The sequence below is a fragment of the Lycium barbarum genome, chromosome 12 (genome assembly GCF_019175385.1).
Source record: "Lycium barbarum isolate Lr01 chromosome 12, ASM1917538v2, whole genome shotgun sequence".
In the NCBI taxonomy this organism is placed as follows: Eukaryota; Viridiplantae; Streptophyta; class Magnoliopsida; order Solanales; family Solanaceae; genus Lycium; species Lycium barbarum.
Genome location: NC_083348.1, coordinates 44,620,599 through 44,692,687, shown reverse-complemented (window position 1 = coordinate 44,692,687; position 72,089 = coordinate 44,620,599). Strand labels below are relative to the sequence as shown.

The following is a 72,089-nucleotide window of genomic DNA, read 5'->3' as shown; positions in this document are numbered from 1 at the left end:
GGGACTCGGTGAAGAATGTAGTGAAACTGTGCACGATAACATACCCGGCCCGGGACACAGTGAAAGACATATTGAGGCACGCACGAGCAGAGTATTGAGAAACCATATGCAATTTAAAACATTATCAAGACTCAAACAGAATAAGAAGAAGGGATTAACACATGAGTATCAATAGCGACAATCATATAAAGTTACCCTCGAATGTCATTATAGATCATATCAAAAGGGCCTTAGGAACCATAGACATATGTCAATATAGTATGAAACAGCTTATCGAAGTCAAGGACATCCGTTATCGTAGAGTTTCTAGAGATAGGAGCTTATACACATATCGACTATTATCCAACGTATAGGAAAATGAAGAGGGAGGCTCAATCACTCGAGAGTTTTAACATCAAGAAGTGAATAAGAATTATAAATCACATTCGGAACTTATGAATAGAGTTACCCCAAAGTTCATATCATTCATCACTTAGATCTAAGACATGCCAAAAGAAAGAAGGGACAGCTTCACATACCTGTTAGCGGCTATTTGTAACCCGTTCGTCTCGTCACTCTTTTAGCCTATTTAATATAAGAGTAACGTTATCGTTAGTAACTATACTTTCTAGTTCATAAATCCGTAGCCCATCTCTTATATAACTTATTCTTTAACTTATACATTCTCGTTTAGTGTTTTTCATTATTAAGGATTTAACGAAAATCGGGCAGCATTTCCCCTATATATTCGCCTAACCCGAATTTCCAATTATTCTCCTGTTAACACAGAAATACCAACAACGGAAATATATATATAATTCTCACAATTCAGCCCATAACAATTCTAACAACCCAACAACCTTTCTAAATCCATTTCAATCGACAATTTTCATATAACAACAATTTCAACCTTGACTTTCTAATTCTTTTCATTTCTTCACCATATAATCCATGACAACAACAACAACTACAATGCAACTTAAAATTAATTTACCACGCCTAATTAGAACAGCCCCCTACACGGTTCAATTTACAATTCAACACCAACATCTACAACTTCTTATATTCATCACATATCTACAAATCTATACAAGTTTAAATTGTCTCCAAAATGTGTATAAAAAGGGATCAAATCTTACCTTAATCAGCTTGACTCCAAGAATAAATTCATGTTGCAATCCTTGAATGTGTATAACACTTTGAAATTTCAATTCATCTCCCTCACTCTCTCAATTCTCAGCCAAAACCTCCATGGCCGAGAGCTTTTTTTTTTTCTTCCAACTTTTCTTTTGCTTGTTCTTAATTCAACTATGCTGATTAATGACTCATTGATGATACATATATATGAGGCTTCCAAGCCCTACACGTGCCCCCTTATGTGTCCTACAATTGATGATTTGTTTTAAAAAAAAAAACAAATCGGGTGGGGCCCACTTTGTAATTAACTTTAATGAATTTTAATTAATTACTAATTCCCACCTAATAATCTAATCACAATTAATTAAATCCTAATCTCCAATAATAATGTTTTTACACTAAATACAATTTATAAATAATTTATGTTCTAATTAAAATTGAAAATTAATGATTTCTATTCCGTGTCCGAGAAGAATTCTGTCTTTAACTCGCGTCGATTCTTTTGCGAATAACTCGACGTATAAATATACGAGGTATAACATCCAACGAGGCTGCCACTACACATCAACATCATGTCATATGCAAGCCGACAAGGCTGCCACTACAGACGGACATCATATCATAGCACATCGGATAGACACAGCTGAACAGAACTTATACACCACCCACACATATGTCTACAGACCTCTAAGAGTACGAATAGCGAAATATGATGGGACAGGGCCCCGTCGTACCCCTGGATAAACATACGTATATATCATCAGATCTGTACCAAAAGTCTAAACTCTGGAACAACGGAGCTCTCCAAGATAGCTGAATAGAAGTCCTATACTGAAGAGTCACCAAACCGACTATCTGTACCTGCGGGCATGAAACGCAGCCCCCCGAAGAAAGGGGGTCAGTACGGAATACGTACTGAGTATATAAAGCATGAAATACAGTAAAAGGATCATAATTGAAATAAGGAGCACAGAAAACAAGTACAATGTCCAGAATACCAAAACACTTACCTTTGAAACGTAAATCATACATGTCAATATCATATATCATACCCGGCCCATTATGGGACTTGGTGACATAATCATATCATCATCATATACGTATATACCGTACCCGGCCCTCTGGTGAGGGACTCGGTGAATAAAGTCATCATATGCCCTCCTGGTCGCCATAACATATCATATATATATATATATATATATATATATATATATACCGTACCCGGTTCATATATGATGATATAATGATATGTTATGGCGGCCAGGAGGGCATATGATGACTTTATTCACCGAGTCCCTCACTAGAGGGTCGGGTATGGTATATATGTATATGATGATGATATGATTATGTCACCAAGTCCCATAATGGGCCGGGTATGATATACCGTACCCGGCCCTCTGGTGAGGGACTCGGTGAATAAAGTCATCATATGCCTTCCTGGTCGCCATAACATATCATCAAATCATATATATATATATATATATATATATATATATATATATATATATATATATATATATATATATATATATATATATATATATATATACCGTACCCGGTTCATATATGATGATATAATGATATGTTATGGCGGCCAGGAGGGCATATGATGACTTTATTCACCGAGTCCCTCACTAGAGGGCCGGGTACGGTATATGTGTATATGATGATGATATTATTATATCACCGAGTCGCATAATGGGCCGGGTATGATATATGATATTGACATGCATGATTTATGTTTCAAAGGCAAGTGTTTTGGTATTCCGGACATTGTACTTGTTTTATGTGCTCCTTATTTCAGTTATGATCCTTTTTACTGTATTTCATGCTTTATATATTCAGTACATATTCCGTACTGACCCCCTTTCTTCGAGGGGCTGAGTTTTATGCCCGCAGGTACAGATAGTCGGTTTGGTGACTCTTCAGCATAGGACTTCTATTCAGCTGTCTTAGAGAGCTCCGTTGTTCCGGAGTTTAGACTTTTGGTACAAATCTTATGATATATACGTATGTTTATCCAGGGGTACGACGGGGCCCTGTCCCGTCATATGTCGCTATTCATACTCTTAGAGGTCTGTAGACATATGTGTGGGTGGTGTATAAGTTCTGTTCAGCTGTGCGTATCCGATGTGCTATGATATGATGTCCGTCTGTAGTGGCAGCCTTGTCGGCTTGCATATGACATGATGTTGATGTGTAGTGGCAGCCTTGTTGGCTTGCGTATCCCTTTATGATTTGATCAGTTGTGACTCCTCGGGAGACAGTTTATCTGAATATACATATATGGCGACGTTATGAACCGTTGGAGTTCTTCTGCATGTTTCTATACTATTCATAGATTCAGTTTGATTATATGTAACAGGTTCGTATACGGGTGCCCAGTTCGGGCTCTAGTCATGGTCCACGGGGGTTGGGTCGTGACAATGATTGTGTGCATGACACTAGTGCACCAATGGCGGGTCGATGATTTAGCGGTAGAGTATCAGACGTCGATATGTGAGGATAAGTGTAAGTTCAGTAATGACCATCGAATTTGGGAAAACGTATTGTGATCGCGTGTAATAAAGAAGAGAAGTTGACAATAAAGACATGAAGGAAGTCTTTTGTGGAAAGCTTGTGGCGTAGTGATACTTCATAGAATATCTTAGACATGACTACTTTTCATGAGATTGGTAAGGGAAAAATTTGTATCTGACATGGTTGTCAGGATAAGATTGTGACTAGTGCTAAGGGTCATTCTTGTTATGGGATCATTAACGTTAAAGGACTGATCTGCTATGAAGAGAATGTTATGGACGCATTGTTTGATCGGTAAATTTGACTGAGTTGTAGGCTTTTGGGGAGCTAGTAATCGACGGATAGAAATGACTTCAATTATGAGCATATGCGATGGGTTAATGACTTGAGGAGTTACTAGTTGTTTCACTTAGTTTTGAGAAGAAATAATAATATCATTTTGTGGTTAGTTTGGCTTAGATGGATGATTAGTTTAGAGGATCAAGTGGATTTGAGTGTTTGTTGGTTGATAGTGAAAAACGTTATTTGAAATGAAATATGGGTACTTAAGTAGTGTTAGATTGTGGGGACACCATATCATGACGTACAGTAAGGGGTTTGACCGATGAGGCTGATTGGTGTCTTCGAGGTTAAGGACAGAAAGGAAATTGTTGAAGTAAGAGTTAATGATGTGAGAGCTTGGCTGTGATAGTACAGTGTAGAGTAGGCTTCAGAGTTTATGGATGAGTTGGTATGTTCAGTTGTGTCATGGGCTGATAGAGGTCAGTGGTTGTTGAATGGAACGATTATGAGTGTCGGGCCAGTTAAAAAGTTTAGTACTCCGGAGAGTTCATCAAGTGTTACACCTAATATTGGACTAAGGTTGAGGGCCTTGTATTCCTTATGTAAATTTGACTAGGTCCCGCTACTAGTGGTGTTATTACTCAGCTTATGTGATTGAATTAAAAAAAAAAAGATTGACGTGCGAGTGGTTAGAGGTGTTCAAATTCGATAATTGAGGTAAGAGGACATTAGTGAGACTATTTGTGTGATATGCTGGATTTAGAGTGTTTTCAGTTTAGAGTGAGTGAGTTAAGGAAAAACTATAATGTATAGAGTACATGGCCTACTATTATCTTCAAGTGTAATTCAGCTAGTGTGTGAGACTTATGGTTATGTGATAGACTACTAAGTGGGTTTGAGTAATGGTCAGACAATGGCGGTGTATGTGAACTGATAGAAATTGAGGAATTGAAGAGTCAAGAAAAGGTATAGTTGATTGAGAATCGATAAGAATAAGGTACATCTTGGGGATTTCTTGGGTCGATATGGATTGTGGTGTTGTTTTCTTGCATATTTTAGATGTGGTGTGATTGTTGAGTAGCTTAAAGAAGGAAGCCTACAGAAATGGACTAAGTGATACGACAGAGTTCCGTGAGGTTTCATGATCAGCGACTAGTGAGAAGCAAACTTCAGGTAACCAACATGTTAATGTTATATCCCGTGTTTTTGCGTATTTGGAAAATTTGAAATAATGTTGACTTGTAAGAAATAAGGTCATAATTAATTTTATTCAACATATGAGTTGTTCATGAAAGAAAAATATTAGTGAGGAAGTGTTGAGGAAGGCTAGGGGAAAAATTGGAATTTTGGAAAATTAGTTCGGGAATTACAAAATAAGATTTGTAATGAATTGGGCTCAACACAATAAAAGAAAAATTTAGGCCCAATTTGCTAAGGGTGGTCGGCCATGTGCTAGCCCAACCCATAAATTAATTACCCATGTGATAATTTATTAAAGGGGCTTGTCATATATATATCTCTAAATAGAAGTTTCAAGAAGATAAAATCAAAGAGAGACCAAGAACAAAAGAAAAAGGCCATTCGGCCGAGTACCAAGGAAAAGAAAAACAATTTCTAGCCATCAACTTTCAATCCAAAAATCTTACTCTTCTTGAATTCTTGTTAAGCTCAGGACGCTTTCCAACGCGGTATAATTAGTTGAGCGAGAAGACTACGTTGCGGCAAGTTGAAGTTTGAAGAAAAAGGTAAGAATTAATCCCTTTAAGTTATGTTATGAAGGCTTACCTATATTGTAGTGGGTAGATATGAGTAGAAATCATGAGAATATAGAAGTTTGCATATTGGGTGTACATATATGCATATAGTCGTATATGGGTATTAATGTATAGATGGAATGAGTTGAATTTTTGTCGTATTTTAGTTGTGGTTATTGTGGATTTTTGTATTGGAGATGAAAGTTGAATGAAATTGGTTGAAGTGAAAAAAAAGGGGGGTGTTGGTCGTGTGGTGCATAGTGGTGGAATGAAAAATGAATTAATTTTGTTTAATATGTTAGTTGTGACCCTTATGATGTAAATGAAGGTTAAATGGGTTAAGTTGGCATGGAAATTGATTGTAGAAGATTATGTCATTTTAATGTGATTTTATATAGTTATATGTAATTACGAAAGTAAGATGTTAGAATGTGAATTATTGTTATTGTTATTGATTTTGGAAGAAGACAATGTGATTTGGTAGTTTTGTTACAATTGTGGAGGTTTTGGATAGAATATGGAATTGGCGGGAATGCTTGAATCCATGAGCATTGCTTGAAATGTTATTGAATTATGTTTGAATGATCTTGAATTAGCAAATGAATATGGAAATGTTGATATTAGCTTGAAATTGTGAAGTTGGAATGGAAGTTGTTGAACTATGTAGAAATGAAGAATAGTTGTGTTATAATATATTCTGTGATGATTATTGATGCTCTTGGTATTGTGGTGTTGTTGTTGTTGATATTTTTGGCCGAGCAAATTCTCGGGGATGTTGAATTTATAGGGGAGGTGCTGCCGAAATTTCGGTAGAAAAATATGAATTTAAGTTGAATTCTTAGAAGCTATAACTCACAATTGGTAAATGTGACCAAATTGTAGATTTTGGCGAACTTGAGACTTGATTTTGGAGACGTATAGGAGGCGGAAAAGGTATGTAAAGTTATTCCTTTCCTTCTTTTGGCATGTCCTAGATGTACTAGGTTTGGATTTGAGCCTCGGGGATTATTCCGTTCGTAGAAACCTGAGTTTACTTTTGGTATTATTTCATTCAGCAGAATTGAATTAGAACCTTTGTTTTGTTGGAAAGAAATGTTCAAATATCCATAATTGTCATGAACATAACCGAATCCCCTTGAAACTTTCATAGGTGACTTCATAGGGCCTAATGTTCGTAAATCACATACGCCACCTCGACTTGACCCGAGGTAGGCCCACTAACTCTGAAACTCCTTCGTTTGCCCTAATAGACTTATCTTTGTACGATATCGGAAAGAGACTTTTACTTATGACTCTAGCTATTAAAGAATAATGTTTTGATTACTCTATGATATTCTGATTTACATTTTGAACTATTAATACGATTTCAGAAGTACTTTTGTGAGATAAACTCCGTATTGGTCAGTTGTCCGGACTAGTTTGCCTAACGGGTTGTCATATGATTATATCCAGTTCTCTAAATGTTTTGATATGTAAATTGCATTAGTTTCCGCACTACTCTGCTCGTGCCCATTGTTATGATATCGTTCGCCGGTTCCCGGGCCGGTTTTTGTGATCGTGCGCACTATGATATATTCGGCAGTATGCTGTGTTACGGTTCCCGAGACCTCGCCATAGGGCCGGGTTCCGTCTATGGAGTTATGCTGTGATATGGCTTATGATATGATGTGTGTGATGATATGTTATGTTCGGGGTTGTACGGAGATTTGAAACTTTCCGGAGTATGCTGTGTTGTGGCGCCAGTGTCGGAGTGGCGACCACGTTCCTGAGCCTTATGCATGATTTCTTGTATTTGCATTATGTACATATGATTTCCGTACCAGTTTTGATATGCTGATTCGGTATTCCCTTTCTGTACCTTTATTATGGTTATGGTTTGAATTTTTGTACTCTATGCTTTACATACTCAATACATCTTTCGTACTGACCCCCTTTCCTCGGGGGGCTGCGTTTCATGCCCGCAAGTACAGACGTTGGTGATCCGCCACTGTAGGCCACACTTTCTGCTACTACAGAGTGCTCCTTTTGATTCGGAGCTCATATTTTGGTACATATCTCTGTCATGTATATATTTATGTATATTTGGCTATTTGGGGTACGGCGGGGCCCTGTCCCGACATTCGTTTCCGTTTTGGTTTGTAGAGGCCTGTAGTCATATATGTGGGTCATGGGTCCTATGTGTGTTCGTTTTGTTTCTGATTTGCATCTTAATGCTGTCCTGTTTGTTATGGCGGCCAAAATGGCCCATGTGTTCGCATATGTACATATGATCGGCGATGTGTATTCCGCCGCCCCTTTTGTACCGATATGATCTTTTTGGTACGCGTGACCGCTTAAGATAATATTTGACTTCAAATATGTTTAAAATAATTGACACGAGATCTGAGTTAAATTAGAATATGACGAGTTAGCATGTGAGTTTGTTTGGGGTGCCCAAATAGGGCACCAGTCGTGGCCCCTGGAGCTGGGTCGTGAAAGTTAAGGTTCATGGAAGTGGCTTGTGTGGTACACCATTAGACAGTTTTGTAGCACTTTACAGTGGATGAGTTTTGTGAGAAAGGATTTGTGGAAATTCCTATTATGTGAGGACTAGCAGTGTATTCTTGATGTGGGACCGTATTCGTGGTAAGTATTTTATGTTATGAGTAACATTGATTGGATATTGAAGGAATACCCTGGGGATATTAAGGACTTGGAAATTGTTTTGCTAAGTTGGTGCAAGAGGTTGCGAGGTCTGATACTTTCAGAAATGTTATGGGTTATCGAGGTATTACAATGGAAAGTTTGATGGTTAATGGATTGTTGTATGAGACGGTAGGTTTTTAGCGTCGAATGGTTCGAGTTGTATAAGATGTACGTATTGGGTAAGGTTGAAAAGCTCGGAGGTGCATTCACAAGATTTAGTTCTTCGGTACTAAGTGGAAAAATTGGATATGATTCGGCTTTTGGGAGTCGAGAGCGAAAGACGTGATTCATTATGTGTGAGGAAAGGATTAGAATTAGTCGCCACAGATGTGCGATAGGACTGCGATTGGTTTCAAAAAATTTGGAGTCAGTTCGAGTGACTATTAGTGGTATTCAAGGGTGGTACCTTCATTCATGGTTGAAATTGTTTGAAGTAAGCTTGTTGGGCTATGTTTATCTTCCCAAGAGGATCTCTGGGTTTCCAGTAAAACATTGATAAGGGTTCAATGAGTTTCAATTCGAATGTGACGTATGAATGATTTATCGAGTTTAATCAGGGTTTATAAGTGAATTTTAGGATATTGTTACTGAGAATAGTTATTCGGGTAGTATATGGTTACAGTGGGCTTGGTAATGATTGAGTATGTGCCATGGTTGCGATATGTCTTTAGAGTGATCCAATTGTTTCCTACGGACTTGGTTGGTAAGGTATTCACTGGTATGTTCCTGTATTTTGATTTCAGGGTTAAAAAAACTTGGATCTATCCATGTTGGTTGTGAGTAAGATCATTTTGATAGGATTGCGTAGAATTCTCAGATGGGGCTAGGGTTCATTTTTGGCAAGAGAAAGTCATGGTTTTGGGCTTCTGGTGTGTGTTCATGTGTTTCTAAGAAATCGCAGTGTGAGTAACGGCTTTAAAAGATGTGTGAGAAAGAGTTAGCGCAATCAGAGTATTTGGTCTAGTCAGAATGGGCTATGGTTTATGGCCATGTTTCAAAGGATTGCGTAGGTTTGGGAAAGTGTTTGTGGGGCCTACTGATCGCGTTCAGGGTTGTGGTGTTATCAAATTAGAGAATTCGAGCGAAAACCATTCATTTATTTGAGGATCATTTGCGAATGAAATTTGAATACGGAGATACGAGGGTTGGATCTTAAGCTAAGTTTAAAGAGTTGTGACTGATTAAGTGAGTGCGCTGGTTTTTCTAAAGGCTACACCCATGTGGGGTGTCATGTGATTTGGGGAAGAAGGGAAAGTGAGCCCGAGGTGTGTTAGCCGATTTGAGACTATCAGCTGCATTGATCCTATATTTTATAAGTTAGTTTTCACCAGTCCGGTCAGATGTTCATCCGAACTTCCATGTTTCCATGTTGAGGAAGTACCATTCTGATCATTCCTATATTATTCATTGGGATTCAGTTCTGTTTAATGAGAATCTTCCCTATAAGGAAAAGTCCGACATGCGTATCCGATATCCTCAGTTATTTGCTGATTCGGGTACTTTCCCGTCCCTTCTTTCTTGTCGCTCGAGGACGAACGATTATTTAATTAGTATCTGACGTAACCTGTTTGGTCGTTAATGAGTTTCGACCCTTTTGATCCCTTTCCGAGCTTTATTAGCTCATATTTGACCCGCGGGAACCGTGGGCATGCTTCCCGAGGTCATCGAAGTTGACTTTTGGGTAAATGGACCATTTCTGGAATCCGTCGCTTTCGAGAAGTTCGGATGGTCTTTTATAACTTGTGTGAACATTCGGTTCAGTTCCCAATGCACTCAGGTGCATTTTGGTATTTGGGTTGGGAAGCTAGTTTTGAGGTATCGAGGGTTGACTCGATCAACGATACCCCTGATGGGAATTCCGAGGCCAAGAGTGTATTCGTAGCATGTTTTTATGTATGTCTACATATTTGGTTTGTGAGCAGATAGTCTCGGGTGATAGTCGAAATTTCGGGGTGAATTGTGAACTTGAGTTTAAGATTCTGGTGTCTAGTGTCCGCTACGGCGAAACCATTACCGGTATAGCGGCACCGCTATTGCGGTGCCATGGCCGCAAAAGAGGCGTAGTGAGAATCTAGGTGGACCGCCATAGCGGTCTGAAAAATCGCCATAGCGGGACTGCCGTAGTGGTCCCGATACCGCAGAAGCGGTGATGACTGAATCTGTGACTTAAAAGTGATTAAAATCACAACCTCTTGTCATTATTTTATATTCATATCTTAAAGCTTGGGAAGCGATTTTTAGAGGGTTTTGGCTATTTCTTCACAAAGGTAACTTCCTTGGTCTTAGAATACTCTATTTACTTATATTAATCCGTAATCTAAGGCTACAATCCCTAGAATTAAGGGGAATCAATTTGGGTTTTTCATGAAAGTTCATAAAAATGGTTTAGACTCTCTAAGTTGTTTATGTTAATGAAATTTGGTTGGGTTATTATAGAATTTTGATATATCTAAGGTCGTTAATCATGAATCTGTCAATTAGTGGTAAATTCTTGAATTGGAAAGGTAGGGTTTATACCCGAAATTGGGGGTTTCACCTCGAATCTGAATTTGAGTATTTCATGAGTTAATCTAGCTTCTAATTGATAGGAAATGATCACCTAGAACATTAATTTCATGCTGAGGCCTATAGATTTCTAATTTCATCTTTCTAGTTCATAAACCCCATTACATAGGTTAGGGATTTGGGTCTTGAATAAAAGTAAGGTTTGAATTATGTTCTTCTTGATTCTAATTTTGATGATTCGGATATGTTTAGACTTCCATTATCTCGAGGCTCCTTTGTTGTTCGTCCCTCCAGTTAGGTTATGATTTACCTTATAGTGAGACTTCGACTAGCGAAGCGTATGTTTAGATGATATTGTTGGAGAATCCATGTAATCCTTCGGGTGTGAAGTTAGGTTGGATATTGTATTAGATTGGGCCTTGTTGTATGATTTGGGGGCTAGCTACCCCGTTATGTTGATTTACTTATCTTGTTCTATTTACTTATTGGCTCGTTGCCACATTTAGATATTGAGTAATTGTGACTAGCGATATATCATGAGTATGATACTGTGGTACTTTACTTGACTGGTATTGAGATGAGATTGTCATTTCATTGTCGCTTATTGTGTAGCCTTATTATTGATATTACTTGTGTGCCCTGGGTAGTACTGTTTGAGATTGAATTGGTTGTTGATATTACATTGAATCGTATTCATACTCATTTCCATGATTCATTAATATTACATGGTTATGTTACTAATGATGGTATGTTAGAGAGTGCAGCCTCTGAGGTTTCTGCCGTAGAGCGTAAGAGAAAGATGAGAGTCCGTGATCCAAGGTCATTTACCGGAGCGTACTGAGCGTATGTTGCCTGAGGTTTCCTGCCGGGAATAAATGAGTGACGATGCCTGAGGTTTCTTGCCGGGATCGAGAGAGTTCTCATGATCCTAGGTCATTTTTCAAAGCGAGCGGTACATGGACTTCGCGGGTCCCACATGGGTCATGATCGCTGAGACGTGGAGTTATTCTATTCGGGTTATGTTGTACAAAGGTGCATATGCATTGCATTCATCATACATACATTATTGCATTGCATTTTACTTTCTGGTTTCTGGTGATATGTTGTGACACTATCGTGATATACTGGTCCAGATTGATTAACTGAGACTTGGCACAGTTGGTCTTAGCTGCTAAAACATAGGTGAAGACTTGTTGTGCCATGATTGTGATATACTAGTTCGGACTAATTTTATTGAGACTTGGCACAGTTAGGTTTAGATGCTATAACATTGGTAATGACTTGTTCTGTGGATATGGATTCGTGTTGACTTAGACTTGTTAGTTTATGTGTTTATCTGGCTTTGTTGTCTTTATATACGTTAGCTAGTCTTAGTCGGCCTATGATACCTACCAGTACTTGTTGTTTGTACTGACCTGCACTTGCTGCATTCTTTTATTAATCTTGAGTGCCAAGTGGGATCGACCTCTACTCCTCGTGGCTGATATGCCAGGATTGTTGTTTCGAGTCTTTCTGGGTAAGCATAAGCACGTTCGCTGCCCGAAGACTCTTCCTATATTATTATGTCTTCATTTCCATTCGGAGACATGATTTGAGACTATTGATGTATTATTATGATTCAAACTTGTAGTATTTTGTTTGATGCTCTTGTATGACCAGACCAGATACTGGGGTGTATTTCTTTTACTTCCGCATTTTCATATATTATTATCATGAGACTTACGTTATTCTATCTTCTTCCGCTTTATTTGTTATTTTATGATTGTTAGGATAAGGGCTCGCTTACCGATGTGGGAAAGGTAGTTGCTCGCACAACATAATGAAAATGGGTCGTGACAGGTTCTTTAGACGGAACCCCCACTTCTCATAGCCCTAGTCCGCAATCGATGTGGGAGTATAAATTATTAATATTTTGCTTCTCTCAAACCACATCTAACGGTTAGGAATCAAACAAATAAATAAATCAAGGGTCAGATTTGATCCAAACCCATAGGGTTCTTCGTGAACCATTAGAAATTTTGGATTCAAAATCGCAACAAACAAAAACCATTAAGAAAAAATCAGTCAAAGACCATTTGATTTGTAGAAATAGTGAAGAGAGGGGAGAAGTATACCATGTTTGGGATGGGTATTGGGGGAAAATGATTGAGAATTGGCAGAGCAATTAATGCTCTTTCCATTCTAGGCCATGCCACATCAAAAAGAAACCAAGCGGGTCCTTATCTTTGCCATTTCCAGTGTTGCATGACGCAGGAGAGAGAAAAATGATGTGAGGTGGCGCTAGGGTTTACCTCCTCTTTGGGAGAGAACCCCTAAGGGTTCGTTAGGTGCGTAAATGAAGAGAAAATGGGGTATTACCCCTTTAATCACCGAAGTGGAGTGGGTCTTGGTCTTGTCTGACTGGGCTCGGCCAGGCTTAAAAGAAATAAAGGGAGAGGCCACTATATACATATATATACACGCGATATACATGTATAAACATGTATATCCGTGTATATATGTGTTACATCTCGGAGATTTCAGATTTGTTGCATTGTGAGTAGACCAACGCGAGCTTAAGATGAACATGAAGACCTTATGAGGTTAAGGAGAGTATTTGATAACCTTAAGTGCGTACCATGAGATTTTGAAGTCATATGAATAGGTGAAACTAAGTTCGTCAAAGAAAGTGAAACGCAAGTTATGTTGAGAAGGTTTTGTAATAATTGAGTTAATAATTATTTAGTAACGTCTTGAGAAGGAGCTATAGTGTTATATCCCGTATTTTTGTGCATTCGGATAATTCAAGATAATTGCGGGATGTTAAGGACAAGGTTATATTTTAATTTTGTTTAGCACACAAGTTGCTTATGAAAATTTTGATGTGGAAATATTAAGAAAGGCTAGGGGCAAAAAGGGAAATTCGCAAGATGGCTCATAGAAAATATGGAGGAAGGCTAAGGGAAAACTTGGAAAATAAATTTTCATGAACTAAAAAAAAAAAAAAAAGAAAAAAAAAAGAGGGCTTGAAACAAAAGGGCCAAAGTGGCCGTCCAAATGGGTATGGGCCAAGGCCCATATGGAAGATAAATAAATATAACCCAAAAGATGACAAGTTGCCATAATTTTCATCTTCTTTCCTTAGAAAAAACAAGAAACTTGGAGAAGACCCAAGTAGAAGGCCATTCGGCCAAGCTTGGTTGGACAAGAACCTTGGAAAAAAAATTCTCAAAAATTATTTTCTATTAATTGGAAGGTCCCTAGCAAGGTGAAGTGGTCATTGGAGCAAGTAGAACATTTATTCTTGCAAGCTACAAATTCTAGTCAAGTGAGAAGTTAAAGGAAAAAGGTAAGAATTAATCATGTTTTATATGTTATGGATGGTTGTGTATGTTGTAGTATGTAGAAATGGGTGAAATTCATGAAAATATGGATTATGTGTTGTGGCCGTGTGGTTGTGGTATGGTATGGAAAAGAATGAATCAATTTTTCTTAAGTATTTTGGTTGTTGTTGTAATGGAATCTATGATGGAAATGAAAGTTTAATGATTCTAGTGAAGTTGTAAGTGTTGGAGAGTTGTTTTAGAAGCTAATGTGATTTTAATGTCACTTTTTGTATTTATGGAAGGTAATGTTGTTAATGTGTGAATTGTTAGTATAATTCATGAATTTGAAAGGAAGAAATGTGTTGTTATTGTTCTTGTTGAATTTGGAAGGTTTCGGATGGAATGGCATATTGGTTGGATTATTGTGAATATTATGCGGATTGTTTGAAGCGTTCTTGAACACTGTTTGAATGGTTTCGGATTAGTACTTGAATGTGTGAGCAAATATGAATTGAATATAAGTGAAATGTCGTTGAAGTTTGTAGAAAGAAGTTGCTAATGCTAGTATGCATTTTGAATCGATTGTGGATATTGTTAGAATAATTGTTAGTATTGTTGTTGTTATTTTGGCCGAGTTAAATTCTCGGATTTGTTGTTGTATTCTTGGCCGAGTTGAATTCTCGGGGATGGTGTATTTACAGGGGAAATGCTGCCGAAATTTCTGTAAATAAAGTGTTGGTTTAGAATTGGACTCTTAAGTGTTATGGCTAATGTTTGGTATATATGAATATTGTTGTAGATCTTGCGAAGCCAAAGACTTAAGTTCGGATTAGCATAGAAAGCGGGCAAGGTATGTAAGGCTTACCTTTCTTTCTTTTGGCATGATCTTTATGAAACGAACAAATGACGTATATGTATGATTTCAAAGAAACTCCTATTGTTAGAGCCAATAGGATGGCTACTATCCTTGATTTCCATAAGCTGTTTCATATGGTTTTGATGCGGATCTATGATGTCCGAAGTTCTGTTTGATATGTTTCCGAATGGCATTCGAAAGGTAATTGATATGACTAAAGTTTTGATATTCAAATGCTAGCACGTTCGATTATTCCATTGAGTCTTTGATACATTTTGATATGTACATATGGTTCCAAAAGCTATATTTGATTTGATCCATAACGATATCCGAAAGGTGCTTGACAGGATTGTTGCTTTGATTTCCAAAAATGGCTTCTGAAATGTTTGTAGAAGGTTTTGTACTAAAACGTCCATAACTTTTTCATACTAACTCGGATTGACTCGAAACGTGTTTATGATCCTCAACTGTCGATTTGCGCACCTATCTATCGAGTCTTGATTTATATGCATATAGTTTCTCACTACTCTGCTCGTGCACGCCTCAATATGTCTATTCACCGAGTCCCGGGCCGGGTATGTTATCGTGCGCACTCCACTGCATTGTTCACCGAGTCCCTCGATAGAGGGCCGGGTACGGTATATGCATATGATGATGTGATTAGATGATGATATGTTATGATGGCCAGGAGGGCATATGATGATTTGATTCACCGAGTTCCTCACTAGACGGCCGGGTACGGTATGTATATATGTATATGCATGATGATATGATGGCATACTGATATGATGATATGATTTCACTTACCGAGTCCCTCATTAGAGGGCCGGGTACGGTATATATATGGTATATAATGTTAACATGCATGACTTTGTTCACCGAGTCCCTCATTAGAGGGCCGGGTACGGTATGTATACATGTATTCATGATGACATAATGTCATGATTTCATTCACCGAGTCCCATAATGGGCCGGGTACGGTATGCGCTATGAAAATGTTTGATTCTGTTCCGTACTACACAGGTATAGTGGTTTCCTTATTATGATACTTGACTCCCGGAATCTCTATTTCAGTTATGATCTTTCCAGTTGTATTTCATGCCTTACATACTCAGTACATATTCTGTACTGACCCCCTCTTCTTCGGGGGATGCGTTTCATGCCCGCAAGTACAGACGTTCGTGTGAGTGACTCCCTTGTTCTGGACCCCATATTTTTGGTACAGACTCTTCCGTTATATATATGTATATGTATATTCAGGGGTACGGCGGGGCCCTGTCCCGTCATATGATTTTGTTGTGTTTGTTAGAGGCCTATAGACATATATGTGGGTCATGGGTCGTTATTGTTCGGTTATGTCTGTGATTTGTTTCTAAGCGGTCCTATTTGCTATGACAGCCTTAACGGCTTGTATATACATATACTTATGTATACGCTTTGGACGATATGTTGTACGCCAGCCTTGGTGGCTCATGTATGATGTGTTTGATATATGCGACCGCTTAAGATAACATCCGCCTTAATACCTGTAATAATTAATATATGTTGGATATGGATAAGTCGTTGATATGTCGATTTGGTAAGTAAGTGTGTATGGGTGTCCAACTCAGGCACTAGTCACGGCCCGCAGGGTTGGGTCGTGACATATAGTGCTTCTTAGATGGTTAATGAAGTGTTATGTAAGTGTCAATAAGGTTCCATAAGGATTGGAGGCTGAGCGAATCGATGAGAAAAAAGTTTCGGAAAAAATTGGGTTTCACGGCCACTTATACGTCCCGTATAACCATTTCTAGAGAAGGGTGCAACCATGGTGGGATTATACGGTCCATTTATACGGACTGTATAAATGTCTGTAAAATTGGTCGGGCCCGTTTTTTTATTTTTATATATGGACGACCCTTGATCATTTATTTCATTTCCAACATTTCCCCAAGTCTTAAAAGCTTTAGAACCTTCTCTCAAGCATATTCCACATAAAACCAAGAGAGATCATAGATCAAATAGCAAGAATCAAAGGATCCAAGTGTTGGAAGGCTCAGTAGGGTTTGTAGAACTCAAGATTTTCTTTGGTGTTGAAGTTAGGGTTTCACTAAAGTGAATGATTTGATTCAAAGCTTGCTCTTGTGTGCTTAAGGTGAGTTTCTATACTTGTTTCCATGTTATTAAAAGTGTTTGGTTATTGAATAACTTGTTTGAGGGAAAAGCAAAAGAGGAAGTCCAAATGTGGGTTTGATGATGTTATGAGTAATAAATTGACTTGAGTTGTAATCGTTGGAGTACTTGGGGTATAATCCTGCTATGAATGGTAGTAATGATGATGAGGAAGTGTGGTACAGGAGTGTATATAGAGTTCTATTGAAATTGTTGTTGTGTGTTGGTTTTGAAAAGGAGTTTTGGGCATATAATTAAGTCTCTTAACTACGAAATTGCTAGCAATGTCATTGTTGATTGGGAGTTGTTTTATGATATAATGGAAGTCAATAAAACAGGGGAAATGCTTCCCAATTTTCGCTAGCTCATGAATTATTCTAGTTTGAACTCAAAAGTGTCCTTAAGACTTAAACTTAGAATGATCCTTTTAAATGTAGATCTTGTGAACGTGGATGGAGAACATTAAATGATTAAGGAGACGTTAAGGTTTATTAAGGCTGTTCCTTCTGTCACGACCCAACCCCGTAGGCCGTGACTAGTGCCCGATCTGGGCACCCAACCCATCTATCAAACGTATTCAAATGTATAGCAGAAGCCGACAAAGCTATATTCCAAATACAAATAATTTCTAGAAATATTTCGGCAGAGTTTCCTTTGTTTTTCGGACTAACCAGAATAACCCTGTACACAGCAAACAGCAACAGAGGCCACACAGGGCTAATCAAAGCAATGCACAAACATATGCGGACCGGCCGCCTCGGCGTATGGGATCGCCCAACCAACATATACACATAAGCATACAGACTGACCATAACCCACAAACGTGTCCACAGACCTCTAAACTGACCGACAGAACCATATGACGGGACAGGGCCCCGCCGTACCCAAATAGTCAGATATGCAGAAATATATATACATGGCGAAAGATATATATATATACCAAAAGTGGACTCCGAATCAAGGGAGTACTCCGAAATAGCAGAAGTGGAGCCTACAGTGGTGGATCACCGGCGTCTGTACCTGCGGGCATGAAACGCAGCCCCCCGAAAAAAGGGGGTCAGTACGAAAGATGTACTGAGTATGTAAAGCATGGAGTACAAAAATATAGGCCACAACTGAAAGCAAACAGACTACAAAAGAGAGAAATGCCGAACAGTATATCAAATGTTTATCAAAAACATATATACATAATGCAAACAAAATCATATGAGCGTATCACATCACAGCCATATCACAGCATAACTCCAAACGGAACCCGGCCCTATGGCGAGGCCTCGGGGAACCGTAACACAGCATACGGCCGAATCATCATAGAGCGCACGAGTCATAATCGGCTCGGGAACCGGTGAACGAAATCATAATAAGGCACGAGCGGAATCGTGAGCAAACAATGCAATTTGTATATCAAAATAGCCTTTCAAAACTTGATTACTTCATAAGTCAGTTCATTAACCAAAATAGTCAAATAATTAGTTGGTACGAAAGTTCATTTCACAAAATGTTTCCAAAGTGGTACGTATGGCTCAAAACATAGTTTGTTACATCATAGTGTTCCGAACATTATTTCATAGAGGACAATTTCAAAATCGAAGATTCTTTGTCGAAGCTTATCCAAAACAAGAGAGCCTAGTAGGACAAATAAGGCATCTCGGGGTTAGCGGGCCCACCTCGGGTCAAGTCGAAGTGGCGAACAAAATTTATGAACATTTCGGGTCTATAAGATCATACATAAAGATTTCAAAGTAATTCGAGTGCATTTTCATAAGTTCCGGACGTTTGATTGCTTCCTAGCCAAAATAGGAACATTAGGCTTCAATTGAATTGAATGAATAGTAGCCATTCTATAGATCGGATTTCAAGGAGCGGAAATGCTCCCGGGGTTCCGATATCAACCTAACATACTAAGACATGCCAAAAGAAGAAGTGGGAAGCTTTACATACCTTAAAGACGTCTTATGCTCACCCCAAAATCAAATCCCGTTCCGTCCAGAATCTGCAAATGGTCAAAGTTACCTATTTGAGATTCTTAAGCTTAAAGATTCCATTAACCTCATTTTTATCTACCGAAATTTCGGCAGCATTTCCCCTATATATCTAACACCGCCGAGACTTAGCTCGGCTCGATAAACATCAACAACAACAACCCAAACGTCACAAACAACATAAACCATAATCAAACCATTCTAACTTCAATGTTCTACCTTACTACACAAGTTGACAACTTTCATTCAAACTTCACAATTCCAAACTTATATCCACATTATTGTATTCATTCACTCATTCAAGATTATTCAATCACATCCAAATTATGTTCCAAATCATATACAAAATTTCCCGAAGTTCATTACTTTCCACATTTCATCCAAAACATCTAAAATTACGACGAACATTCTAACTCGCATTGTTTTCATCCAATTTCATTAACAACGAACATAATTCACATTTAGAATCTCGCTTCTATAATTATATAAAAATTATATAAAATTCGTATAATTTCCCATATCGCCATACAACTAACTTCAATGCCAATTCAACTCGGTAAACATTCATTTGAGTCATAATTGTCACAACGACGTAATTAACAAGCTAAACAAAATAAAATTCACCTCCCTTCCACTACCCTATGGCTCTCGGCCAAACACACCATTCACATGCACACACGCCACACACAAATACACCGCACTCCCAAAATCTTCATGCAACTCTAATCACCATAACATGTATATCCATTCCATAACATAAAACATAAAAATCTTACCGTTTTCTTAAAATTCCGATTTGCCGTAAACGTGATTCTTCCGCCAAACAAATTGTATCACGTCGGAGAGCGTCTTGTACTTGCTACAAATATGAGAAGAACAAGATTTTAAAGATAAAATCAAAGCTAGAATTTTTTTTTCTCTTCTATATGGTTCGGCCGAAAGGCCCTTTTTGATTTGCTCTCAAATTTTTGTTGTCTTTCTTGAAGTTTCTAAGGTACAAAGGAGTATATATCTTAATCCATGTCACATGTAAGTCATATGGCCATTTAAAATGGGGCTTGGGCCAAGGCCTATGGCCGGCCACCCCATGGTCTTGGGCTTGAATTTTTCTTGGCCCAATTCGTTGAAATTATCGTTTTGTAATTTCCGAAACTAATTTCCGAAATTCCAAATTTGCCCTTGGCCTTCCCCGATGTCTTCGCACCAATACTTACACAAACAACATAGGCTTATTAACAAAAATCAAAATATTGCCTTATAACATACAAGTTCTAATTATTTCCAAGACTTTCCAATTATGCGAAATTACGGGATATAACATTCTCCCCCCCTTTAGAACATTCGTCCCCGAATGTTAAATTAGTCTTATAACCATAACGGGGAAGTCTGTCTTTATGATTAGCACACATACTTCATTTGTCAATCAATACAACAAATTTGAAGGTTTAAATTACCTGTGGGTGCAGGAAACAAGTGGGGGTATTTCTTCTTCATCTCGTCCTCCGCCTCCCAAGTCATCTCTTCCCGATTGTTGTTGCGCCACAGGACTTTAACAGAAGGCACTTCCTTAGAGCGTAGTCTCCTGACCTGCCGATCCAGAATAGTTATAGGCTGCTCTTCATAAGATAAATGCTCCGTTACCTGAATATCATCCACTGGGAATATCCTGGGAGGATCACCAATACATTTTCGCAGCATAGACATATGAAATACCGGGTGTACGACCTCCAAATCGGATGGTAAGTCTAGCTCATAGGCGACCTCGCCTATCTTCCGAATGATCTGATACGGCCCGATATACCGCGGGCTTAACTTACCATTTTTACCGAATCTCATAACACCCTTCATAGGCGACACCTTCAGAAATACCCAATCGCCAATCTGGAACTCTAGTGGTCGACGTCGTCTGTCTGCATATGCTTTCTGCCGACTCTGTGCAGCCAATAATCGCTCCCGACTAAGCTTTACCTTATCTACTGCTTCCTGGATCACATCTGGCCCGATTAACTTAGTCTCGCCCACGTCGAACCAACCAATAGGAGATCTGCATTTTCTGCCATAAAGGGCTTCATACGGTGCCATCTGAATGCTGGAGTGATAACTATTATTATAGGCAAACTCAATAAGCGGCAAATGATCATCCCAGCTGCCCCTGAAATCAATAACGCAGGCCCGTAACATATCTTCCAGCGTCTGAATAGTACGCTCGGCCTGCCCATCGGACTGAGGATGAAAAGCTGTACTGAGGCTCACCTGAGTCCCCAATCCCTCCTGAAATGACCTCCAGAAATTTGCCGTGAACTGGGCACCTCGGTCAGTAATAATAGATACAGGGACTCCGTGAAGTCTGACTATCTCTCTGATATACCATCTGGCATAGTCCTCAGCCGAATAAGTAGTCCGGACTGGGAGAAAGTGGGCTGATTTCGTCAATCGGTCAACAATAACCCAAATAGAATCATACCTGCGTGGAGTGCGCGGTAACCCAACAACGAAATCCATATTAACCATCTCCCATTTCCAGGCTGGAATTTCCATCTCCTGTAATTACCCACCGGGCTTCTGGTGTTCAATTCTAACTTGCTGACAATTCGGGCACTGACTAACGAACTCGGCAATATCTTTCTTCATACCGTCCCACCAATACAAACACGTGAGATCATGATACATTTTAGTGGAACCAGGATGAACAGAATACTGTGCATTATGCGCCTCGCCCATGATTTGTCGTCGTAAGCCCGCAACATCCGGAACACAGAATCTACCTTCATATAATAATACCCCTTCAGGTGAAATTTCAAACGGAGCCTTGTCTTTATTAAGGGCCACATCTCTGTACCGAACCAGAATAGGATCTTCGAACTGACGCTGCTTTACCTCTACTATAACAGATGATTCAGCAACTGCACGAACAGAGATCCCCGAATCTCCAGAATCCGCCAAACGAACTCCAAGGCTGGCCAGCTGATGAATATGAAGAACCAAATCTTTCTTACCAGATGGTACATCAGCCAAGCTGCCCATAGACTTGCGGCTAAGTGCATCCGCTACCACATTGGCCTTCCCAGGATGGTACAGAATATCAACGTCATAATCCTTCAGTAGCTCAAGCCATCTCCGCTACCGCAAATTCAATTCTTTCTGCTTAAAGATGTACTGGAGACTCTTATGGTCCGTATAAATATCGACATGGACCCCATATAAATAATGTCGCCAAATCTTCAAAGCATGAATCACTGCGGCCAACTCAAGGTCATGAGTGGGATAATTTTTCTCGTGCGGTCTGAGCTGCCGGGAAGCATAGGCTATGACTCGACCGTGCTGTATCAACACACAACCTATCCCAATACTAGAGGCGTCACAATAGACCACATACCCATCTGATCCCTCTGGAAGAGTCAAAACTGGTGCTGAAACTAACCTTTCTTTCAACATCTGGAAGTTGCGCTCGCAGGCATCGATCCACAGAAATTTCGCTGCTTTCTGAGTAAGCTTCGTCAGTGGTGCTGCAATAGAAGAAAAGTCCTCCACGAACCTGCGATAATATCCGGCTAATCCCAGAAAACTGCGCACCTCTGTCGGTGTAGTAGGCCTGGGCCAATTCTGTACAGCCTCAATCTTCTGCGTATCGACCCGAATACCATCTGCGCCGACAATATGGCCCAAGAATGCCACAGAAGTCAACCAGAATTCACATTTGGAGAATTTAGCGTATAACTTCTGTTGACGGAGAATACCAAGCACCGTCCTCAAATGATTCGAATGCTCCTCGACTGATCGCGAGTAAATCAGAATGTCATCAATAAACACAATAACGAACATGTCCAGAAAAGGCCGAAATACCCGATTCATCAAATCCATAAATACTGCTGGAGCATTAGTCAATCCGAAAGACATAACTCTGAATTCGTAATGCCCGTACCGGGTCCTGAAAGCAGTCTTCGGGATATCAGATTCTCGGACTCTCACCTGATGATAACCTGAACGCAAATCTATCTTCAAAAAATGCTTAGCACCCTGCAACTGGTCAAACAAATCATCAATCCGGGGAAGGGGATATTTGTTCTTTATAGTCACCTTATTCAATTGCCGATAATCGATACACATGCGCAGTGACCCGACTTTCTTTCTTACAAATAATACCGGCGCTTCCCAGGGTGATGTACTGGGTCTGATAAAGCCTTTATCTAACAAATCTTTCAGCTGCTCCTTCAACTCCTTCAATTCAGCCGGTGCCATTCTGTACGGAGGAATAGATATAGGCTGCGTATCCGGCATCAACTCTATAGTAAAATCAATCTCCCGCTCAGGCGGAAGGCCAGGAAACTCGTCAGGAAATACATCTGGGAACTCATTAACGACCGGAACAGACTGAATAGTAGGTGTCTCAGCTGTAGTGTCGTGCACACGAACCAAGTGATAGATATAGCCTTTCTGAATCATCTTCTTAGCCTTGAGGTACGAAATAAACTTACCCCTCGGCGATGCTGTAGACCCGAACCACTCTATAACTGGTTCCCCTGGAAACTGAAAACGAACTACCTTCTTCTGGCAGTCAACATTAGCATAACAGGAAGATAACCAGTCCATACCCATAATAACGTCGAATTCCAGCATGTCTAATTCTACCAAATCAGCTTTGGTGCAACGATCATATATAGTCACAGAACAATCCCTATAAACCTGTCTCGCTATAACAAAGTCTCCAACCGGTGTGGCTACCTCAAATGGCTCTATAGGCTCAGACACTATCCCAATTTTACTAGCAACGAGCGGGGAAATATATGATAAAGTAGAGCCGGGGTCAATCAATGCATATACAGATCTGGAGAAAACCAGTAATGTACCTGTGACGACGTTTGGCGAAGCCTCCTGATCCTGGCGGCTGGCCAAAGCATATATGCAGTTCGAGGGACCGCTAGAACCTGAAACGCCACCGCGGCCTCGACCGCGTCTCGTCGGTGTCGGCGCACCTCGCCCTGTAGGGCGTGCAACAGATGGAGCAGATGATGAACCGGCGGCTGACCCTGTCGGCTGAGCCACACTACCAGAACCGCTAGCCAGCGGACAATCTCGCATAAAATGGCCCTGACCACCGCACGAAAAACAAGCTCCAGTAGCTCGATAGCACTCCCCACGATGAGACTTCCCGCAATGAGAACAACGGGGTCTGGGTGGTCTGGCCTGGCTGGGGCCTCTAGACACCTGTGAACCTGCCGCCCTGGAGCCCTGACCGGCCCCAGGCGGTCCTGCGCTATCAAACCTCCTGCTGCCAGACTGATTACTCCAGCCCGACGGAGGAAGCTGTCTGCCTGTCTGCTGCTGCTGAGGCTGCCCGCCTGGAGAATCTCCAGAATATCCCGCGGACCTAGCCCTCTTGGGCGGCCTCCTGTCCCGATCTCTGCTAGAATAATCAGACCTGTGACAGTCCTCCATACCCATCGCATAAGCCTGAAGTCGGGCAATATCCATATCTGTCTGTAATGACACTACCATACAGCCGTCGATCAAATAGCGATCCAACCCCATAACATATTTGTGCATCCGATCGGACATATCTGCTACTACGGCAGGTGCATACCGGGCCAGGGAATCAAACTCCAGATTATACTCACGAACGCTCCGACCCCTCTGCTGCAGATGTAAAAATCGATCAGCCCGCGCCCGTCACAACTCTGGGGGCAGAAAGTGGCGGGTGAAAGCAGTCACAAACTCGTCCCAAGTAGCTGGAGGAGCACCCTCACCCCTAGATAGCTCCCAGGACTCATACCAGTGAGCAGCAACATCCCGAAGTCTATGCGAGGCCAACTCGACCGACTCGATCTCTTAAGCCCTGACCAAGTCTAGTGAGCGCCGCATCCCCCGAATAAAGTCATGGGGGTCCTCATCGGGCTTAGACCCGAAAAACTCTGGAGGGCCACACAATAAGAACTCCCGAACTCTCAGGCTGTCTCGCCTGTCATTATCATCATCGTCCCTCCGCCCGCGTCTGCGAGCCTGCCCCGCTACCAATGTGGTCAGCAACTGTACAGCCTCCCTCAGGGTCCTGTCCTCCGCCCCCGGCTGAGGAGCTGGAGTCTCGGGAGCGGGTACTCGGGCCTCTGGAGCTACTGATGGACCTACTCCAGGCTGTACCACTGGTGGTGTAGCGGACCCCTCTGAGTGGGGCACGACCTCAGGCAAATCATAAACACGAGCCCGGGTAGCTCGCTGTGCCTGACTGGTCTCTCCCATCCTCGCCTTTCCCTTCTGGGCCGCCGTTGCCTTCTTCGGAGGCATCACTGCAAACACAATAATGAATCAGACCAAAATCATCCTAATAGCACAGCTCTAACGCACGATCTAAGATTCCAAAGAATAGTGACACCCTAAATGCCCTGTAGCCTCCTGTTTATAGATGTGGTGCACAACACACCGATAAACAAGACTCTACGAGACACGGCCTGTGGACATTCCGAGGACAAACCGCTCTGATACCACTTTTGTCACGACCCAACCCCGTAGGCCGTGACTAGTGCCCGATCTGGGCACCCAACCCATCTATCAAACGTATTCAAATGTATAGCAGAAGCCGACAAAGCTATATTCCAAATACAGATAATTTCTAGAAAAATTTCGGCAGAGTTTCCTTTGTTTTTCGGACTAACCAGAATAACCCTGTACACAACAAACACCAACAGAGGCCACACAGGGCTAATCAAAGCAATGCACAAACATATGCGGACCGGCCGCCTCGGCGTATGGGATCGCCCAACCAACATATACACATAAGCATACAGACTGACCATAACCGACAAACGTGTCCACAGACCTCTAAACTGACCGACAGAACCATATGACGGGACAGGGCCCCGCCGTACCCAAATAGTCAGATATGCAGAAATATATATACATGGCGAAAGATATATATATATACCAAAAGTGGACTCCGAATCAAGGGAGTACTCCAAAATAGCAGAAGTGGAGCCTACAGTGGTGGATCACCGGTGTCTGTACCTGCGGGCATGAAACGCAGTCCCCTGAAGAAAGGGGGTCAGTACGAAAGATGTACTGAGTATGTAAAGCATGAAGTACAAAAATATAGGCCACAACTGAAAGCAAACAGACTACAAAAGAGAGAAATGCCGAACAGTATATCAAATGTTTATCAAAAACATATATACATAATGCAAACAAAATCATGCAAAGCTCAGGAACGTGGTCACCACTCCGACGCTGGTGCCACACACAGCATAACACCAGAAGGTTCAAATCTCCGTACGTCCCCGAACACACACATATGAGCGTATCACATCCATATCACAGCATAACTCCAAACGGAACCCGGCCCTATGGCGAGGCCTCGGGGAACCGTAACACAGCATACGGCCGAATCATCATAGAGCGCACGAGTCATAACCGGCCCGGGAACCGGTGAACGAAATCATAATAAGGCACGAGCGGAATCGTGAGCAAACAATGCAATTTGTATATCAAAATAGCCTTTCAAAACTTGATTACTTCATAAGTCAGTTCATTAACCAAAATAGTCAAATAATTAGTTGGTACGAAAGTTCATTTCACAAAATGTTTCCAAAGTGGTACGTATGGCTCAAAACATAGTTTGTTACATCATAGTGTTCCGAACATTATTTCATAGAGGACAATTTCAAAATCGAAGATTCTTTGTCGAAGCTTATCCAAAACAAGAGAGCCTAGTAGGACAAATAAGGCATCTCGGGGTTAGCGGGCCCACCTCGGGTCAAGTCGAAGTGGCGAACATAATTTATGAACATTTCGGGTCTATAAGATCATACATAAAGATATCAAAGTAATCCGAGTGCATTTTCATAAGTTTCGGACGTTTGATTGCTTCCTAGCCAAAATAGGAACATTAGGCTTCAATTGAATTGAATGAATAGTAGCCATTCTATAGATCGGATTTCGAGGAGCGGAAATGCTCCCGGGGTTCCGATATCAACCTAACATACTAAGACATGCCAAAAGAAGAAGTGGGAAGCTTTACATACCTTAAAGACGTCTTATGCTCACCCCAAAATCAAATCCCGTTCCGTCCAGAATCTGCAAATGGTCAAAGTTACCTATTTGAGATTCTTAAGCTTAAAGATTCCATTAACCTCATTTTTATCTACCGAAATTTCGGCAGCATTTCCCCTATATATCTAACACCCCCGAGACTTAGCTCGGCTCGCTAAACATCAACAATAACAACCTAAACGTCACAAACAACATAAACCATAATCAAACCATTCTAACTTCAATGTTCTACCTTACTACACAAGTTGACAACTTTCATTCAAACTTCACAATTCCAAACTTATATCCACATTATTGTATTCATTCACTCATTCAAGATTATTCAATCACATCCAAATTATGTTCCAAACCATATACAAAATTTCCCGAAGTTCATTACTTTCCACATTTCATCCAAAACATCAAAAATTACGACGAACATTCTAACTCGCATTGTTTTCATCCAATTTCATTAACAACGAACATAATTCACATTTAGAATCTCGCTTCTATAATTATATAAAAATTATATAAAATTCGCATAATTTCCCATATCGCCATACAACCAACTTCAATGCCAATTCAACTCGGTAAACATTCATTTGAGTCATAATTGTCACAACGACGTAATTAACAAGCTAAACAAAATAAAATTCACCTCCCTTCCACTACACTATGGCTCTCGGCCAAACACACCCTTCACACGCACACACGCCACACACAAATACACCACACTCCCAAAATCTTCATGCAACTCTAATCACCATAACATGTATATCCATTCCATAACATAAAACATAAAAATCTTACCTTTTTCTTAAAATTCCGATTTGCCGCAAACGTGATTCTTCCGCCAAACAAATTGTATTACGTCGGAGAGTGTCTTGTACTTGCTACAAATATGAGAAGAACAAGATTTTAAAGATAGAATCAAAGCTAGAATTTTTTTTTCTCTTCTATATGGTTCGGCCGAAAGGCCCTTTTTGATTTGCTCTCAAATTTTTGTTGTCTTTCTTGAAGTTTCTAAGGTACAAAGGAGTATATATCTTAATCCATGTCACATGTAAGTCACATGACCATTTAAAATGGGGCTTGGGCCAAGGCCTATGGCCGGCCACCCCATGGTCTTGGGCTTGAATTTTTCTTCAAATTTTTCTTGGCCCAATTCGTTGAAATTCTCGTTTTGTAATTTCCGAAACTAATTTCCGAAATTCCAAATTTGCCCTTGGCCTTCCCCGATGTCTTCGCACCAATACTTCCACAAACAACATAGGCCTATTAACAAAAATCGAAATATTGCCTTATAACATACAAGTTCTAATTATTTCCAAGACTTTCCAATTATGCGAAATTACGGGATATAACACCTTCTTCCTTTTGGTATGATCTTATGTTATGAGCCAACAAGCAATTAAATAAGATTCCATATTACTTTACTCTTAGAAGCACTAGGAGTATTTCAGTCTTTGATGTCCCTATACCCCATATGATTGTTCCTTGTGTTCATGGGTCTTGAGATTACTTGTGTTGATGATGTTAGCTCAACAGTTGTCCATCGGAGGTAATATGGCCTTATGTCACTCCGAGAGTTCTATGTAAACATTTCAGTTATGCATTGCATTCATATACATATGCATATTGACCCATATCCAGAAGGTGTTATATACGCGTATATTATATGTACATGGGGTATGGGAAAATAGATATGCATTACCACCTGATCAGCTGCTGTACCTTGATGATGATATATGGATCGGGCCGTACGCTCCTCGGCATTATTAGATGATATATGGATCGGGCCGTACGTTCCTCAGCACTATTATATCGAATATGGATCGGGTTGAACGTTCCTCAGCACTATGACCTATATTTATATACACGGGGATGGTTATCATTGAGAGCATGTAGATTATATGTCCACAGAGGCATTGTCAGTTATACAGATACTTGTTCATACAAATCTACGCAGACAGTCAGTTTAGCTTTGAGTTCCAGATTTTGTTCATGTTTCTTATACTTATACTTATGTTACTCTTATGCCTTACATACTCAGTACATTTTCCGTACTGACTCCCCTATTACTTGGGGGACTGCGTTCATGCCCGCAGGTATAGGTAGACAGACAAGCGGATCCACTTAGTACACTACAAGAGAAAAGATCTTTAGCTAGGGGAAATGCAGTCGTTAAAAGTCCAAATCCGGTTGTTAAAAGTCAATAACAACCGGATTTTATCCGGTCGTCGCCGGTCGTTAAAAGCCTCGACGTTAAAAGTGAACGACCGGATTTCAGTCCGGTCGTTAAAAGAACATTAACGACGGCCAAAAATCCGATCGCTATATGTCCTTTTTAGCGACCAGATTTACCTTCGCTAATATGTCAGCCGGTCGTTAAATGTTTTTCACAACAACTACTAATCCATCAATACAAGTACTTTAAACGACCGAAATTCCTTTCGTTAATTGTGTGTTACATTCAACAGTAATACTTTTAACGACCAAATTTCCCATCGCTAATGGCCATTTCACCATCTTATAAACCAATAGTAAAAGAGCTACAAAGACCACATTTCTATTTACTGTTGTAAAAAAAAATATACAACTGAATAATACACAGACACATCCAAAAATATACTAAATAATTAATATTCATATAAAACTCTATTGTTAATACAAAGAATTAAAAAAAGCTATACCATCCAAGTTTTAGGATACCATTTTTATCAACTCCTAAAAGATAAAAATTGCAGTATTTATACATAAGATATTGTCTGTAAACCACCCCTAATATTATAAAAGTCGCCTTGTACTTCAACTTGCTCCTTTCTTGAACGATAGACTCTTCATCCTTCAAATTCTTGAGCTGTAAAAAAAAAAAGTTCAATGTACGAAATTGCAAAGAATAAACTCCAAAGAAGAAACATAAGACCTCAATATATTTACCGGAAAGGATGCAAAACATTAAATTTTTTAAAAAGCACGTGAACAATAACTTATATTTCCTCCGGATAGTTCAACAAAATTTTCCTAAAATAAAGACAGAGAAATGTGTCCTAGACAGTGCCGGAAAAATGAGCCCATATTTATCCAGCCCCTCATGTTTTAATAGCTTGGGGAGTGATATTTTAAATGGGTAAAATTTGGCTTCAGTTCAAATTTGACCGGTAAGAATATGGATAAATATGAGTAAATATAGGTAAAATATGGAAACTGAGAGAACGACCTCCGAATATCTAAATTTCTCTAAAAGTGAAAGAACAAAAATTTAATCTCCTAGTACAAGTTAATAATTCTAGCTTCAAGAGAATATGAATTAATACATGTGAATTTCAATAGGCAAATGCAACAACAGTGACATGGAAGCAACAATCTAAAGACAAAAAACAAAATTTCTTGTGATGAGATATTTTGAAGATAGGAGAAAACTGCTTTTGATAAATCCTATGAAGATTGTTAGCAACAAAACAAAATGGAAGACAATAGAAATCCTGTGTGTATGTCAACAAAACAACAGTAAGCCACAAAACTGATGTTGCAAAAATATGTATGCTTGTTATATTTAATTATATCATGTGTCAACAAAGTTAGACATTGGTAAAAATGCATAGAAGTTAAACTCATTGTTGATAATAAACAAAAATAATAGTGAGCTCATATTGATGTCACTGCTTTTCATATCGTTGGGACATTTTGTCATCTAGGTGTAAATAACCTTTGGGAGTCGTGCTTCTTGCCTAAACTACTGGACGTTCAAGAAAGCTATCACATGAGAATGAACAGAGAAACACCAACTTATTTCCTAAATATCTAAATAATGCAATTCTTAGAAGACAACGTTGATCAACTTTTAAAACTGTAAGACTCGCTACTATGTGTTTATGTGAAGCTGAAGGTGCAAACTTTGTGAACAAATTATTTTCATAAAAGATAAAAAATAAAAAAATAAAAAAAAGCAACCTGGTTTTCAAGAGCTAGAACTGGAAAGAACATTAAGCTTAATGAAATGTTGCATCCATTGCAAATAAGAATGTATTCCACCTAAACTTTTAAAAGTGGATTAGGTAAATAAAGCTTTCATTTACTCTAATAAACTATAACTGCTTATTTTTCAAGTATTCTTTCAAGTAGGATGGTCTAACAGCATATATAGATTCATATATGTTTAGCTCTATGGTTTTGATAGCCTTTTGATATATTGACAAATAAATTTCGGTCCAACCAAGTATGTGGTTCTAATTACTCAGAATATTTCTTTGTTTAGGTCGATATAAGAGTTTTTTTTTTATATAGTCATTTGATATACAATTAATTTCTGGTGATTATGCTGAGAGGCAGTATAATCCGGTGTCTACTGGTGTGGAGATAGGATCTGCTAGTTCTAAGGTGGAATTATAGAGAGTATGCAGAAATCCTGCTTCTTGCAGCAGGCATTGGTTGAGAAGTTGGGTTATGGGGAGAATGAACCTTGTCCTGTTGGTTCTGAAGATGGTTGTTGGTAATGGGATGAAATTAAGAACTTACTATCATACTCAAGTCCTATGGGAGGAGAGTATGGTGATAAAAAATTTCACTAACAATGTTTTATTTTTTGCAGGGCTAAGGTCTGTATGGAGATTCTGCAGAAAACCAGGAAACTTGAAGCAACCATGTATCACTGATGTGGTGCAAACTTGTTTTGACTTTGAAAACACAACTGATTCCATTGATTCTATCCAATTAGAAAATGATGTGGTGCAGGCTGGAGCAGGTTATCTTCCCATTGATCTAACATCTAGAGGAAAGGATATGGGAATAGATGATTTGCCAACACAAGAGGAAGCAAAGGTTGCAAGCAGCTGTTTTCCAAGATTTGCAGCAACTAGACTATACAAGGGAATTCACAAAGGCACAAAATGTGAGTTCAGGGCAATTTTGAGGAGGACAGCTACAGAGATACACAAAGAAAAGAGCATCATTTTTCATTAGCCTTTTTGGCTAAATTTGTAAAGACTTTCGGATTCGTTTGGAGAGAATTTTTATAAAATTATCCCTAGGCACCAAAATGCCTAGTGGACTTTATTAAAAAAAAAAATCTATCCAACTAAGCCTTTGTTTTTCATTATTCAGAATATTTCTTTGTTTTGGTCAATATGAGAGTTTGTATTTTCTACAAGAAGACATATATCAGGATAATAAGTAGTTGGATGCTGCTGAACTGATTTGGAGCACAACCTAAACATAGGTTTATTGTGTGGTCGACTGTTAAAGGAAGATTCCTAAAGTTGCACATTCCAGTGGATGATTTAAACTGCTGCTTGTGTAATTCTGCTACTTCGGAGACTTCACAACACTTTTGTTTGTTGAGTGTGTTTGGTTCAAGACTATTAGGTAGGCTTTGTTACAATGGGTTGGCATTCAACTGCAGCATGGACCTGTTAATCAAAGTTTTTGCCAGTATAAAAAGGTAGCATTGGAAGCAAATGCAAAAGGAAGTTGTTGCTGCAGTTTGGAGGGCAATGATTTGCCATACTTGGATGGCTCGGAATGGGAAATTTTTTCAAGGCTCACATGTACATACAGAGGGAGTGGTAACACAGATAAAGAAGGAAATATTTGATAGATTAACTTTACCTTACTTGTATAAGAAATTGCATAGATGTAGAGGAATTATGCATAAAATACTTGTGTAATTAGTTTGCTGGTTCTGCTGGAGGCTTAAGGTCACTACCAAGTGGGGGTGATTGTAGGTGCTCTTTAGGTTTTCAATCTTTTTGTTTAGTCAATGGTAATATTTACAGTGTTAAAAAAAAGGATAATAAGTAGTTAATTCCTGTCTATTGTGATAGGCATCAGTGGTTGAGAAGTATGATAGACCCTTACCTAAGTTAAGGAATACAACACAAGAGCCTAGCAGATATGAGGAAAGGCCTGCTCCTACAAGTACGCTGAATGTGCACAGTTAAGAGAAATTATACCCCTGCATCAAGGCAGATCCGGGGATCATAAAGGGCCTATAGATATCAACTCAATGGATCTGGTTCTGGGTCTAAATTTGCGGGTACCACTCAGATGTGCCTGTCCTATAAGGGATCAAACAAGAAATGGTGTGAAATATCTGGTAACTTATTTGGTTACTTGGGGGGGCAACGTTTCTACCATTAGCGCGCAGTTCAGTGTCAATAGTCAAAGTACAGCATATGCAAATGGATTATCTGAAAATTCAGTTCTTAATCCGTTCACAACTATATTGATTCCTCTACCAAAAGAACCTTCAAGCTTCCAAACAAGGACTATTAAGAGAGCACAGACTGAAATCTTTTACCCTTCTAAGCACAAAATATCATACATCAGTCTTTTTATTGGGGTAGGAATTGGTGTTTCCCTTGCAGTCCTCTGTTTTACCTGGTTCATTGTCTTAAAACACAAAAAGGAGAACGAAAGATGTGAAGTGCTTGGGAAAGGAAGAGAAGGGAAACAAAACTGGAATTTACCAGAACATTTCCTGGAAAATATAGTTAGTATGGATCAACTGATTAAAGTCTATTAATTTGAAGAACTGGTGGCTGTAACTGAAAACTTCAGCTCGCGAAGAAGACTTAGTAATTATGTTTATAAAGGGGTCCTTAGAGGAAAACTGCTGGCCATCAAGGAGATGAGGACAGATATATCTAAAGAGGATAAATTCCATGCAAATATCAATCATTTCAATTTAATCAGCCTCACTGGTGTATGTAAGCATCATCAACTATCCTATCTTGTTTTTGAGTTCATGGAAAATGGATCTTTAAAAGAATGGCTTTTCAAGGATGAGGTTCACCAGAGAGGCTAAGTGTGTACTTTCTCAGAAAACTCTACAAGGGGTAATATCACAAGAGTTTGAACCTAAAAGCAATAGACCTTCTATGATTTCCGAACAAATTATGTGTCTCGCTGAAATAAACAGGACTCCTACATACATTTACTTGCACCTAGTGTTTACACCAAACTGATAACTGCAAGCCGTGTGTCTTGCACACATACACACATGTATTCTCACTTTAGTGTTTAACGGCTAAGGTTATATTGCTTGGTTTGGAATCATTCTGAAGCATAGGCAACATAAGTGTTAGTTATAACTAGCAGAAGATTTAGCTACAATTAACGAAATTTCCCTAAAAATTTCTAACTAATGAAAATAATTTCATATAGCATTGCAATAATTTCATCACACAAAAAAAAATACATTCAATCTACTAACCTGTTAAATGATTCAATCTATTGATCATTTGAAGATGATGGTGATGAAGGCTGACCAAACACTGCACTTGCAAGCCGTTCATATTTACTCTCTAGCTCATCCATGCGTTCACATTTATTCTCTAACTCATCCATGCGTATTTTTAGTGATTCATTTTCTTTTTCACTTGCATTCAACTTATCTAACAAGGCAGCCTTTGAAGAGTTACCACCTTTCAACTCTTTAGCGGTTATCCCACCACCAAATCCAACTACATGACTCTTACGTTGAGGTCCAAAGCACTTTTCTACGACTTCAATATTTGTAAGTGACGAATCAGATTGAACCAATTTTTGGATTTCATCCTATAACATAAAAGAAAAAATAAAATAATACAGCACATCAAGTAAAATGATGTAAAATGAAATTTATCACTAAACATACATATTTTGCAATTGTTTCAGGTTCGACAAGCTTGTTATCCTTCTTATGAGTCTGGAAGAACATAGTATCCATGCTTGGTGGTTTACCATCTTTACCTCCCTTCACATATGAACAAACAGGTAAAAGCAATCATTTTAACAAAGAAGGAGCTTCTTAAAGGATTTCAAGATTTACTTACCAATTCATATGTTATCTGTCTAATAGGCTTACTACCCGTACGATGAGGCATTCTCAACTTAGACCTATTGACGCAGTTTCTTGTACTTGTTTCCTATATTAACAACACACCATCAATATTATAGTCAGCCATAAAAATAACATGTTAATAAATAGCAGCTATTAAGCCATACCTTAAACTTGTCACTTAAGAAATGCTCCTTAACCAGCCATTCCCAATCACTTTCGTTTATCTCCCTTGGCACATCTTTTAGAGCATCGCGGAATGGCTTAGCCTTCATATTATTGTGCAGTGATCCTCTCCAGTTATTCCATAACCTTCTCATATGTTGTAAGACATGTTCTTTTTGATCATTCATGTTGTCACAGACAAATTTATCCTAAAATATTTCACAAGTATCATTTCCATGCTATCATAAAGGATGGATTACGCGGTTCAAGTAGTTTTCATGAAAATTAAAAGTATTAAAGCATGAAAACTACTGTCACGGCACAATTGGATAACTATGTCTGTCACAGTTCAGTTGATAAAATTTCACCTTATGTGCAGAACCAAATAGTCAACATATCACCATCATCTAGCTTGAAAAAATTAAAAAAAAGCAGTGCTCTAAATTCTTACAGTAACAGCATTCCACATGTGTTCTAGCTTATCTTCTTCGATGTCCTTCCAGGAGTGTACCCTCAATGGGCACATATTACGATCACGAACTAAAATACCTAAGTGTCTCACAAACGAGGTAGCATGCTTCCCAACAGCTCGATTCTGGTAAAAAGTGACGCTCAACTTTTCTCCAGGTTTGAGTCTTGCAACATTTTTACAAATGTTCTTTCCTCTCACCTTTTTTGCTTTCTCCGATTCACGAGGACCTACAACTTAATTTATGTCAGATATAAAATAGAGTTTCATTACACTAACAACAACAAAAATATAATCCGAGACAAGAAAAATACTTGTTTCGTTTGTCTGAGTATCTTGCATCACTTCAACTTCTGTAGAGAGGGAAACATCATCTTCAATTTGATCAAAACCAGGAGGTACAAGGATATTATTTTGTGCTGGCTCATGTTGATAAGATGTGGATGCATTAAAAATTTTACTTTGGCCAATTGGAGTTCTTTGTTCAACCATTACTCTTACGGAGCCCGAAGGTTTTAAGCTTTTCCCTCGTCTACTTGCTAAGGCACCAGGTCGAATGTATGCATGCTTATTAGTCTTGAAAGTTGATCCCATTCCAGAGTTCTCAAGTTTTGATGGATTCATGTCAACCTAAAACAAAAATGGCAGAGTAATTGTAAGTTTCACCTAACAAGAGAAAAATCATTCACCAAATTTTCAACACTAAATTAAACACCAACTCCTATTTTACGAGAAATCACCTGGAATTTTTACACGATATATTTGCAATTAAAATTCTAAAATTAGAGCCACCTAAAAATTGAGGCAATAATGAAAAGCCATGGGAACATCCCTACACCATTCAAACAACTCTTTACAGAAGAAGGACCACGTTGCTAAAAAAGCTTTGACAAACTTTCCATTTAAACAACTGAATGAAGACTAGAGTGAAATAGCAAAGATCATAGACTAATGCCTTGATCAAGTTAACCTGATCCAATAGATCTGAAGTGCCTATGCACATCACGATACACTGATACTCCAGTGTCAACAAGCAAAATGTTAGGGAAGTGAAGTTCAATACATGTTTTCTGTTTTCTTTATGACCAGTGAAACTATAAGAAGGTTTCTGATAGTTGTTCTACATGTCTTACGTAAGTTTAAAGCTCTATAGTTCCTTCTAGCCTTTGACATAGTTGATGCCATGAAGTATATAGTGCTACAGATTCATTAGTTAAAACAGGTAACAACTCCATTTAAAAAAAAAACAGTTCAACATCAATCAAATAAGGTTTAGGAATATGCAGACTGAAGCGCGTCATCTATATTTGATAATAAAGGAAATAACTCATACCTTTACTGCCAACAATATCTTACTGTTATTGTTTAACTTAGCATACATCATATGTTTAATCCACCAAACAAATAAATATAGCCGAGGCAAAAATCATTACAGCCAATGATTATAGCGCACTTCAGTAATAGAAACCAGTCAGAGAACCGTGAAGGAAGCACTTGAAAATATAAATCAAAACATGAGTATTTTTAGGATCCAACTTAACACCATAGTAAAAAAAAAAAATGAGAACTTAGAAACCAAACATGAGTACATAGTGACCAAATAAAATATCCTTTACTGCAAATCATAAACTGAAACTTGTAAAATCAATAAATTCCATCGACCCCAATGAATTATTTGTGAGATACTAACAACCCTCCTAGTAATTTCTTCAGCTAGCTATTCCACACCCAACTGCTTCCTAGATTCCTGGTAGCTCCTCTAAATCATCTTCCTCTTTTTCCCCAACATCAAAAGAATCACGAGGTTGAACCTTTCGTACAACATGCCAGCCTTTATTCGAAAGATCGTTAGCATAGAATACCTGTGATGCTTGGTTTGCTAATACAAAAGGCTCATTTATTTTCAAAAACCGTTGGCGGTTAACACTTACGAAGCCATATTTATCTACTTTAATTCCCCTTTCTTGGTCAAACACATCAAACCACAAACATCGAAACAACACCACTCTTCTTCCCCCAGTAAATTGTAATTCCAGAATCTCAGTTAACTCTCCGTAGTAATCAATATTTTTATTCTCTTCATCAGTTTCACCAACTACAACCACCCCGCAATTTTGAGTTCTCAAACCTATATCATGGTCTTTCACGTGAAACCTATATCCATTAGTAACATAGCCTTTGAAACTTGTCACATATGGCAGAGGACCACGTGACAATGAGTGCAAATCTTTTATTTTCTTACTATCATCGTGTTTGTGCAATTCCTCAACCTATCACAATAAAGTACATAGTTTAGCTACTACTATTCACAAATCGGTTTGAAAAACAAAAATTCATAATTGCTCACCTTTATTTTTAACCAACTAACGAATTGTCTATTCCATTCGATATCTGAATTGTTTTTAGACGTATCAACTGGAATTTGTGAAAATTCTCTGCAAAGAATTTGAAGTATAACATGTCAGTTTTAGTAAGAAAATATGGAAAAGGTAAAAGTAAATTATTTGAATGAGTCATTACATACTCGAGAAATGGTTGAATTTCATCACAGTTCTTCAAAATATAAAAATGTGCCTGCTCAAATTCTGGTGAATCAAGAACGCCCGCTATGTCGACACTGCCTAAAAATTTTCCAGGGTGAGAAAAAACTGCTAAACCTCCATCAGATTCAATAGCACCACCATCATAATTCCGTTCATTGCGATTAAATTTTGTTTCCATCGTATGCAAATACCTTGAACATAAGGTCATACATTCAGTTGCTAAATATCCCTCTGCAATGGAGCCTTCTGGGCAAGCCCTATTACGAATAAAAGACTTCAAAAAGTATAGCCATCGCTCCACTGGATACATCCATCGATATTGAATAGGTCCCGCAATCTTAGCTTCATTTGCTAAATGAATTGGCAAGTGGACCATGATATCAAAAAATGCAGGAATGAAGACCTTTTCTAACTTGCACAGAGTTATAGGAATTTGGGCTTCTATTTGCTCTAGCTCATCTACTCTTAAGCATTTCGCTCCAAGCATGTTGAAAAATATAGACAACTCAATAAGTGGTTCAAGCACAGATTTGCAGAGCATACCGCGTATCGCAAGTGGGAGTAAATGTTGTAGAATAACATGACAATCATGACTTTTCAAGCCTGAAAGTTTGCGATCTTTCAGGTTGACACATTGAGAAATATTTGATGAAAATCCATCTGGGACCTGTAAATTCTTTAAGAAAGTGAAAAACTTATGCTTTTCTTCAGGAGACAATGTGTAACATGCAGTTGGTAACTCATATTTATCCCCCCTTTTTATCGGATGCAATTCTTTCTTTATGTTCATTGCTTGCAAATCCATCCGAGAATTCAATGTATCTTTGGTTTTTCCATTCACATTTAAGATTGTCCCCAAAATATTATCACATATAATTTTCTCAATGTGCATCACATCTAAATTATGTCGCAACAGTAATGTTTTCCAATATGGAAGATCAAAGAAAATACTCTTCTTATTCCAATTATCACCCCTACTATCATGTGATATTTTGGTCTTCTTCTTTGGATCTTTTGATAGTGTTATCCCATCTAAATCAGCCACTTGATCAAGTATGTCATTACCAGATAGAATTTTTGGTGGTTTTTTCCGCTCCTTAGTGCCATCAAATGAATCTTTATCATTCCGCCAATTGTGATTAAGAGGAAGAAAGCGTCTATGGCGCATATAACACTGCTTTTTACCATTTTCCAACCTAATTGAAAGAGTTTCTTTATTGTAACATGGGTAAGCCAATTTTCCTTTGGTACTCCATCCCGAAAAATTTGCATATGCTGGAAAGTCATTAATGGTCCATAACAAAGCTGCATGTAACATAAAATTCTGTCTAGTTGACGTATCAAAGGTCTCAACTCCAGTTTCCCATAATTCCTTCAATTCCTCTATCAAAGGTTGGAGATAAACATCAATTGCATCTCCGGGACTTTCAGGACCAGGAATAAGCATCGATAAAATAAAATTCTCTTGCTTCATGCATAACCAAGGTGGTAAATTATAAGGAATAAGTACCACAGGCCAAATGCTATACGGAGTTTTGGAACTTTTAAATGGTTGAAAACCATCACTAGCAAGTCCAAGTCGAACATTACGAGGCTCGGTGGCAAAAGATGGGTGAAGTTCATCAAGTGTCTTCCATGCTACCGAATCAGCCGGGTGCCTCATTATTCCATCATCAACTCTTTCATCAAAATTCCATCTCATCAAAGAAGTTGTTTTCGAGGACATAAACAATCTTTGAAGTCTGGGCATTAGAGGAAAATAACGTAAAATCTTGCATGGTATCTTTTTCCCACATTTAGATTTTGTTTCCCCGTTACGTTTATCCTCCTTCCATCTAGATGCGCCGCAAACTTTGCAAGACTCAAGAAATTTATCATCCTTCCAATATAACATGCAATTATTCTTACACGCATCAATCTTCTTGTAAGAAAGACCAAGGTCCCGAATTATCTTCTTTGCCTCGTAATATGAACCTGGCAAGTTTGATCCATCAGGTAATAAATCTTCCTTCAACATCTTCAACAACATTGTAAATGATGCATTACTCCAATGACCAATACTTTTAATATGAAGCAATTTAACCATAGCAGAAAGTTTAGAAGCTTTTGAACATTCGTATAATGGTTGCTCAAAATCCTTTAACAGGCTATAGAATCGTTTTGCTTCAGGATTTGGTTCCTCCTCAACAAAATCATCACTACCGGTGTTCATATTATCTCCATTGAAAGCGGGGTATAAATCCCTTAAGATCTCAGGTATTTCATCCTCATCCTCATCCTCATCCTCATCATCATCCTTTTCAATGTCATTATCGTCCACAAATTCAGAATCTGACTGCGGCTCACCTAACCTCTCCCCGTGATGATACCAAAAAGTATAACTTTCGATTATTCCATATACTATTAAATGTGACCTAACCATCTTACGAGTTCTTGAAGATGCATTACAACATTTGACACATGGACAACGTATTTCTTGCGTTTCTCTCAATCTTGTAAAAGCATAATCCAAAAATGTCTCCACCCCAAGTATGTAAGCATTATCAACTCGATCTTGAACAAGTTGCATCCATTCCTTATTAGGTGCCATAATCTTGAATCGGGAAAAATATATAAGAAATATATTAGTACTACAACCAAAAGGAGTAAAAGTGGGAACATCCCAACTCAAAAGTTGAATTACTAATTTATCCTTTAAAAACTAAGTAACCATTTTATCCTTCGACTTTAAGTGCTACTTTTAATGTTCAGAAGTTAAAGAAGACGTCTTTCTGGAAAGATTCTAGGTAAGTTTCAGAAAACTAATTATTTTTTTCTTCAAAAAAAATGATTCTTAATTAGTGATTTTTGCTTAGTGATTACTCCAATCATAACTAAGAAGTTCTATTTCATGTAATTTATAAAAGTTAATAATGATCTTCTGTTTAATTGGGAAGTGAAATATTCTCTTCTTTTTCTATTTTTGCATTTTCATTGATACATCTGAAGACATATAACAACAAGCGATGAACACTTCAACAAACAAATTTAAGAATCCATGAACACATTCTATGGACACTATAACAACAACAAAAATTTACTTCACTTAGAGTACAAAAGAACTGAAAGTCTTGGGCAAAGAGTTAGATAAAAACTCCTTTGGAAAAGTTCGGCGGCAACTGGCTAAGGTGATAAACAATACTACCTCGTGAACCTCCCTCGATGCTTAATTAGTTAGTAACACCAACAATATAAGTAAAAAATAAGAACCATATCTCTATTCCAAGAAAAAGAAAAAAAAATGTCACAGAACCACATCAAACCCATTTGCTAGTATTGCAGATCTTGTTTACAAAGGGACAGAAGTACTTATAACTTTAGGACTAAGAAATTGAAGAAAGTAAAAATCTATTCGTTTTTCACTGAAACCAAATATAAGACAATGTAAATATTGCAGGACATGGTAAAGAAAGGAAAACCAGATTCTTTCTGTTAACTTTCAGCTACCAACAAACAGTGGCTTGTAAATCAATTAAATGGATAAGCCTATATCTCATCATATATTAAATTAATTTAACTAAGCAAACAAGTTAAGAATAATAATCATTTAAGAGAAAACCCACTAAAACCTACAGAGAGCTAAATCAAAAAACATAAGAAGGAAAAAGTATTAAACTCAATCAAAAAATAAAATAAAAGCTCCTCAGTAGACTAACGAAAACTCCAACCCATTTATATATGAACTAAAATGAAGGCATAAACAAAATATGTATCTTAAAATTATTTCTCTTCCAGATAGGAGGTTCATGAGATTTCTCTTGAGTTTATCAGAACTCTTTACTATTTGTAGATTGCCTTTCAGGACTTAACTAGGTCCTTAGGCCTTTGCTGCTAAATTGTATCTGTTTACTCTGGGTCATAACCATAACGAACTGCAATTTCCAACACCTAACATACCATTAGTAAGTAACTAATCCTCAAATGCTAAAATCAGTAGTTGCTTAGCTCATTCCTTGTGAAGAAAAAAGATCTTCTTATGTTTATGTGTTTTACAACTAACGGACCACTTCAACAAAGAAATTTAAGAATCAATGAACACACTCCAGGGACACTATAACAACAAACAAAAATTTCCTTCACTTAAGGTACAAAAGAACTGAAAGACTTGGGCAAAGAATTAAATAAAAACTCCTTTGGCAAAAAGTTCGGCGGAAACTGGATAAGGTGATAAACAATACTTACTCGTGAAACTCCCTCGATGCTTAATTAGTTAGCAACACCAATAATATAAGTAAAAAAAATAAGATGCACCATAGAACCAAATTCATTGATCCACGTATAAAAGCAGAAACTAACCTTGATGAGAAGAACACTCTAAGAATGAAATTTTTTATAAGTAGCAGTTCACAAGAGCCAGACCAACAGACGAGCAGGTTTGATGAGCGATGCCTGGAGTTCTTTTTTTAACACAACTATGTTTTTTTCTACTGCAAAATAAATTCCCAACTTTTAACAATCTACTCATTTTCTTCTTAAATGCATAACAATTAACAAAAGAAGACGGTACATAACACATTATTATCCAGCAGCAGCAAAACACCTAAGGGCTTTATGCTGGCACTTCAGCGGCTGTTAGCAGCGGCTGAAGTAACAGCAGCAGGCCAGCAGTTGTTAGCAGCAACTAAGGCAACAAACTGTCCAAGTGCAATACTTTTATCATTGGCTAAAGAAGGAAGCCAGTAGCAGTTGTAAGCACTAAGCCAAAGCTATCAAGTTAAAACAACAATACATGTCACAATAGTCCAGAAGCTAAGGCAAGAAGCAACAACTGTAAGCACTATGCAGCAGATAAGTAAACAATCTAATAAAAAGTGATGTGGTGTCTCAAAGAAGCCTAAAAATCAATTGATCAAAGTTAATACGGATGCCAATTCTAAGCAAATAAAGGGACTAGTTGTAGCAGGGGTATAAATAGTGAATTATGACTGTTTGTGTAGAGAAAGGACCGGCTATTAAAGTTCAGATTAGAGCTTAAAACCTTTGCCTTAGCTTTTTCCTCTTGTCATGCAAGATTTGTTAACTTATGTAAAAAGCCTACAAATGAAATCTTTACCAATTTTTGTTGTCTTCGACCCTAGTTAACCAAATTTTGTAACTGTGGACTGATATATATATATTCTTCTCTGGCTCTCAAGGAAAAGAAAACATCAAGAAAACGCATATAGCTGTTAGAACAAAGCTTTTCCTCCAAATAATAAAATTGCAATCCTACATTCACATCTTAGGCAAAGGATTGAAAAACTTGTCCTGACAAGAAAAGAAATAGAGAAAAGCAGGAATGAGGAACGTTAAATGATACAGTTCACACCAAATATTTGTATCATATTATAAAGTAAAATGACACTATTGAAGGATGATGAGGATTTTGTCCTTATAAGTTATCAGCTTAACAAATTTATTCAATAATAATCATCGTTGCACCTACTTTTGTTTTCAAGAAACGCTACTAGCAGAAGTGTTCACATCAGTACACACATGATATGATGATGACGAACATAATGCTCGGACACCAAAAAAAAAAACTAGATGGTATCATATAGTATAAAACCAGAGCAGAGAAACTGCTTTCAATTAATGCAAATTCTGGTGCAATTGCAGAAAATGCTTCAGCATTGCAAGTGCACAAAGGCCAAGTTAGGACAACAGATGAAAACTATAATCAAACTACTAATAAGTCTGCTGCTACTGGGGATTATGTAAAAGAATTAGGTGCTGCAGGAAAGCAACTAGTTGAGGTACATGAGGTTGAAGCTTTAGAGAAACAGTTGGTTGCAGCACCAGTTGTTTCAGATGTTCAACAGGCTGTAGAGGTAGCTAAAGGTGTGAAAAAACCTTTGAGTATTAATGCAGTTATATTCACTCCTGGGAGAAAGAAACAATCTCCTACTGAGTAATGGGTTGAATCTTCTTTCTCAAAACCAGTTGAGGAGATAATTACTACTAATATGGCCTGCCAAGATGCCCCTTCAACTACTTTTGCTTCAGATAAAGGCAACAGTGGTGAGAGGATATTATGGAGTGATCAAGTGGAAGAAGACATGGAAGAAGGTGAAATTTCAAGAGGAAAGGATGAAGTTTTTGACCAATCTGATAATTCTTCAAATTCATTACATGAGCCAGTTCATGTCATGTTTGGCAAGGGTACATATGGTATAGCTAGAGACACTCAGAAGCAGGTGCAAATTGATGGTGAAACTGGCACTAAAGTACAGGTCTTTGGTACAGATTTGCAAATCTCAAGTGGCAATATGTAGAAATTTAGCCAAGAGGTAGATATGAGTGCTGAGAAGTTGGCAGAGGAAATAGTTCACAACCAGCAACAAGTTCATGCTACTATGAGTGCTTCAGTTACTCCATCTCATTTGAAGGGTGTTGAGTTACAAACAAGGCAAGCAATAGACAAAGAACTTCAAACTAATGTGACTCCAAAGGCTAATAATCATAAGCAGCAGCAGTATACAGTTAAAGATTCTGGACTAATCTTATCTGGTTCACAACAGAAACAGAAGAGTGGTATTAAGAAACCTGCTAGTGTTTCTACCCATGGAAAATCAGGTGGCAAAGGCAATACAAATGTGCAGGAAACTCAGCAGCAACATATTACATTAAATTCAGGAGGAAAGCATAGCCAGGCTGTGCAAACTCAAGTTGTCAACGTACAAAAGAACACCATAAATTTACAAGTAGCAGTTGCGGGTGAGGAAAGAAGAATTGATCTTGATGAAGAGCAACTGCACATAATTTTCTCAATGCTGCAAGGGATGGGGACTTGTCTCCTAGATAGGTGCAAAGTGGAAAAAGACACAAAACTCATGCAAGGAAGGGCAAGTGGGATGGTAAAATGACTGAAGAATTTGTCCCAAGGCAGATACCAATGAGACAAGCAAAGAATACTATGGCATCTCCTACCACTTCAACTAAATCCGCAATATCCAAGAAGAAATGATAAAGTTTCAAGACTTTTTGGAAAGGCATGAAGAACAAGACAAGGTGGAAAATTCAATGAATATAGAAGATTTTACAAGTTCAAAGATTAAGGATTGTATCTTTATTCTTGTATTATTTTCTCATTATTTTAGCATTATAATGTGTAATATCATCACAGAGTGTGATTTATACTCTTTGATGATCATAGATTATTTGATCATTTCTAGTTCATATTTCCTACATTCTTGTTAGATTAGAGGTTCTTCGCCTCATAGGATTAGTAAGGTAAGGCTTAGTCCCCCTTACTTGTACTCTCCCTTTGGGGTTTTTTCCCTGCTTTTTAGAAAATTTATAAAATTAGCCCTAGGCCCACAAGTCTAGTGGACTTTATAAAAAATAAAAAAAAAACAGAGTTTTCTAAACTCAAAACAAGGGGAAAAAATAAGCCAAAAGCAGATTAATCACTAAAAAGTCCCAAATCACTAATCAATAGCTAAAAGTTTTCACCAGCGAACCCAAACTTAAATCATCACAAGTAGTAAATAAATCTGTCAAGGGTTGTACTAAAAGTACCAAACAACTAATAGAACTGTAGAGACAAAACTGACATAGTCTTATTACCAACAAAAATTATATGGGAAGAATTTTGTAAAAACAATCTATCTTTTACAGCAACAACTTCAAGCTACATGACTTCCTAATTGAAAAAGCACACTGATGGAACCCAAACCCATCTAAGCTAGTTTATGTATCATAGAAAGCCTAAATTTGGTACAGCCATACCAGGTAAAACTTAAAGGAAATGTCTTCTGCCGCTTAAGAACTCATAGCAAGTACCTCTTCTATAATTGAGATACATATTTTAGTATCTATCCCATGATATGGCTCTTAAACATACTAATCTCTTCTAGAAAACACAAATAATGACACCAAAGATATTAGCATTTAAAAAAAAATCTATAAATTTGTAGAACACCAAAAAAGAAAAAAAGAAAACAACCCTAGATGGAATCATACAGTGTAAACTCAGAATTGGGAAAAATTAGGCTTTCCACAAAGAAATTCATAGTTGAAACAATAGAAACTTACCTTGATGAGATGGAAACTCCAAGAATCTGTCCGGATACTATAGACACAGCAATAAGAGAGTAATAAGAAGAAAAGATTGATTTTCTTTTGAAAGAAAAATTGGAATGTGTTTTGAGACATAGGGAGGCTGATTTCCTTATAAAAAGCTGGAATAGAGACGTACGGCTGATTTTTCGTGAACAAATTGGGAGAGATGCACGCTTAGTGTATCTCTGCTCGCTGATTTTTCTCTAACCAGAACCGAAAGACGTTGCTTGAGTTTATCTCTGTTTGAGGAGGGGTGGGGTAAGGGGGTGGTGGGAGAGACGTGGGTGTGAAAATAAAGAGGGAAAATTTAGCGCCCTTTTTTTAATTTTTGACGACCGGATATTAATGTTTTTAATGTCTAAATATTATTCTGTCGTGAATATTAAATTGAAAGTAGTCTTTTAACGTCTGGAAAAAAATTGTGTCGCTATAAATGCACTTTTAATGACCGGATTCATATCCCTTCGTTAAGACTTGGTCGTTAAAAGTCTATTTTCTTGTAGTGGTAGGACCTTTATTCATCAGTAGTTGGTGCGCTCTATTTGATCCAGAGCTGCAGTCTATTTTGGTATGTCATTCTTTTTGTGATGTATATGCATATGGGTATGATGGGGCCCTGTCCCGTCTTTTCTACAGTTTTCTATTCCACTAGAGGTCTGTAGACAGGTGTATGTATATGTTAGATGATGTGGCCTTGTCGGCTCATCTTCTTTTTTGTACAGTATATGTAGCGGCCTAGTTGGCTTGCACTGTTCTTTCAGCTTGTATTTATGTAAATGTACAGAGTTGATGATGTCATGCCTTCATGAGGAAGTATGAGATCAGTTTAAGTTACTTATGGGCCCTTGATGTTTAGTGTGGTTCTGACATGAGTACAGGGGCGTTTGATCAATAGAGGTCAGACACTCATCACGACCCATTGGTTTGGGTCGTGACAGAAATGGTATCAGGGAAGTTCCATCCTAAGGTTGTCTACAGACCGTGTCTAGTAGAGTCTTGTTTATGGGTGTGTTGTGCACCACACTTATAAACAAGAGGCTGTAGGACATTTAGGACATTGTCATTCCTTCTCTCTTAGATCGTGCGATAGAGCCATGTGTCAAAAGTTCGTCGTCTAATGATTTGTTCTGATTTCAACGATGCCTCGCAAGAAAGCTACAGCTGCCCAGAAGGGCAAGGGAGTTTCCGATGAGGCCACTAGCCATATCCAGCGGGCTACTAGGACTCAGGATGAGGTTTAGAGTGAGAGACCATCTCAGACTTCACATACCCCGCCTCCAGTACCTGCCCCAGTTCCTCAGCCAGATACACCGGGCCAGGATGTGCGGGATGCTGTACAGTTATTGACTAGATTGGTAGCCACCTAGGCTCAATGGCAGGGGGTTGGTGTTGATCAGGCATACAGGGCTGGTAGTTCAAGGGTTAAGACTTTCCTCGGATTAGACCCTCCAGAGTTTTCGGTGATAAAGCAAAATGCGGACCCCCAAGACTTCTTTGATGGTATGCAGAGTACCCTGAGGTTTATCCACGCGGATGAGGTCGAGTCAGTGGAGTTGTCTTCGTATAGGCTTCGGGATATTGCAGTACAGTGGTATCAAACTTAGGAGCTATCTAGGGGAGAGAATGCCTCTCCAGCTGTTTGGCGAGAGTTTTTAGATGCTTTTATTCGCAATTACTTACCTCCAAAAGTCAGACGAGCCCGAGAAAAAATGTTTCTGCGTATCGAGCAGGGCAGTATGAGTATCCAGGAGTTTTGTGTGTACTTTGATTCTATGGCTAGATATGCCCCAGACATGGTGGCTGGGATGGAGAACAGAGTTCATCCTTTTGTGGTGGATTTAGGGCCGCATTTGATAGATGCTTATATGACAGCCACATTACAGCCGGGCATGGATATCTCCCATAAACAGTCATATGCACAGAATTTGGAGGACCGCAAGCGTCAGCGGAGGACAGAGCGTGACCATGACCGGGGCTATGGAAAGAGGGCCAGATCTTTGGATATCAGGGGTGAGTCCAGGGAAGGACAGAGACAGCAGTATCCCCGATATCCATTCCATTCGGTTGGGAGTGCACCTCCGTGGTTTTCAAGTCCGAGATTTGATCGGTATTTTTATTCCGGAGCGAGTAAGAGTTCTAGAGCTTCGGGTTCTCAGCATAGACCGGAGTTAGGCCAGATGAGAGCCCCTTTGCCACGTTGTGCCTAGTGTGGCAAGTTACACGCAGGTCAGTGTCAGCTGGGATCAGATATTTGTTATGCTTATGGCCAGCCAGGTCATAGGATGCGGTAGTGTCCGATGAGAGATAGTGGAGGTATGGTTCAGCCTATAGGGTTTATGGCTAGTTCTTCTTCTGCGGTACGCCCTTCAGGGTAGGTTTTCCAGACACCAGCAGGATGAGGTAGAGGGAGGAGTGGAGCCTCCAGCTTGAGCGGTCCTCAGCACCGCGTATATGCACTAGCCGTTAGACAGGATCGTGAGTCATCTCTTGATGTCATCACATGTATAGTATCAGTCTCCTCCTATGATGTGTATGCACTGATTGACCTAGGTTCCACTTTATCATATGTTACTCCATTTGTCGCCAACAAGTTTAGGATAGAACCTGAATCGATTAAACCGTTTGAGGTGTCGACACCAGTTGGTGATCAAGTCATAGCTAGGCGGATATATCGAGGTTGTGTAGTGATAGTTTGTAATCACCGTACCTTACTAGATTTGATTGAGTTTGACATGATTGATTTCGATGTGATCATGGGTATGGATTGGTTGGCTTCCTGTTACGCTAATATTGATTGCAAAATGAAGATACTATGATTCCACTTTCCGAGCGAGCTAGTCTTTGAGTGGAAGGGCAAGGCTGCTTTGCCGAAGGGTAGGTTTATTTCCTACCTTAAGACAAGGAAGATGATTAAAAAGGGGTACATTTATCACTTGGTTCGGGTTCAGGACTTACAAGCAAAGTCACCGACCCTTCAGTCTGTCCCTGTAGTTAATGAGTTCCCAGAGGTATTTCCATATGAGCTTCCAGGCATTCCGTCAGAGCGAGAGATTGATTTCACTATCGATTTATTGGCAAATACTCGGCCAATATCTATTCCACCTTATAGAATGGCACCTGCAGAGTTGAAAGAATTGAATGAGCAGTTGAGGGATTTTATTAGGACCAGTACTGTCACGACCCGACTAGGTGCCATGACAGGTACCCGAGGCTATCCACCGAGCACTGCTCTTTCCCTTACTTATCATACTCATATCATAAGAAAATCATTTCTCAATTGAAAACATAATCACTTTTATATACATAAGCCTTTCGGCTATCAAAATAATACACACATGCCTATATGCATATATACACTTATCAAAATCGTGAGACCAGACTACCCACACATACGTATCTACGAGCCTCTACTAGAATACTAGATATATGGACGAGACAGGACCCCGTCGTGCCCGAAACATACATGTACATAAAATGGAAAATCAATGGCACCTCCGGAATAATGGAGTGTTTTCAAAACTTTGCTTATCGGCTTCTATAAATCTAGGTCGCCTCCCTGTCTACCTATGGGCATGAACACAGCGTCCAAAGAAAACGGACGTCAGTACGAATATTGTACTGAGTATGTAAGGCATGAATGAAATGAACATATTAGAGAAATCATAGGACATAAGATGAAAACATAACGTGCATAACTTTTAAAGGAGGATACCTTTCATGCCTATATCCTCTATTATCACGGTACATGTATCATAATAGCGCATACATCATCGTATCATACATGTAATATAATATCGTATCTGCTCATACACATTAACGTCATCCGCATTCGGCCACATAATGGCTCGACAATATCACATACATATTTTCCGGGCTTTTCCTACATATATCATATACCTATATATAAATCATGTACATATCCATATCGTATACATATTCATATATCATATACATATTTATATCTTATACATACCTGGCCATCCAAGGCTTCAGAGTTATACATACCTCTGGCCCTACCAAGGCTTCAGGGTTATCTCTGCCTGGCCCTACCAAGGCTTCAGGGTTATCTCTACCTGGCCCTACTAAGGCTTCAGGGTTATCCGTACCCAACTGCAGAGGTGCGCGCGCATTACATAAGTATATACATATTCATATACATTCTACCCGGCCATTTAAGCTCGAGGTTTCATAATAGTCATACATAGGCACATAGATATATACATAGAAGCCCATAAATATCTTTAGCGTCATCACTATTATCATCGTCATCATTATCATCATCGCTATCAACATCATCATCAATATCATCACATATATCTCATAACTTATCATAGTCTTTCATAGAGCATACATTTGGATTTAAAGACAATCTATGATAGTCGTATCATATTCGTAGCATGAACTTTATAATCTCTAACTAAGGCTCATCATTACCATCATCGTATCTATGGCAAATCTCCTACATTAATCTCATATGGAACTCCTTATGAACGTAGGCTCGTAACTTTTTGGAACATTGTTCATAGAACATGTATTAGAGCTTATAGACAATCTATAACAATATCGGGGTGACATAAGGTCGAGAGCCCACGATTCCATTATGGAGCATTCATAAGCATTATGCCTCACCTTGAAGGAATTAGCATATAAGGTGAGTGCAGTCAATGAACAACATCAATGGATCATAATATAGATCATTAGCCTTGTAGAACGATAATATTATAGGCCTTAGAATCCTTATCCCTAGACTCATCATCATCATTACCGCATTCGTAACATACCTCTTATCTTATTCCATATGGCTATTCATAAACATAGGCACTTAGTTTTCCGGAAGGTAGGGAAGTCATGAAGAGGTAAGGAAAATACTATCATAGGAATCATATAAGGATCATCAGCTTCTTAGGAATATCATATCATGAGCTTTATGACTTCTAGACCTAGATTCATCATCGGTATCGTCATGTTCGTGACGTCTCTTTTCTGTATCTCATATGTAGTTCTTTATACTCGTAGATTCATAGTTCCCAATATGTAGGAAAATCATAGAGAGATAGGAGGATTCATACCATATGATTTATGCCTTAGAAAGAAAGGGCTATCCTTACATACCTCTTTCGTTTAACAATTTCCATCACTTGGTTGTTCTCCTTTAATGCTCACATTTCTACCTTCAAGAGAATTCGCATTCACATTAGCCAATCAATTATATGAACGTGCTTACTAAAGCTAGAGGAAATTGGGCAGCATTTTCTTTGTTTATACAACCTTTCCCACATTGTATATCAACTCCCAAACATTCATAATAACGTTCACAATATCATAACCAACAATCTTCATTCATCTACATTACCCTCGTTTCACAATTCCACTTCAATTTATCCATAATCATGGTCATAGTATACTAGTGCGTTTTCTTGCATATAATACCTATCCTGTGTTCTCATAACATTTATAACATACTTATAATCACAACATATCAAAATTCATAACTCATTCCCAACTACTACTCAAAATCTCATTATTCTCATGTTTATGACCCATTTCCTATATCGTTTTACAATCCAAGTGTTTCAACTTTCAAATACCTTAAACATCATGTAAATACCATAAAACTTACCTTAGATGGTGTAGGAATGAACCTTGATTTCAAACACTTCACTTGAGCAAAACCCTAGTTTCACCTCCACTTGGATTCCTTATCTTGGATGAACTTTAATGAGTTTCTTACGTTTGATTAACTTTGTTTGATGTAATTGATCACAAATACCCCTTGAATTCTTGTTGGATAAGTATAGAAAGATGTTTTAGAGAGAAGGGGTGTGAAGGGAAAATGAAATGAAATGAACTTGGATCCCCTTTTTAATACACAAAATCAGTCCCGACCCATTTATACGGACACACATACGGTCCGTACAATTTATACTGTCCGTATGTGTGACCGTATAATGGTTCCAGTGGAGTCTCTTCTCTGGACAGGTTATACGTCCAGATCTACGGTCCGTATCTTTTGTACGGTCCGTATAATGGACCGTGCAATCCACAGTTTTCTGAAAATCATTTTTGTCGACTCGTTTGATCTCCAATCCTTATGGAACCTTCTTGACACTTGTTTATCACTTCATTAACTATTTAGGGGATGTTATAACTCTTTTCCCGAGCCTCATTGAATCGTCATTAACTCGTTACTCATAAATTCTTTTCCGATACATCTCGTATGTCTTGCCTCTTCTTGGCAAACTTTCTTCTCTTACTTCGAATGTCTTTGAAATCTCATTTAGAACCATCAAATGTTATTTCTTACTTATCAAAATATTGTATATGTCGCGCCCTTCGTCAGTCTATTCACTGTGCATGAACGAAATTTTTTTTGAGGTTTAACATTCTTCCCCCCTTGGGAACATTCGTCCTCGAATGTTAAGCTATCCGGGATTCTACAAAAATTTCGCCATATATTTTCCTTTAACTGAACCAAAATATCATGGCCACACTATTCTTGCTTACCTCTTACTCATCTTTTTGAGTACCCCCTTGGTTTCATCGGCGATGCATAAATACTTGCAAGTTACATAATCGTTCTTGCGTGATTCGTGTACGTACATTGCTATACATATACAAGTATCCACATCCGTATCCGTATTCATAATCATACTCATTTACTTATCGTATCCATAGTCATATTTTTATGCATATCACTCACATAGCATGCCCGACCACGAAGGTGTTTCGCTTGCCCGACCATGGCTAGGCTCGGTGATTACATATACTAAAACTCTTTTGTCTATCTGTAGTAACTTATCTCGTCATGCTCTCTTCCTTCCATTATTTTTCCCTTGATTATCATATCTTACATCCTACTGTAGAAAACCTTAAGTCCCTTCTCAATTGTCTCTTATAAATCGCAATATCATTACTTACAACTTTATCGTTGGTACATAATGTTATATCCCGTATTTTATACGTTCGGAGATTTCAAGGTAGTCGTGGAAAAGTTAAGGGAATGACCATCTTCCAAAATTATTTTAACGTACAAATTCGTTATGAATATTATTTATGAATATTATTGTATGGAAATATTGAGAAAGGTTAAGGGTAAAGAGGGAAATTCGCAAAATGGTTCATGGTAATATTGTAGAAAGGCTGGACAAAATAGGAATTTCACAAGGTGTTCAAGAAAGTTCTTGAGGGACCAAAGTGTTCAAGAAAATTCTTGAAAGGGCCAAGTTGGCCGTGCAAGTATGTGTGTGTGTGGCTATGTGGGCCCCACTCTTTTATGGCCATGTGATGAATATATATGGACCAAAGTGTACATGGTAAGATATTAAGTCATATTTTATTTTAAGAAAATTTCAAGAAAAAGGGGAAACATTCTAGAAAAATGGAGAGAAGGGCATGTGCCCCTCACATGCTTGTAGAATTATATATATATATATATATATATATATATATATATATATATATAATATATGAGAAGTCATCTTTTTAATTCAAGACATTTGGAGAGAAAGAAAGAACAAAAAAAAAAAAAATGGAGAAAGGGGTTCGGCCAAAGTGGACAAAATGTGTCCATGGAAATTGATCAAGGAAAATTAGTTTCTTCTAGTATTTCAACCAATTGGAAGGTCCTCATCAACATGAAGTGGTTGTTGGAGCAAGCCAAGCATTTATTTGGATGATTTACAAACCCTAGCTAAGTAAAAAGATAAGTGGAGAAAGGTAAGGTTCAATCTTCTTTCACATGTATATAGATGATTTATGTATGTTGTAGCATGTGGAAATGAATGAAATTCATGAAATATGTAAGTGTATGGGTGGTGGCCGAATGGCATAGTGTTGTGTAGAGATGATGAGTTAATTTTTATTTAGTAATTTAATTGTTGTGTTGTGGATTCCATGATGTAAAATGAGAATTTAATGGGTTATAAATGAAGTTGTGCTTGTTTGTGGATTATGGAAGGAGTTAGTGTGACTTTGGGGTGGCTTCTTATATTTGTAAGAATGATATTGATAATGTGTAGGTTATAAATATAATGCATGAACTTGGAAGTGAGACATTTGTTTGGAAGGTTGTAGTTGGGTTGTGGTGATTAAATTTGAAAGAAGGAATTAAGTTGTTATTGTTAAATTTGGAAGGTGCCGGATGAAGTAGTACATTGATGGGGTGCTTTGAGTGTTATATGAATTGAATTGAATATAAATGTATGTCGTTGAATTGTATGATAAAGGTTGTTAATATTAGAATGCGTCTTGAATTGATTGTTAATATCGTTGGTATGATTTATGGCATTGTTGTTGATAGTTTGGCCGAGTTAAATTCTCGGATTGTTGGTTGACGATTTGGGCCGAGTTAGATTCTCGGGGATGGTGTATTTACAGGGGAGATGCTGCCAAAATTTCGGCAGGTCATAAGTGAATTTAATTGAGATACTAAGAAAGGTGTGTGTGGTAATGATTCTAATGATTGCGTCGATCTTCTTGAATGTAGACTAACAAGTTGGACGAATAAGCATAGCTAGTAAGGCGCGGCACAGGTATGTTAAGGCTCGTCCCTTTGTTTCAAGGCATGATCCCGATGTTATGAGTACCTAATTGTTTCCATATCTTACTTGTTTTTCAAAAGTTAGATGTTTATGGTTCCAAGGCATAATTCTCTTTTCCGATAACCCGTCAATGTTTTCTAAAAATGTTCGAATTTCTCCAAAACAAAGGTTTGTGGTATTGTAAGCTTTTATGACAAAAACAACGGATATGTTTTACGACGATATTGATGATATTAAGGATGAGAATATTTTTAAGAAGACCATGACAAGAATGATTTTCCAAAAATGGCTTCTGAAATGATCGTAGAAAGTTCTATACTTTAAACGCTCATAACTTTCTTATACTAAATCGGATTGACCCGAAACTTGTTTTTGAGTCTTCAGAGTCGGTTTACGTATGATGTTATTCATTGCTCGTCTCAACTTATAAAAATTGTTCCTTCAAGGTGAGACAAAACGACCATGGTTATTCCGTAATGTAATCGGAGGTTACTGACCTTACGTCACTCCGATGGATACATGACTTTCTTTGGGCTCTCCTGCATGCTGCTATATGATATATATATATATATATATATATATATATATATATATATATATATATATATATATATATATATATATATATATATATATGTATGTATATGGGGAAGATGGGAAAAAGGGCCAGAGCGCTATAGACGCGGATATATGTACATGTATATGCATATGGGGTAAGGAGAAAGGTCAGAGCGTTATATACGCGTAGCCACCTGATCAGTTGGTATAATATGATATCGTCCCGGACGCGGGATGCCCGGACGCGGGATATGTGGTTAAATGGATCGGCTGCCGACGCCTCGGCAATATGATATGTTCTACATTTCCATGATATGCTCTACATTTCCATTCTTTTACTTCATGATATGCTCTACATTTCCATTATGTTACTGTTCACATTTATATTCCTTACTATGTTACTATTCATGCCTTACATACTCAGTACATTTGTCACGACCCAACCCCGTAGGCCGTGACTAGTGCCCGATCTGGGCACCCAAACCCATCTATCAAACGTATTCAAATATATAGCGGAAGCCGACAAGGCTATATTCCAAATACAGATAATTTCCAGAAAAATTTCGGCAGAGTTTCCTTTGTTTTTCGGACTAACCAGAATAACCCTGTACACAGCAAACACCAACAGAGGCCACACAGGGCTAATCAAAGCAATGCACAAACATATGCGGACCGGCCGCCTCGGCGTATGGAATCGCCCAAACAGCATATACACATAAGCATACAGACAGACCATAACCCACAAACATGTCCACAAACCTCTAAACTAACCGACAGAATCATATGACGGGACAGGGCCCCGCCGTACCCAAATAGTCAGATATGCAAAAATATATACATGGCGAAAGATATATATACCAAAAGTGGACTCCGAATCAAGGGAGTACTCTGAAATAGCAGAAGTGAAGCCTACAGTGGTGGATCACCGGCGTCTGCACCTGCGGGCATGAAACGCAGCCCCCCCCCCCCCCCCCGAAGGAAGGGGGTCAGTACGAAAGATGTACTGAGCAGGTAAAGCATGGAGTACAAAAATATAGGCCGCAACTGAAAGCGAACAGAATACCAAAGAGAGAAATGCCGAACAGTATATCAAAATGTTTATCAAAATCATATATACATAATGCAAACAAAATCATGCAAAGCTCAGGAACGTGGTCACCACTCCGACGCTGGTGCCACACACAGCATAACACCAGAAGGTTCAAATCTCCGTACATCCCCGAACACACACATATGAGTGTATCACATCACAGCCATATCACAGCATAACTCCAAACGGAACCCGGCCCTATGGCGAGGCCTCGGGGAACCGTAACACAACATACGGCCGAATCATCATAGAGCGCACGAATCATAACCGGCCCGGGAACCGGTGAACGAAGTCATAATAAGGCACGAGCGGAGTCGTGAGCAAACAATGCAATTTGTATATCAAAATAGCCTTTCAAAACTTGATTACTTCATAAGTCAATTCATTAACCAAAATAGTCAAATAATTAATTAGTACGAAAGTCTATTTCACAAAATATTTCCAAAGTGGTACATATGGCTCAAAACATAACTTAGTATCTCATGGTGTTCAAAACATTATTTCATAAAAGATAAATTCCAAATTCGAAGATTCTTTATCGAAGCTTATCAAAAAAAAAAAAGAGCCTAGTAGGACAAATAAGACATCTCGGGGTTAGCGGGCCCACCTCGGGTCAAGTCGAGGTGGCAAACATAATTTATGAGCATTTCGGGTCTATAGGATCATACATAAAGATTTCAAAGCAATCCGATTGCATTTTCATAAGTTTCGGACGTTTGATTGCTTTCTAGCCAAAATAGGAACATTAGGCTTCAATTGAATTGAATGAATAGTAGCCATTCTATAGATCGGATTTTGAGGAGCGGAAATGCTCCCGGGGTTCCGATATCAACCTAACATACTAAGACATGCCAAAAGAAGAAGTGGGAAGCTTTACATACCTTATAAACGTCTTATGCTCACCCCAAACTCAAATCCCGATTCGTCCAGAATCTGCAAATGGTCAAAGTTACCTATTAGAGATTCTTAAGCTTAAAAATCCCATTAACTTCATTTTTTGCCTACCGAAATTTCGACAGCATTTCCCCTATATATCTAACACCCCCGAGACTTAGCTCGGCTCAAAATACATCAACAACAACCCAAACATCACAAACAACACAAACCACAACTAAAGCACTTTAACTTCAATATTCTTCCTTACTATATAAGTTGACAACTTTCATTCAAACTTCACAATACCAAACTAATGTTCACCTTATTGTATTCATTCACCCATTCAAGGTCATTCAAACACATCCCAATTATATTCCACACACTATACATAATTTCAAGAAGTTCCTTACTTTCCATATTTCATCCAAAACATCAACACTTACGACGAACGTACTAACTCGCATTGTTTCATTCCAAATTCATTAACAACAACCATAAATCACATTAAAAGCCTTAATATCATAATTATACAACGATATACACAAATATACCGAAATTATATACTTTCCCATAATAATCCGCAATCATTTTCAACACCAACTCAATTCGTTAAACATTCATTTACGTTATAAAGGTCACAACGACGCAACTAACGAACTAAATAGAATTCGATTCGCCTTCCTTTCCAAACCATATAAGTCACGGCCACAACAACATATATACACACACCCACGGTTTTATTCACACATCAATACTACGGAATTCTCGTCTATTCTCAATCCTTAACACATTCATACCAATTCCATAACATTAAAATAGCAAAATTCTTACCTTTTCTTGAATTTCTGACTTGCCGCGAACGTGCTCCTTTCACCAAACTAATTGTACCCCGTTGAAGAGCGTCTTGAGTACTCTACAATTATGGAAAGAACAAAACTTTTGGATCAAAATCAAGGCTTGGAGAATTTTGTTTTTGGTTGGCAAAGTGAGGTTCGGCCGAGTGAGCTTTTGAGCTCAAAGTTGAGTTATGATTTTTTTTCTTGATAATTCCAAATGAATTCATTGATATATATCCACATAAAGGTCATGTGCATAACACATGACTTTTAAAAGTGGGCTTGGACCAAGCCTAGTGGCCGGCCACCCCACCTCTTTGGGCCTAAATTTTTGTTCAATTTTCCTTGGCCCAATTCATTATAATCCCGTTTTGTAATTCCCGAAACTAATTTCCGAAATTCCAAATTTACCCTCGGCCTTCCCCAATGTATTTACACCAATAATTTCGCAACCAACATAGTCATATTATCTAGAATCAAAATATTTCCTTATAACACACAAGTCTTATTCATTTTTCTCGATTTCCAAATATGCGAAAACACGGGACATAACAACATTGCTCGTACTGACCCCTCTTTCTTCGGGGGCTGCGTTTCATGCCGCGCAGGTACACCCAGGTGAATAGAGGCGATTATAGAAGATGTTTCAGCGGAGTTGGCAAGCTCCATTTGCCCTGGAGTGTAGCCAAGTCAGCGTTCTATGCTATGATGTCATGTTCGAAGTAATAGACTTTGCAGACAGAGTTGTGGTTATTGGTTGTCAGTTCAGTAAGCGGCTCCACCGGCCGATGTGTCATACGGGTTATAATATAAGTTTCATATAATTACAGATTTTGTTTGAATTGAGTAAAAAAAAACCGAAGGTTTTACTACGTTTTCATTTCTTATTAATGTAAGAGTCTAAGGAAATTAAGTACGTAATAAGAGTCTGCGGGTTCGCTCGGCTCCGAGTATGGGGTCGGGTGCCCATCACACCCTAGTAAAGTCGGGGTGTGACAAAGTGGTATCAGAGCAGGTCGTCCTAGGGGTTGTCTGCAAAGTCGTGTCCAGTAGAGTCCTGTTTATGGGTGTGAAGCCGGCCACATCCATAAACAGGAGGCTGCGGGGCATCTAGGAATTGTTGACCTTCTTTCTGTCTTAGATCGTGCGATAGAGCCAAGTCATAGGAAATAAGATTCCTTATGCTAATCGTTGATTTCCGCAGCCGCCTAGTATCGACGGAAGAAGGTGAGTGAGGATATGACAAGTCACAGAGACTTTGAACAGTAAGAATGGTAAAGGAGGTTCTATCAGAATGGGTACGCCTAACAGGAGGAAGCATGGAAAGGAAATACTGTAAATAGGCAATAAGTGGGATGTGTTGTTTCAAAAAGGTTATGGATTTTGCATGGCGACGAAGGTGTGATCGCTACCATCGGGATTCTGGAAATCCAGGACGAAAGATAATTATGCAAGTGAATGAAAGGTGAGAACTGGGAATTGAAAAGGGTAAAATGGTAATTGCAAAAGAAGGGACGTGTTACGAGAGTGTCTCGGAATTTGTAAGACCTCGACTTGCTCCAGAACATGTAATAAAGGTCATGCGAGGAAGTGGACGCGATTATATCAGCATTAAGGTACCAGATTCTGTCGAAGTTTCGAGGTTAAGCGTGCTCAGGTGAGAGCAATTTTAGGATGGGTGACCCCCTGGGAAGTATGCAAGAATTCTATAAATTGAGACATGAGAGGCAAATGTGAAGTTAGGGTAGCCTAAGGGAAACTAGAGTGTATGGGATGGTTGGAGATCATAAGAAGACGCGTAGGATGAGGAAGACTAGATCGGTGAAGAGACAGAGAGTGCGCCACAGCTCGGGAATTAGGATAGGCTTGAATAGCGTATGGAAGTATTTTGTGGGCTAGTTGATAGTAAAGATACATATATATATGAATGCGTAGGATATCCCACGTATGATTGTATCGGTAGACATGTGAGTTCTAGCAACCGGTGCTACGGTAAGGAAGGCATTGATCAAGTAAGGGTACCGAAGTTCGAGGGACGGCAAAAATAAATGGTACAAGTGTTACCAGGTAAACTGCTATTATTTTTACTATAGGTTAAGGTTGGAAATTCTAGTATAACGATATTTGGAAAAGAAAGGGAGTGCGTAGATGGAAAACGAAGAGATCAAAGTGTTAGAAAGAGGTGAAATGTAAGAAACCTCAGTAAGGGAAGCTCCCGAGAGAAACTACCGGCTAAGCACGAGACTATTTGGGTAAGAACTCGAGTTAGACGTGTGAAAAGAGATAGAGTGTGGTAAAAAGAAACAGTGAGAGGAGTGTATGAGTTTCGAGAACTGATTTCAATAAGTGGGGCTAAAGGAATAGTGACCAGGATAGGGGAATGTGAAGTAAGAGAAAGAATGCTTAGGCCTTGCGGTGATGTTAAGGTGAGGGATATATAAGAGAATAGATGCGTAGCTATATTAATATAGTTAGAGGTTCGATGAATAAGGATAGGGAGAGTGAAAATTTGTAAGGATTCTGTGTTAAGAGCAAAGTAGCAAAACGCTTAAGGAAAATGGACGCACAGCTATAACACAAACGCGTAGTTAAGGAAGAATTACGAGCAAGTGAGCTAAGCAAGTGAAAGGATGAATAGTAGAAGGAAGGGAGTGGAATTGTGGACAAATGAGGACATAGACAGAAAGTAAAAGGAAAACTTAGGGTAAGAAGTTTTCGATATGTTAGGCACAGAGTTGGAAAGGATGTGAGGAATAAGGTATAGACGAAGACTTCATAAAAGGACTGTTGGCATATAAGGAACCCCTTAAAGGGGGGGCGAACATATTATAGGCTTCAAGTCCAAAGGAAGGAAACTTATTAGCCTGGAGCCAGAGTTCAAAGCATATCGGCCTATCAAGAGGACACATGAAAGAAGTAGAAACGAGTGGGAGCAGTGGATTAGAAAACCTATGACACGGAATGAGGACTCATGTAAAGACCGAGGAGTTCGACCATAAAGAAAGTAGGGTGAAGGACAAGGAACGAGCACGAAGAGAAGAACGACTATAAAAGGGACCCTCCCGAAGTATTATGACACCCCACAAGATCAGTTGGAAATTCAAGGACGAATGTTCTAAAGGGGGGGAGGACGTTATATCCCGTATTTTATACGTTCGGAGATTTCAAGGTAGTCGTGGCAAAGTTAAGGGAATGACCATCTTCCAAAATTATTTTAACGTACAAATTGGTTATGAATATTATTGTATGGAAATACTGAGAAAGGTTAAGGGTAAAGAGGGAAATTCGCAAAATGGTTCACGGTAATATTGTAGAAAGGCTAGGGGCAAAATGGGAATTTCACAAGGTGTTCCAGAAAGTTCTTGAGGGACCAAAGTGTTCATCACGACCCAGCTCCATGGGCCGTGACTGGTGCCCTATTTGGACACCCCAAACAAACTCACATGCTAACTCATCATTTTCTAATTTATCTCAGATTTCATATTAATCATTTTAAACAGATTGGAAGAGATTATTATCTTAAGCGGTCGCGCGTACAAAACATCTTATCGGAACCAACAGAGGCGGAGGAATACACATCGCCGAATATATGCACATATACAAATATACAGGCCATTTAGGCCGCATCCAAATCTGATAGATTGGCGGAATATACATCGCCAGATACATACACGTGTACAGACAATTAGGCCGTTTTGGCCATAATAGCAAACGGGACCGCATTAAGACGTAAAACATAGATAAGCGAACACACACATTACCCATGACCCACATATATGACTATAGGCCTCTACAAACCATAACGGAATCATATGGCGGGACAGGGCCCCGCCGTACCCCAAATAATCAAATATACAGAAGCATATACATCACAAAAGATATGTACCACTATATGGGCTCCGGATCAAAAGGAGCACTCTGTAACAGCAGAATGTGTGGCCTACACTGACAGATCACGAACTTCTGTACCTGCGGGCATGAAACGCAGCCCTCGAAGAAAGGGGTTCAGTATGAAAGATGTACTGAGTATGTAAAACACAAAGAAAGAGAATACCGGGTCAATATATCAAAATCTGTACTTAAGACACATGTACATAATGCAAACAGAAAATCATACATAAGGCTCAGGAACGTGGTCACCACTCCGACGCTGATGCCACAACACAACATACTCCAGAAGGTTTCAAATCTCCGTACAACCCCGAACACAACATAACATCACAACATATCATATCATCAAAGCATATCATAAGCCATATCACAGCATAACTCCATAAACGGTACCCGACCCTATGGCGAGGTCTTGGGAACCGTAACACATCATACTACCGAATATGTCATAATACGCACGATCACAAAACTGGCCCGGGAACCGGCGAACGATATCATAGTAATAGGCACGAGCAGAGTAGTGCGGAAACCATATGCATATACACAATTAAATTCCAAGACTCGACAAATAAATACATATACATATATATATTGAGATCAGAAAGCTCAAAGTAAGTATCGAGTCTGTCGGAATTAGTATACAAAAGATATGAGCCTTTAGATTTACAAAACTTTCGAAAAATAGCTCATAAGCCATTTTCTGAGAATTTAGTATCATTCACATTAAGGAGCTTTCAAATAACTTATGGAGCAAATCAAACGGAGCCTTAAATTCATAGGCAAAAGTCCCCTTTTTATATCATACAAAAATGGATCAAGTAAGACAAACGAAGGAAGTCTCGGGACTAGTGGGCCCACCTCGGGTCAAGTCGAGGTGGCGGTCATAAATTACGAACATTAGACTCTATGGAGTCATCCAAGAAAGTTTCAAAGCGATTCTATCTCGTTTGTGCAAGTTATGCATGTTTGAACAGTTTTCCAACAAAACATAAGGATTATAGTTCATTTACATTGAATGAATAGTACCCAAAATCAGAATCGGATTTCTATGAACAGAATAACCCCCGAGGCTCAAATCCAAACCTAGTATACCTAGGACATGCCAAAAGAAGGAAAGGGAATAGCTTTACATACCATTTTCCTCTTCCTACACGTCTCCAAAATCAAATCTCAAGTTCGCCAAAATCTACAATTTGGTCACAATTACCAAATGTTAATTGTAAGGCTTTAAGATTACAATCTCAACCAATACTTGTCTACAAAAATTTGGGCAGCATCTCCCCTATACATATAACATCCCCGAGATTTAAACTCGGCCAAAATAGCAGCAACCATACCAACAGTAACCTCAACAATATCAACAATCGGCTAGAAATGCATTCTAACGTAAATAGTCTTCTTTTCCAAATAATGCAACAACTCCCAATCTAACTTTGCATTCTCAAATCAATATCAATATTTTCATGTTTCTATACTAATTTAAGATTATCCAAACATAGACCAAGAATATTCCAAGCCATATATCCAATGCCCAACAATTCCATATTCCATCCAAAGTTCCTACTTATGCTTCAAAACCATCACCACACATTTTCTACTTACAATTTCATATTCAACAACAATAATCTACACTTTAATAACTTTATTTTCATAATATCATAAAATCACATTAAAATGACATAATTTCCTACAATCAACTTCCATGCCAACTTAATCTATTTCACCTTCATTTACATTATAAGTGTCACAACAACACAACTAGCATACTAAACAAAATTAATCCATTTCCATTCCACCACTATGCACCACACGGCCAACACCCCATTTTTTTCACTTCAACCAATTTCATTCAACTTTCATCTCCAATACGAAGTCCACAATAACCACAACTAGAATACTACATAAAATTCAACTCATCTCACCTATACATCAATACACATATACGGCTACATGCATATATATACACCCAACATGGAAACTTACAATAAATTCTACTAATTTCTACATACTACAACATAGACAAACCTTCATAACATACTAAAAAGAAATTAATTCTTACCCTTTCCTCCTTACTTTTTCACTTGACCAAGGTGTGAGATTGATGAAACAAGTATTCTATCCTCCAAGACAACTACACCAAGTTGTAGAGGACCCTTGAATTAGTGGGAATACATCATGAAAATAATTTTTGGAACAAGAATTTTGAGGGACAAAATTTTGGAGCTATGGCCGAATGCCCTTCTCTTTTGCTCCTCTTGTTTTCTTTGTTTTTCTCCTTCTCACTTGTCTTGAAAGTTCTAGGAGATTTTGATGAATAATTGACCCTTTCATTAATTTATCACATGATTAATTCCATGGGCTTGGATCTTTTTTTTTCTTTTTTTCAAGCCATGGCCGGCCACCCTATTGGGTTAGGCCTCCTTGTTCTTTTTTTTTTTTGATTTTTTTAAGCCCAACCACTTAGCCCATATTTTTGGTATTCATGAAACCAATTTCTGAAATTCCAATTTTGCCCTTGGCCTTCCTCCGTATTTCCACATCAATATTTTTCATGAATATCACACACATGTTAGATAAAATAAAACATAGCCTTATTTATTTCAAGTCAAAAATCATTTCTAATTTTTCGAACGCACAAAACACGGGATATAACATTCTCCCCCCCTTTAGAACATTCGTCCTCGAATGTCAGATTGGCCCTATAGAGTCCCACAAGCATTTCGGGGGAGTTTCTTTTTATGAATAGCACATATCAACTACTTATCAATTACTTACCAATCAATGTAACAAATTTAGAAATTTAGATTACCTGTAAGTGTAAAGAACAAGTGAGGGTACTTCTTCTTCGTTTTGTCCCCTGCTTCCCAGGTCATTTTTTCTCTATTACTGTTTCGCCATAAGACCTTAACAGAGGGTATGTCTCTGGTACGCAACCTACTCACCTAACGATCCAGAACAGCTACAGGTTGCTCTTCATAAGACAATTCCTCCGTCACCTGAATATCATCCTATGGAAATATTCTGGAAAGATCACCAACCCATCTACGGAACATGGATACATGGAATATCAGATGTACTGCCTCCAAATCAGATGATAAGTCTAGCTCATAGGCGACACCTTCAGAATTACCTAGTCGCCAATCTGGAACTCTAACGGTCGACGTTGTTTACCTGCATATGATTTCTGTCGACTCTGGGCAGCCAATACCGTTCCCGAATAAATTTCACTTTATCAACTGCTTGCTGAATCACATCTGGCCCAATTAGTTTAGTTTTGCCCACGTCGAACCAACCAATCGGAGACCTGCATACCATATAGGGCTTCGTACGGTGCCATCTAAATGCTGGAATGATAACTATTATTATGGGAAAATTAAATAAGCGGTAAACGGTCATCCCAGCTACCTCTGAAATCAATAACATAGACCCGCAACATATCTTCTAGCGTCTGGATAGCGCGCTCAGCCTGTCCGTCGGACTAAGGATGAAATACTGTGCTAAGACTCACCTGAGTCCCCAATCCTTCCTGGGATGATCTCCAAAAATTCGCTGTAAACTGAGCACCTCTGTCGGTTATAATAGATACAGGGATCCCGTGTAGTCTTATTATCTCTTTAATATACAATCTGGTATAATTCTCAGCCGAATAAGTAGTTCTATTCGGAAGGAAATTGTTATATCCCGTATTTTCGCGTATTCGGGAAAATTTGAAATAATTTTGATTTGAAAGGAATAAGGTTATATGTTGATTTGAATTAATATATGTGTGTGTTGTTCATGAAAAAGTATTGATGTGGAAGTGCGGAGGAAGGCCAAGGGAAAAATTGGAATTTTGGGAATTAGTTTCGGGAATTACAAAATAAGAATTTGACCAATTGGGCTTGGAAAAATTTTAACTAAATTAAGGCCCAAAGCCAAGGGTGGCCGGCCATATAGGGTGGTCCAAGCCCATGGGAATTAATTAAATTTCCATGTGATTAATTGGCTTAAATAGAGTGGAAGATTCAAGAAAAACAAAGAGAAAGAATAGAAGGAGAAAAACAAGAGAACAAGAAAGAGCAAGTGAGGAGGGGTTTCGGCCAGCCCCTCCCATTTTACCCCCCTAAAATCTTGCTTCCAAAATTGTTTTCTTGTGGTATTTATACTAAATTGAGTGTCCTCTACAACTTGGTGCAATTGTTTGGGAGAATAGAGCACTTGTTTCTTCAATATGACAACATGTTTGAGTAAAGAAGATTGGAGAGAAAGGTAAGAATTCATCCCTATTTATTGTGTTATGAAGTCTTGTTTGTGTTGTAGTATGTAGAAATGAGTAGAAACTATGGAAATATGGAAGTTTACCAAGTGGGTATATATATATATATATATACATGTAGCCGTGTGTACATGTATGTGTATACCTATAATGTGTTGAAGTTTATGTTGTATTTTAGTTGTGGTTAAGGTGGAATGCACATTGGAAATGAAAGTTGAATAAATTTGGTTGAAGTTGAAAAATAGGTGTTTGGCCGTGTGGTATGGTGTTGGTAGGATGCCAATGAATTAATTTTGTTTAATGTGGTAGTTGTGTTGTTGTGATGCTTGCAATGTAAATGAAGATAAAATGATATAAGTTTGCATTGAAATGGAATGTAGAAGCTTATGTCGTTTTAGTACGATTTTATGACATTATGAAAATGAAGTTGTTAGGGTACAAATTATGATGATCATTGATGGGTTTGGAAGATGGAAACATGTTATGAATATGCATGCCAAAGATTAGAAGTTTTGGATGAATTATGACTTTGGCGGAAAGTTTGTATATTATGTATATCGTGTGTATAATTTGAGGAAACGATATGAAATGCTTCTAAATTATGTTGTGATGCTCTAGATTGATGATGAATGTGAAACCATTGAGATTAGTTTGGAATTTAAGGTTGAAGTGAAGGTTATGACATTGTGTTGGAAAGATAGCTAGTTGTGTTATATTGTGTTTAGTGTGATTGTTGTTGTTGTTGATGTTGTTGTTGGGTTGTTGTTGATTGTTTTGGCCGAGTTAAATTCTCGGGGGTGCTATATGTATAGGGGAGGTGCTGCCGAAATTTCGGTAGACAAATATGAGTTAAGTTGAATTCGTAGAATCTATAACTCACAATTGGTAAATATGACCATTTGCAGATTTTTGACGAAACGGGAAGTGAGCTTGGAAAGGCGTAAGGAGCTTGAAAGGTATGTAAAGCTACCCGATCCTTCTTTTGGCATGCCCTAGGTATACTAGGAGCGGATTCGGGCCTCGGAAGATATTCTGCCCGTCGGAATCCGCGTTTGAAATTATCACTTTTTCGTTCAATAGTATTGACCCCTTTAAGTATACTTTATTGAAAAATTATGCAAACTTCTCCAAATTGCCTAGAAAGTTATGGAACATCCCTAAGACCTCTGTAGGTGACCCCATAAGTTTGAAATACGCAAATTGAGCCCGCCGCCTTGTTTGTCCCGAGGCGGGCCCACTATTTCTGATTTTACCCTTATGACGATTTGTAACTTGATTTCAAGCGATTTTTAAGAAAACGTCTTAACTACTTTTCCAACTACTAATGATACTTATTCTGGATACTATATTGAGTCTCCGTAAAGGTACAATATTTTGTATTACGTTTAGCTCTGCTATTCCCGCTTTGCTCTCTTATTGTACTATTGCCTTATTTTCGAACAATATAAAATAAAATGTTTTAACTATCCTTTCAACTACTAAGGAAAATCATTTACTGACTCCCTCGAGTTTGGTAAGCCATTTTGGAATATGAAAAAGATTTCAGGAGGACTATTCTTCCGTAACTCATTATGACATATGACATACACTTGCTATGATTCCGTCCGACTTCATTGATTTGATTTGTCATTCGATATGCCTCATTGAGTCTCTGAAAATCTATGATATTTTTATTGCATTTAGTCTCTCACTACTCCATTCGTGGATGCCTCAATGTTTCTCACACTGAGCCCGGGCCAGGATATGTTGTCAAGCGTATTCCACTGCATTGTTCGCCGTGCCTCGATGTGAGGGGGCAGGTATATATGTACATGGGTTTTGGAGTATGCTGTGCCATGTACACACATTCTGATATGATATGATCTGATATGGCCATCTGATATGATATGTTATGTGACGGGGTTATCCCCTACTTTGTTCCTTATGTATGGTGGCACCAGCGTCGGGGGGTGGCCACGTTCTGTTTGCTGAGCCCCTTGGCAGGGGCCGGATATGATATGATATATGTTTCTGTACACACTCCTCATGTTTTGAAAATATGCATTTGATACTTCGGACGTCACACTCACTTCTCTGTAAGTTCTGTTTCGGTTAAAATCTTGTTCCGCAATGGGACCAGGTACGACATATGTTTTCAACAAATACTATTTATGCTTTATGATCAGTATTTTGCTAATCTGGATATTCTGTCCATTTTCTGTACCTTTTGCTTTGATTATGACTTGGTTTACTACGTTCTGTGCTTTACATACTCAGTACATATTTCGTACTGACCCCTTTTCTTCGGGGGCTGCGTTTTCATGCCGCGCAGGTACAGAAGACAGATTTGCTGACCGCCTGCCTAGGACATCTATTCTACTATATTGGGAACGCTCTTTTGTTCAGAGCTGGTATATTGGTACAGTCTGCCGCTATTATATATATGTATACTATTCAGGGGTATGACAGGGCCCTGTCCCGTCTCATGAGTCTGTCATGTTCTGTAGAGGTCTGTAGACATACTTGTGTGGGTTCTGTATATGTTTGGGTATGATATGATCTGTGACAGCCTCACCGGCTTCCATGTACTGTGTCGGTTCATTTATGATCATTACTAACGCCAAGTGACGTTTATATTTGAAAATATTCTGCCGTTTGCTAATTTGGGTTATTGGGTACGTTTGGGTGTCCAGCACGGACACTAGTCGCGGCCTACGGAGTTGGGTCGTGACAGAAATGGGCTGATTTCGTTAATCTTTTGACAATAATCCAATTAGAATCGTACCTGTGTGGAGTGCGCGGTAACCTATAATGAAGTCCGTGTTAATCGTTTATCATTTCCAAAATGAAATTTTCGTTCCCTGTAGCAATCCGCCGAGCTTTTGGTGCTCGATCTTGACTCACTGGCAATTTGGGCATTTGCCAACGAACTCTGCAATGTCTCTTTTCATACCATCCCACTAGTATAAGCATTTGAGATCGTAACATATTCTAGTGAATCCAAGATGAACAGAATACTGAGTATCGTGCCTCACCCATAATTGGTCGTCGCAGCCCTGCGGCGTCAGGCACATATAATCTACCTCCGTATAATAATACCCTTTCAGGCGAAATTTCGAATGATGTCTTTTCTTTATTGAGGGCCACATTTCTGTACTGTGCCAAAACAGGATCTTCGAACTGACGCTGCTTTACCTTTTTTTTTTCCATAATCGATGATTCAGTAACTTCTTGGACAGAACCCCCAATATTTCCAGAATCGTCCAAACGGACTCCAAGGCTAGCTAACTGATGAATTTCAAGAATCAATTCCTTATTTCTGGATGCGCGCCAGTCAAACCGCCCACAGGTTTGCGACTAAATGCGTCTGTCACAACATTAGCTTTTCTAGGGTGATACAGAATATCGACGTCATACTCTTTCAATAATTCAAACCATCTTCTCTGTCGCAAATTCAGCTCCTTCCTTGCTTAAAATATACTGGAGGCTCTTATGGTCCATATAAATTTCAACGTGGACCCCATATAAGTAATGCCGCCACGACTTCCAAGCATGAATCACCGCAGCTAATTCCAAATTATGTGTGGGATAATTTCTCTCGTGCGATCGGAACTGCCAGGGAGTACAGGTTATAATTCAACTGTACTGCATCAATACATAACCTGTTCGAATACTAAAAGCATCACAATAAATAATCTACCCGTCTGGCCTTTCGGGAAGGGCTAGAACTGGAGCTGTAATTAATAAACTATGTTCACAAATACCGATCCACTAGAATTTCACTACCTTCTGAGTTAACTCCGTTAATAGTGCCGTAATAGAAGCAAAGTTCTCCACAAATCTTCTGTAATATCCGACCAAATCAAGAAAGCTGCGTACCTCAGTCGATGTCGAAGGCCTAGGCCAATTCTTTATTGCTCCGATCTTTTGTGTGTCAATTATTTCCATTTATACTTATTTTACTTTACTTTCATCCGCTCCCCCCCTTTGGGGTTGCACTCATACCATGTTCATGCCTTTTCTTTATAATCTATAACTTGATTAGCTTCGTACGAGACCTTAATAAAATCACGAGACGATGAGAACTCCCGATTAGATAGTACAAAATCTTATCTGATAGTTGGCCCTCAAGTAAATGTAATTAATGTAGAAATTTATCTTTTAGTAACCATATCCATCCTTCATACCCGTTCCTTATCTGTCGTTCTGTTTTCTCGATAATCGAATTACTTGATATTCACATGATTCATCATTCCATACCATAGGTTTTCCTTTTGCCCTGCACTATTACATTCCAGTTCCTTTTCGCAAATAATTTCGTGCTTTGCCCGTCGGCTCTTTTTGAGGCTCTGCTTAATTACGCTTCTTACTTTTCACTTTCCTGACATTTTGATCTTCTTATATTCCGCTCAATTACTCTCTTTTCTTTCCAAATATCGTCGTATTAGAATTTTCCAATCTCAACCGGTAGTAAAATGAATATCAATTCATCTCGTAACATCTGTACCATACTTTCGCTTGGTCTCATAAATTCTGTCCACTTAATGCCTTTAATATATTACAACACTAGCTATTAGAGTTCACCTATCGATCAATATAGTCATAAAAAGGGGGTCCTAGACATACATATATATATCACTGTCATTTCTTTTACAAGACATCTGCAATCACTTGTTCAAACTTACTCTAATTCTAGAGCTGTGTTGCTCTTTCTCCCTTTTTACTAATCTAATTCGTCTCAGCCCACGCGACCTCTATAAGGTCTCTAACCATTCCACATACTCTAATTCCCTTTAGGTTGCCCCAAATTTCCTATTTATCTCTAATATCTATATTCGTGAAAATTTTAGTACATTTCCCAGGGGGTCACCCATCCCAAAATTGCTCTAGCCCTAGCACGCTTAACCTTAAAACTTTAATGCATTTAGGTGCGTTAAGGCCGGTATAATCACATCAACTGCCCCGCACGACCTTTATAACGTAATTTTAGGCAAGTCGGGGTCTTAACAACTTCCAAAACGTTCTCGTAGCGGGTCCCACCCCGATCTAGAGAGGATTCTTTTACTTTTCTTACTATATAATTACTGTGTCGCCCCTTTTTAAATCCTCAATATTTACCTTCGTCTATATATCTAATTCTAAACAATCCACAAGTGTAAATTTTTATTCCACAAATTCCATCTCCAATTAGTCGATGAGAACCGATAAAATATTACTGTAAGGCCTTCTCCAACTACCAGCAGAAGGAAACTGGAGTCCGACAAACATCGCAGAACTTCTTAGTACTTAATTCACATAATTACCTCCATATATATATATATATATATATATATATATATATATATATATATATATATATATATATATATATATATATATTTTTGAGTCGTGAGCGAACCATTTAATTCCCGACTGCTTGTCATACGCTTTGTATTCTTCCAATAAGGTGAAACTTAATCGCTGGACATTTTTGCCCTTCAACATAGACTTTTCTAAAGCAAAGTGTGGTCGGAACGTATTTTGGTCCGTTTAAATGAATTACGAATTTGCTGGTCATATATGTTTTCTCGAAATAAAAATTTCCCAAATAAGGATGGTGCTTCTTACGAATGACATGGAGGGTATCTCTTAAACTTTAATCTAACATAATAGATTTACTCTATCGGTATCGACTTTCAAGACATGTTAAGAACTTATATCCCATTTTCCTTTTTATAATTTTGGAAAAAATTTGGGCAGAGGTTCCTCTGTACTTCTTACTATCCCAACACCTGCACGTAGAAATACCAACAATGCCTCACAGGGCCAACATAT

General features: G+C 38.6%; 1 protein-coding gene across 6 annotated transcripts; it reads right to left on the bottom strand.

Moving 5' to 3' along the window:
* Positions 1 to 29,794: 29,794 nt before the first annotated feature.
* On the bottom strand, positions 29,795 to 40,740 carry LOC132624054 (uncharacterized). 6 transcript variants are annotated; one of them, XM_060338875.1, is made up of 9 exons: positions 38,150 to 40,740; positions 37,973 to 38,060; positions 35,940 to 36,255; positions 35,608 to 35,861; positions 35,159 to 35,365; positions 34,987 to 35,079; positions 34,809 to 34,907; positions 34,386 to 34,729; positions 29,799 to 30,032 (listed from the first exon to the last, which is right to left on the bottom strand). In XM_060338875.1, exons 1-8 carry the CDS (start codon positions 40,735 to 40,737, stop codon positions 34,403 to 34,405), a joined length of 3,972 nt encoding a protein of 1,323 aa, XP_060194858.1. In that variant the 5' UTR covers positions 40,738 to 40,740; the 3' UTR covers positions 29,799 to 30,032; positions 34,386 to 34,402. The 6 variants fall into 6 exon arrangements, with proteins under 6 accessions (XP_060194862.1, XP_060194858.1, XP_060194861.1 ...); XM_060338878.1 differs by having other exon boundaries at positions 29,800 to 30,032; positions 35,608 to 35,855; XM_060338876.1 differs by lacking the exon at positions 29,799 to 30,032 and adding an exon at positions 32,264 to 33,125.
* Positions 40,741 to 72,089: the final 31,349 nt, after the last annotated feature.

Bases quoted from the DNA above. Each gene is read 5' to 3' on its own strand.
- LOC132624054 (XM_060338875.1), bottom strand. From the start codon at position 40,737: ATGCAACTTGTTCAAGATCGAGTTGATAATGCTTACATACTTGGGGTG. The intron at 35,080-35,158 runs GTATGGCTTAAT...TTGTTAATATAG, and splicing joins TCTTAAGTGACAAGTTTAAG to GAAACAAGTACAAGAAACTG. The intron at 34,730-34,808 runs GTATGTTTAGTG...TTTATGTTATAG, and splicing joins CTGAAACAATTGCAAAATAT to GATGAAATCCAAAAATTGGT.